This window comes from Triticum urartu, chromosome 3A (assembly GCF_056163025.1).
Source record: "Triticum urartu cultivar PI428250 chromosome 3A, HENAU_Tu73, whole genome shotgun sequence".
Taxonomy (NCBI): Eukaryota; Viridiplantae; Streptophyta; class Magnoliopsida; order Poales; family Poaceae; genus Triticum; species Triticum urartu.
In genome coordinates, this window is record NC_141875.1 from 613970077 (window position 1) to 614042165 (window position 72089).

A 72089-nucleotide genomic window follows, 5' to 3' on the forward strand; every position below is an offset into this window, starting at 1 on the left:
AATATCTAGGTATGATCATGTATATAGGCATCACGTCCGAGATAAGTAGACCGACTCCTGCCTGCATCTACTACTATTACTCCACTCATCGACCGCTATCCAGCATGCATCTAGAGTATTAAGTTAAAAACAGAGTAACGCCTTAAGCAAGATGACATGATGTAGAGGGATAGACTCATGCAATATGAAGAAAACCCCATCTTGTTATCCTTGATGGCAACAATACAACATGTGCCTTGCTGCCCTTACTGTCACCGGGAAAGGACACCGCAAGATTGAACCCAAAGCTAGGCACTTCTCCCATTGCAAGAAAGATCAATCTAGTAGCCAAACCAAACTGATAATTCGAAGAGACTTGCAAAGATAACCAATCATACATAAAAGAATTCAGAGAAGATTCAAATATTATTCATAGATAGACTTAATCATAAACCCACAATTCATCGATCTCAACAAACACACTACAAAAATAAGATTACATCGAATAGATCTCCAGAAGAGAGGGGGAGAACATTGTATTGAGATCCAAAAAGAGAAAAGAAGCCATCTAGCTAATAACTATGGACCCGTAGGTCTGAGCTAAACTACTCACACTTCATCGGAGGGGCTATGGTGTTGATGAAGAAGCCCTCCGTGATTGATGCCCCCTCCGGCGGAGCTCCGGAACAGGCCCTAAGATGGGATCTCGTGGTTACTGGAAGTTACGACAGTGGAATTATGGTTTTGGCTTTGTATCTGATCGTTTGGGGGTACGTGGATATGTATAGGAGGAAGAAGTACGTCGGTGGAGCAACAGGGGGCCCACGAGGGTGGAGGGCGCGCCTGGGGGTAGGCGCCCCCTACCTTGTGGCCTCCTGTTACGTGTCTTGACTTAGAGTCCAAGTCTCCTGAGTTGTATTCGATGAGAAAATTACATTCCCGAAGGTTTCATTCCGTATGGATTCCATTTGATATTCCTTTTCTTCGAAACCCTAAAACAGGCAAAATACAGGAATTCTGGGCTGGGCCTCCGGTTAATAGGTTAGTCCCAAAAATAATATAAAAGTGGATAAGAAAGCCCAATAATGTCCAAAACAGTAGATAATATAACATGGAGCAATCAAAAATTATAGATACATTGGAGACATATCAAGCACCCCAAGCTTAATTCCAGCTCGTCCTCGAGTAGGTAAATGATAAAAACATACTTTTTGATGCGGAGTGCTACTTGGCATAATTTTAATGTAATTCTTCTTAATTGTGGTATGAATATTCAGATCCGAAAGATTCAAGACAAAAGTTCATATTGACATAAAAATAACAATACTTCAAGCATACTAACTAAGCAATTATGTCTTTTCAAAATAACATGGCTAAAGAAAGTTATCCCTACAAAGTCATACAGTCTGGCTATGCTCCATCTTCACCCTAAAAAATATTTAAGTCATGCACAACCCCGATGACAAGCCAAGCAATTGTTTCATACTTTCGACATTCTCAAAACTTTTTCAATCTTCACGCAATACATGAGCGTGAGCCATGGATATAGCACTATAGGTGGAATAGAGTGGTGGTTGTGGAGAAGACAAAAAGCGAGAAGATAGTCTCACATCAACTAGGCGTATCAACGGGCTATGGATATTCCCATCAATAGATATCAATGTGAGTGAGTAGGGATTTCCATGCAACGGATGCACTAGAGCTATAAGTATATGAAAGCTCAAAAAGAAACTAAGTGGGTGTGCATCCAACATGCTTGCTCATGAAGACCTAGTGCAATTTGAGGAAGCCCATCATTGGAATATACAAGCTAAGTTCTATAATGAAAAATTCCCACTAGTGTATGAAAGTGATAACATGAGAGACTCTCTACTATGAAGATCATGGTGCTACTTTGAAGCACAAGTGTGGTAAAAGGATAGTAGCATTGTCCCTTCTCTCTTTTTCTCTCATTTTTTTCTTTTTTTTATTTGGGCCTTTTCTCTTATTTTTTTATGGCTCATTTTCTTTCTCTTTTTTTATTTTTCGTCCGGAGTCTCATCCCGACTTGTGGGGAATCGTAGTCTCCATCATCCTTTCCTCACTGGGACAATGCTCTAATAATGATGATCATCACACTTTTATTTTTCTTACAACTCAACAATTACAACTCGATACTTAGAACAAAATATGACTCTATGTGAATGCCTCTAGGGGTGTACCGGGATATGCAATGATGCATGAGTGACATGTATGAAAGAATTATGAACGGTGGCTTTGCCACAAATACGATGTCAACTACACGATCGTGCTACGCAATATGACAATGATGGAGTGTGCCATAATAAACGGAATGGTGGAAAGTTGCATGGCAATATATCTCGGAATGGCTATGGAAATGCCATAATAGGTAGGTATGGTGGCTGTTTTGAGGAAGGTATATGGTGGGTGTATGATACCGGCGAAAGGTGCGCGGTATTAGGTAGGCTAGCAAAGGTGGAAGGGTGAGAGTGCGTATAATCCATGGACTCAACATTAGTCATAAAGAACTCATATACTTATTGAAAAAATCTACAAGTTATCAAAGCAAAGTATTACGCGCATGCTCCTAGGGGGATAGATTGGTAGGAAAATACCATCTATCGTCCCCGACCGCCACTCATAAGGAAGACAATCAATAAATAAATCATGCTTCGACTTCATCACATAACGGTTCACCATACGTGCATGCTACGGGAATCACAAGCTTCAACACAAGTATTTCTCAAATTCACAACTACTCAACTAGCATGACTTTAATACCACCATCTTCATATCTCAAAACAATTATCAAGTATCAAACTTATCATAGTATTCAACACACTCATAAGAGAGTTTTATTATTAATCTTGCATACCAAGCATATTAGGATTTTAAGCAAATTACCATGCTATTAAGACTCTCAAAATAATCTAAGTGAAGCATGAGAGGTCAATAGTTTCTATAAACACTACTAGGAAAATGCTTACCAGTAGCGCTGGTTTTTGAGCTACCAGTAGCGCGGGCACCAGTGCTACTGCTAGGGTGCTACAGCTATTATTTAGCAGTAGCGCGTTTCTAAACAAGCGTTGTAGCTAAAATACTTAGTAGTAGCGCCTCTTTCTCTACCAACGCTACTACTATGATCACATAGTAGTAGCGCCCTATTTTCTCCCCGCGCTACAACTAGGTAAATAGAAATAAAAAATAAAAAAAGAGTCAGAGGTAATATTAATTTAAATCAAGACAGGTCCAGTGCAAATAAACTAAGTTCACAGAACCATCTCACAAGCATTAACGACAAATACCACATTTAATATAACCACACAATCTCACAAACTCATATATAGTAGTCAACAATGCATGGATAGATCATAGTTGATAAGTCTACTAGGTAGTCATACTAGCAAATATATGGTTCAGCATCCACACGCATGCATGGATAGATCTCACAAGCATATGTAGTTCTAGATGATATCGATGACGACCATCATCCTCAAGCCTAGGCGGTGGGTGTTCCTGATAGTAATTAGGATTGCTTTTCCAACATGAAGATTCTTGCCGACGAGGAAGCTCTTCCACCCAACCGAGCTGAAGTGTGTGCGACCGTTCGTGTCCACGCCGTACGCACAAGTGGTGATGGAGCCCCTCGTGGTAAGGCGTATTCCAGCAGAGCCTTCTTCATCAGGCTTGATACCAAAACTCTCAGATAGGCTCTTTGGCAATTTCTGAATAAGAAAAACATATCAATTAATAAGTAGCCTCACACATTCTACACTATCAAAAGACAGTACTACATTTCTACACTAAGTATAACAATAAAGCATATATATCATTGGATTCACTAAGCATATATATCATTGGATTCTACACTAAGTATAACAATAAAGCATATATATCATTGGATTCACTAAGCATATAAGATTCACTAAGCATATATATCATCGGATTCACTAAGCATATAGATCATCGGATTTACTGAGTATATAAGATTCACTAAGCATATATATCATCGGACTCTACACTAAGTATAACAATAAAGCATATCAACAAATTACTACAGTAAATGCAACATACCATGATATGCCGATCAACCATGGTACTTGTCAGGCGGGTCACGAATGGCACCCCGACAAAGTCAGCACGTGGCGGAATGATGTCCCATTGGTTGCACACGTCCTCCTCGCTCAACTTCATTCTTTGAGCTATGATGGCATCACCGAGTGGCTCTTCATCATCCTCATCATCCTCATAATCTTCTGCTTTGTTGACATAAATCACGGCCAGCTTGGGTCTTTCAGCTCTGAAGGAGAAGCTGATCAACTCACCACCGGTGATACGCATGTGGTCGATGAAACGGACCCATCCATCTCCTCCCACCCGCATCATCTTTCGTCCTTTCTCAATCTCCATAGTGTAGGGGCACCCAGGAGCCTCAAAGGTCACAGAGTGTCCAGTCAGATTGTTGAATTCTGACCTCACATTGCATGGGATGATCTGTGTACAAAAAGAAAAATGATATATACACGATGCATTAATGCCAATAACACTAAAAAAAATAGTAGTTACTAGTTTCATATAATTTATTACCGCCGCATGAAGAAAACTAGACTCGAAGTAGATGCCAAATAGCGTGCCAGTTGCAAGGCTGCTGGCGCACCTTGACTTGCACCGCCGACATGGTGGTGGTGGTGGTAGCGCCATTTCCCTAAAGCAATATGATTAAAGTATTAACGATCAAAAAAGTAAACATAAAGTTTTCATTGCTAGAGTTCACATGGCAAGCAAAATAACAACTAAAAAGTAAACATAAAGTTCAGTCCAGGGGAACACTTTATCTATTCCCACATCCAAAAGTTGAACCAGCTTAGAATCTTCCAGAACACAATAAGTAAACATCCATTCCACCTTTGGCATCAGATGCACAATAATTAAAACTATAAAAGGCAAACACCCCCCTTTTCGATCAGATACAACTCTCTATCTATCTGTCTTTTATTTTTCTGAAATTTACCAAAAATGGGCTCACTAACAGCATCATAAGAACTTAGCAATTTGAGCATCACCACATACAGATACTCTCTTCAACCTGAAAGAGAGTATCGAATCAAGCATTGATTTTTCCATGAAACCACATAACAGTGGGGGCTTCTTGGACATATCTTTATGTGCATCAACAAACAAGCTAGTGGCATTAGCCAAGAATTGAAACCCTCAACCGTTGCTGTCATATCAGAGCTAAAAAAATGCTCACGATTCTACGGTCGAGCACTATGGTTGTTCCAGCGAAGGAATGACAAGTAGTTACAAGTACTACATCAATGATCCTAAATGTCGGAAACAATAGTCACGACATGGACGCCCCCTCTCTGAACCCTAGAACACTAGGCACCGCTGCCGCCACCACTCCTCTAGGGGCAACAGCCAAGAATTGAAACCCAAGTTTCAATTATATGTGCTAAAAGCCTCTACTTCTCTAGCTACTTCTCTCTACTCTCTATTAAGTTTCGGTGAGCAACAAAAAGCCTCTAATTCTCTCACCTAACCCCTCTCTCTACTCTCTCCCCAATCACGCGAGGAGCATGTAGCATCGAAGCGTGGAGCCACCGTGCAATCCCTAAATCCAAAAACATGGCGAGCCATCGCGGGAAATCGACTGGGGCCTAGCTAGTGTGGCACGCGCAGGGAGGAGGAGATCGAGGGGGACTTACGGGGCTAGAGCGTCGGAGTAGGCGAGAGGCGACCGCACGTGGTGGCGGTGCACGACACCGTCGACGGGGGTGAGGCGGCCGGGGACGAACCCTAACCGCGGCGGCGTCGTCGGGCGGAGGGGATCGATTGTGAGGGGGCGCTCGGGCCGATTTTCTTTTGCTCTAGTAGTAGCGCTGTTTAGAGGCTGGCGCTACTGCTAAGCCCACCAGCTGTAGCGCCCGTTCTAAACAAAGGCTATAGCTAAGTGGGCTACTATTTTTGCCCTGTGGCCCATCTAACAGTAGCGCGGCCCAAGCAAACAAACGCTGCTGTTATATATTAGTAGTAGCGTGTTTCCTGCCCAGCGCTACTACTAAATACTAGTAGCGTAGGGTCATAAACATGTGCTACTAGTTAACTTCTATCTATAAGCATTTTCCTAGTAGTGAAAACAAATCCACCACCGTGCTCTAAAAGATATAATCAAAGTACTAGAGCAAAATTATATAACTCAAAAGATATAAGCGAAGCACATAGAGTATTCTAAAAAATTCCAAATCATGTATGGCTCTCTCAAAAGGTGTGTACAGAAAGGATGATTGTGGTAAACTAACAACCAAAGACTCAATTCAAACAAGATGCTCCAAGCAAAACACATATCATGTGGTAAATAAAAATATAGCTCCATGTAAAGTTACCGATAGAAGTAGACGAAAGAGGGGATGCCTTCCGGGGCATCCCCAAGCTTTGGCTTTTAGGTGTCCTTGGATTATCTTGGGGGTGCCATGGGCATCCCCAAGCTTAGGCTCTTGCCACTCCTTATTCCATAATCCATCAAATCTTTACCCAAAACTTGAAAACTTCACAACACAAAACTTAAAGTAGAAAATCTCGTGAGCTCCGTTAGCGAAAGAAAACAAAAGACCACTTCAAGGTACTGTAATGAACTCATTCTTTATTTATATGGGTGTTATAACTACTGTATTACGACTTCTCTATGGTTCATAAACTATTTTACTAGCCATAGATTCATCAAAATAAGCAAACAACACACGAAAAACAGAATCTGTCAAAAACAGAACAGTCTGTAGTAATCTGTAGCTAGCGCAAGATCTGGAACCCCCAAAATTCTAAAATAAATTGCTGGACGTGAGGACTTTATCTATTAATCATCTTCAAAAATAATTAACTAAATATCACTTTCCAAATAAAAATGACAGCATTTCTCGTGAGCGCTAAAGTTTCTGTTTTTTACAGAAAGTTCAACAAGACTTTCCCCTAGTCTTCCCAACGGTTCTACTTGGCACAAACACTAATTAAACACAAAAAAACACAACCAACACAGAGGCTATATAATTTATTTATTACTAAACAGGAGCAAAAAGCAAGGAATAAAAATAAAATTGGGTTGCCTCCCAACAAGCGCTATCATTTAACGCCCCTAGCTAGGCATAACAAGCAAGAATAGATCTAGGTATTGCCATCTTTGGTAGGCAATCCATAAGTGTCTCTCATAATAGATTCATAAGGTAGTTTAATTTTCTTTCTAGAAAAGTGTTCCATGCCTTTCCTTAATGGAAATTGGAATCTAATATTTCCTTCCTTCATATCAATAATTGCACCAATCGTTCTAAGGAAAGGTCTACCAAGAATAATAGGACATGAAGGATTGCAATCTATGTCAAGAATAATAAAATCTACGGGCACATAATTCCTATTTGCAACAATAAGAACATCATTAATTCTTCCCATAGGTTTCTTAATAGTGGAATCCGCAAGGTGCAAGTTTAGAGAGCAATCATCAAAATCGCGGAAACCTAACAAATCACACAAAGTCTTTGGAATCATGGAAACACTAGCACCCAAATCACATAAAGCATAGAATTCATGATATTTAATTTTAATTTTAATAGTTGGTTCACACTCATCATAAAGTTTTCTAGGGATAGAAACTTCCAATTCAAGTTTTCTTCATAAGATTGCATCAAGGCATCAACGATATGTTTAGTAAACGCTTTATTTTGACTATAAGCATGAGGAGAATTTAGCACGGATTGCAACAAGGAAATACAATCAATCAAAGAGCAATTTTCAAAGTTAAATTCCTTGAAATCCATAATAGTGGGTTTAGCAACATCTAGGGTTTTAATTTCTTCAATCCCACTTTTATCAAATTTAGCATGAAGATCAAAATATTCAGAATTCGTGGAACGCCTTCTAGGTAAAGGTGGATCATATTCAGTCCCATCATTATCAAGATTCATATTGAAAAACAAAGATTTAATAGGGTACACATCAATAACTTTTAGATCTTCATCATTATTTTCATAGGAACTAGAAGAACACACTTTTATAAAGGGATCTTTCTTAGCACGCATCCTAGCGGTTCTTTCTTTGCACTCATCAATGGAAATTCTCATGGCTTTGAGAGACTCATTGATATCATGCTTAGGTGGAATAGATCTAAGTTTCAAAGAATCAACATCAAGAGCAATTCTATCAACGTTCCTAGCCAAATCATCAATCTTAAGCAATTTTTCTTCAATCATAGCATTAAAATTCTTTTGCAAAGTAATAAATTCTTTAATATTAGAATCAAAATCAGAGGGCATCTTATTATAATTTCTATAAGAATTGTTGTAGGAATTACCGTAATTATTAGAGGCATTACTAGGATAAGGCCTAGGATTGAAATTTCCTCTGTACGCGTTGTTACCAAAATTGTTCCTACCAACAAAATTCACATCCATAGATTCATTATTATTCTCAATCAAAGTAGACAAGGGCATATCATTAGGATCAGAAGAAACACTCTTATTAGCAAATAGTTTCATAAGTTCATCCATCTTTCCACTCAAAACATTAATTTCTTCGATCGCATGCACCTTTTTATTAGTAGACCTTTCAGTATGCCATTGAGAGTAATTAACCATAATATTATCTAGGAGTTTAGTAGCTTCTCCTAAAGTGATTTCCATAAAAGTGCCTCCCGCGGCCGAATCTAAAAGATTTCTAGAAGCAAAATTCAATCTGGCATAAATTTTTTTGTATAATCATCCATAAATTTAAACCATGAGTATGGCATATGCGTATCATTAATTTCATTCCCTCCCAAGCTTCTGCAACATGTTCATGATCAAGTTGCTTAAAATTCATAATATCGTTTCTAAGAGAGATGATCTTAGCAGGAGGAAAATACTTAGATATAAAAGCATCTTTGCACTTGTTCCATGAATCAATACTATTTTTAGGCAAAGACGAAAACCAAGCTTTAGCACGATCTCTAATCGAAAAAGGAAATAGCTTCAATTTAACAATATCGTTATCCACATCTTTCTTCTTTTGCATGTCACACAAATCAATGAAGCTATTTAGATGGGTAGCGGCATCTTCACTAGGAAGGCCGGAGAACGGATCTTTCATAACAAGATTCAGCAAAGCAGCATTAATTTCACAAGATTCAGCATCGGTAAGAGGAGCAATCGGAGTGCTAATAAAATCATTGTTGTTGGTATTGGTGAAGTCACACAATTTAGTATTATCTTGAGCCATCGTGACAAGCAAGCAAACTAACACACAAGCAAACAAAAAGCAAGCGGACAAAAAGAGGCAAATAGAGAAAGAGAGGGAGGATAGAGAGAGAGGGCAAATAAAACGGCAAGGGTGAAGCAGGGGAGAGGAAAATGAGAGGCAAATAGCAAATAATGTAATGCGGGAGATAAGGGTGTGTGATGGGTACTTGGTATGTTGACTTTTGCATAGACCTCCTCGGCAACGGCGCCAGAAATCCTTCGTGCTACCTCTTTTAGCACTGTGTTGGTTTTCCCCGAAGAGGAAGGGATGATGCAGCAAAGTAGCATAAGTATTTCCCTCAGTTTTTGAGAATCAAGGTATCAATCCAAAAGGATGCTACGCGCGAGTCCCTCGCACCTGCACAAAACAAATAAATCCTCGCAACCAACGCAAATAGGGGTTGTCAATCCCTATAGGGCCACTTACGAGAGTGAGATCTGATAGATATGATAAAGATAATATTATTGGTATTTTTATGATAAAGATGCAAAGTAAAATAAAGGCAAAGTAAATAACTAAGTAGTAGGAGATTGATATGATAAAGATAGACCCGGGGGCCATAGGTTTCACTAATGGCTTCTCTCGAGAGCGTAAGTATTCTACGCTGGGTGAACAAATTACTGTTGAGCAAATGACAGAATTGAGCATAGTTATGAGAATATCTAGGTATGATCATGTATATAGGCATCACGTCCGAGACATGTAGACCGAGTCCTGCCTGCATCGACTACTATTACTCCACTCATCGACCGCTATCCAGCATGCATCTAGAGTATTAAGTTAAAAACAGAGTAACGCCTTAAGCAAGATGACATGAGGTAGAGCGGTAGACTCATGCAATATGAAGAAAATGCCATCTTGTTATCCTCGATGGCAACAATACAATATGTGCCTTGCTTCCCTTACTGTCACCGGGAAAGGACACCGCAAGATTGAAGCCAAAGCTAAGCACTTCTCCCATTGCAAGAAAGATCAATCTAGTAGGCCAAACCAAACTGATAATTCGAAGAGACTTGCAAAGATAACGAATCATACATAAAAGAATTCAGAGAAGATTCAAATATTATTCATAGATAGACTTGATCATAAACCCACAATTCATCGATCTCAACAAACACACCGCAAAAAGAAGATTACATCGAATAGATCTCCACAAGAGAGGGGGAGAATATTGTATTGAGATCCAAAAAGAGAGAATAAGCCATCTAGCTACTAACTATGGACCCGTAGTTCTAAGGTAAACTACTCACACTTCATCGCAGGGGCTATGGTGTTGATGAAGAAGCCCTCCGTGATCGATGCCCCCTCCGGCGAAGCTCCGGAACAGGCCCCAAGATGGGATCTCGTGGATACAGAAAGTTGCGACGGTGGAATTAGGGTTTTGGCGCCGTATCTGATCGTTTGGGGGTACGTGGACGTATATAGGAGGAAGAAGTACATCGGTGGAGCAACAGGGGGCCCACGAGGGTGGAGGGCGCGCCTAGGGGGGGGGTAGGCGCGCCCCCTACCTCGTCGCCTCCTGTTATGTGTCTTGACGTAGGGTCCAAGTCTCCTGAGTTGTATTCGATGAGAAAATCACGTTCCCGAAGGTTTCATTCTGTTTGTACTCCGTTTGATATTCCTTTTCTGCGAAACGCTAAAAGAGGAAAAAACAGCAATTCTGGGCTGGACCTTTGGTTAATAGGTTAGTCCCAAAAATAATATAAAAGTGGATAATAAAGCCCAATAATGTCCAAAACAGTAGATAATACAGCATGGAGCAATCAAAAATTATAGATACGTTGGAGACGTATCAGAGGCCTCAAGACCAGGACCTTCAAGAAGAAGCTCGAGGTGTGCAGCAGGGGCTGGCACGATGAGCTCCAGTCTATGTTGTGGTCCATCCGCACCACCGCCACGAAGCCGGCCGGCGAGACCCCATTCTTCCTTGTCAACGGAGCCGAAGTGGTCCTCCCTCACGAGGTCAAGCATCGCTCCGCACGGGTCCTCGCGTTTGATGAAACGCAGCAGGACGCCACGCGGGGGATGGACCTCGTACTAGGGGAGGAATGACGCCGTGAAGCTGCACTTAGGGCAGCAAGGTACCAGCAGGCGCTGCGGCGGTACCACTGCCGCAACATCCGCTCTAGGACACTTGAGGTAGGCGACCTTGTCCTAAGGCGGGTCCTCTCCAGGGAGGGGTTGCACAAGCTCTCACCCATGTGGGAGGGCCCATTCAGGGTCGTCCATATCTCCAGGCCTGGCGCCGCGCGCCTGGAGACGCAGGACGGGGTGCCCGTCCAGAACGCCTGGAACATCCAGCACCTCCGGAAGTTCTACCCATGAAGCAAGGCTCCGTGCCTGTGAAGCAAGGCCCGGTGCCTGTGAAGAAAGGCCTAGTGCCTGTGAAGAAGGCCCGGTGCCTGTGAAGAAAGGCCCAGTGCCTGTGAATAAGGCCCGGTGCATGTGAAGAAAGGCCCAGTGCTTGTGAAGAATCGCTGCCCGTGACACTCTCACATAATAATGAGTGGGGCTGTACATGCCCTGGAGCCTCCGGAGAGTCGCCCTCGGGCCTCGGGGGCTCCCTCCCACGCATAGTGGCAGCACTTAGCTCCGCGCTGGTGAGAAGATGTCGAAGACTAGACTAGGTGCCGGACGCGGCTTTTCATTTGCTTTCCGTAGTTGGCTCGCCTTCTCTTAATCGGAGTTTGCTTCTAGTGACCCTTGCTAATTTGGTTTCGTTGCCCTTTTGCCGCCTTTTCTGAATCTAGTTCACTTGTTCTCTCTCTCTCTCTCTTGCATACCTCGCGAAGGGGCTAGGACGGTGCCTTCGTGAGGGTTTCTTCTGCCTTCGGTCTGCCTTCTCGCGAGGTACCCTTGTTTGAGCCCGCCACCGGCACATCTCTCCTAATCCGTGCCCCTCGGGTACCGCGATATGAAGCGCTGGGTCAAGGCTTGGGTGAATGATAAGTCTCCTAGTGAGCTTCCTGACAAGTTTTTTGCAGTTCCTAAGCAACCATTAAGCCAGGACGGGCACGAGGAGACAAGTGCCTCGTGAAGAAGAGGCTGCCCTAAACGCGCCAAGCTAAGATATCTCTGCCTGAAATAACGACACAACATAGAAATAACAAGCATAGCATAATGACTGAGGAATCATAGTTCGATACACGCCCCTCCGGGCCCATACTGGTTTCATTTTGATGCAAGAAAGAAAAGAGGAACAAAACAAAAGCGGCGTTGCAAAGAACCACGGGGGCAGGCCTCCAGCCACGTCCCGAGCTCAGCCGGACCCCTCCTCGCTGTCGGAGTAATGGGCCACGGGTAGGCTAACCCAGGCCCAGAACCTTTCAAGACATCGGGGCAGGCTGCGCCCCTCGAGACCCCAGGACGAAGAGCCGCCTTCTGAGAGTCGGCGGCGAGGCGGCCGACTGCCCACTCGCGGCCGAGTCCCAGGGACGACTTTAGGATGAGCCGACTCATGAATGGCGACTTCCAGAGAAGCCGGCCATGTGGAGTCGGCCCGCGACGCCAATAACGCCCATGACCTCATAATGAGGGATGGGACGGGGAGTGGCCACATAAGGTCCACTCCCACCCTTCTCCAAGGCCAGGCGTGGCCACAGTACGCCGTACTCGCGGAGATCTCCGCCCGGCACAACACTGTTGCCATGCCGGCCCTGACGTTATCCCCAGTGGGCGGAGTCCTCTGCCCACGACGGCCTGCCGGTATGGCCCAGGGATGATGGGTACCACCAGTCGACGGGCGAACGGAAGACGGCGAGAGCGCCACCAGTCGGCCCAGTTGGGAATCAGCCCCCAGGAGTCGGCCGGCCCCTCCCACGGGCCCCACGCGCCATTAACCAGAAACGACAGGGAGTGGCAACAGTGATCGCCCGCCAGACGCCGGAGCTGTTGCCACGGCCCCATGACCGAGCTCGCGTCATTAGAAGCATGGCCATAGTAATCCGCCGCCGGCAAGACCCGCCCGCAGCGGACGCAGCCTGTCGGCTCCATACCAAGCCAGTCGGTGGCGCCCGCTAGTCGGCGGGCCCCAGGAGTCGGCGAATAAGACGACGACCAGAGAGACTGACGGCTGGGCCCACATCCAGCCAGATTACCATTGTACCCCTGGGGGGTAGGCCTATATAAACCCCCCTGGGCACCCATGCAAAGGGTTGGAATCCATTAGCACTAGACCAAATCATAGAGGAAGGAGAGAGCTAGCCAAGCCTTCTCCTACCTCCAGGAAACAGCTCAAGGAGCATCCGTGCACACACTTTTGCCATAGTAATCATGCGGAGACCCCGCAGAGCAGCAGTAGGGGTGTTATCTCCACAGAGAGCTCCGAAGCTGGGTAAGATTCGCCGGCGTGCATGCCTTCGCCTTATCCTGTTTCCAGGCACCGGCTACGTTCTACTCGCCCCCACCATGATAAGCCATCCTTTGGCATATGTCGCACCCAACCCCCGACATTTTGCGCCCACCGTGGGGACTGGTGCACCGTCGTCCGGAGACCTGCTCTGGACGGGAAACCTTTTCCTCCCTGGCGAGCGCAGCCAGCCCGGCACGCCAGACGGAGTTTGCGCCGACGCGCTACACGGCGCTGAGATCGCCTGCGCAGCCAGCTGCCTCGCCGATCGTGTCGGCGAGGTTCGCCTCTCCGACGAGCCTGCATCCGACGCAGGAACGGGCGGCCCCAAGAGCCTCCTCACGGGCCTCCTTGACCAAGTCCACGTCGCCGGTGAGCCTGCCGTGGACTTGGCGTCTGTAGGCTCCACCGACCCGATGCTGGTCGACTCCCACACTGCGTCGCTCGACGCATTCCCCACCAATGTGGTGGTCTATCATGAGCCGCTCCCTCGCGCGGAGAGCGACGGAAGCACTGTCACAGAGGTGCTCGTCATCGGTCATGACGAGCCTCCCGGCGGAGGAGCGCATGACCCACTTGGCGCGGCATTGCAAGACCTGACCGCACCCATTCCGGAAGACGCTGACGCAAGGACGCTGGAGGCGCGCCGCCTCCAGCTCATCGAAGGCGTGAAGATGCTGGCTAGCATGAGACGCTTGTTAGAAGCCTACCAGCGTGAGATGGATCGCGCTGTGGGTGGCTCGCCAGCCCCAGCTAGGCCCAGCCGCTTAGGCACGGTCCAGCAGCGCGGCGTGGCCATCGCCAACCTATTCGGGGAAAATCGCCCTATATACGCCATGCTTGCGGAGAACATTCGAGCCGCCCAGGCAGCGGCGGCTGAGCTGGACAACTTCGAGGGCGAAGAGCGCTGCCTGATGATGGAGCGAGTCCAGCGGCTCCTCGACGCGGCTGCCGCGCAGAACGAGGCCGGCTGCCCCACAGAGGCGCCGCAGCGACAAAACGACGACCCACCTCCACGCCGAGACCAAGGCGCGACGTCTCGGACGCTGACTGGCGGCGCCCGAGGAAGGAAAGACAAGGATCCGGCTGTCAGCCGTAGTTGGACTCGCATTACCATAGAGCGCGACCAAGACGGTCGCCCAAGAGCAGTGGAATGACGGGACGACTGTCCGCCTCCTCCTCGCAAGGAAAGGCGAGTCTCCCCGCCGCCTGTGGACCATCCGACTCTCGGCGACCGCCTTGGCCGCCGAGAGGGAGTCGGAGAAAACAACGCCCGCCACCGGATCGACCGACTTCACCGATCCCTGGCGCTGGAAGAAGAAGACGAGTTAGGTCCGCGTTGTTTCGGGCCCCGCATTCGAGACGAGCCCTTTCCCAAAGGGTTCACGCTCCCAAGAGACACGCCCAAGTACACCATCTCTGTGAAGCCGGAGGACTGGCTGGTTGACTACTCCATGGCCGTCACCATAGTGAACGGCAACAAGCGCGTTGCCGTAAAATACGTTCCGCTCATGCTCCAAGGCACGTCCCGGACCTAGCTGAACAACTTGAAGCCCCGCAGCATCAACAGCTGGGTCGACTTCACCGATGCATTCGTCCGCAACTTCACAAGCACGTACAAGCGTCCTCCCAAACCTCATCAGCTTTCATTGTGCATGCAAGGCCCCAATGAGTCGACTCGCGACTACCTTACACGTTGGGCCAAGCTCCGGAACTCTTATGAGGGCGTGCACGTGGTGTAGGCTATCGAGTACTTCACCGCCGGGTGCAGAGAAGGCACCCTCCTCAAGCACAAGCTCCTCTGCGACGAGCCAGAAACCCTCGATGAGCTGCTGATCATAGCAGACAAGTATGCCACGGCCGACTCCTCCATGAAGGCGGAGATTCAAGTTAGTGCGACTGGCAAAGTGGCCCCTCAGGCTCCTAGAACTCCAGCCGGAGATGCCAGTTGGCGACAGCAGCCAAGCGACCACAAGCGCAAGGCCCCGCAGCCGGCTTCCAGCAGCCGGCAGGTGGCGACAGTCGAAGACCAGCAGCCGGATGGGCAGCCTCCACTCAAGCGACAGAAAGGCGGCAAGCCCAACTGGTTGCCGGCTTTCTCATACGAGCAGACTCTGGATGGTCCTTGCAAGTTCCACAGCGGCGTGAAGCCGTCAAATCACACCACCCGGAAGTGCCACTGGCTCACCAGGATCGCCAAAGGAGACGGCCTCCTGCCTCCCCGCCTGTTGGGCAGCCGCCTCCGCCTCCGCCCCAGCAGCCAGCTGTCAGGCCAGTCGGCGTAGTACAAGACGAGTACCCCAAAGAGCACGGAGCCTACGTGGTATTTACCAGCATGGCTGATGATCGACGCAGCAGGCGGCTGCAGCAGCAAGAGGTGAACGAGTAGCATCCGAGACACCATAATTCATGCACTGGTCCAAGAAGCCTATCAGCTTGAGCAGAGCTGATCACCCAGAGGTGATGCCGAGTCCGGGCTCTTATGCCTTGGTCTTGGATGCCACCTTTGCCATGGATAGACGAGCTGCTCGTTTCTCGCGAGTTCTGATAGACGGGGGCAGCAGCATCAACATCCTGTACAAGGACACCATGGAGAAGTTGGGAATCAAGCAAAGACAGCTTCAGAACAGCCGGACTGTGTTCCACGGCATTGTTCCTGGCCTTTCCTGCTCACCAATCGACAAGATCCTGATTGACGTCCTCTTTGGAGACAAAGATCACTTCCGCCGAGAGTCTGTTTGGTTTGAGGTGGTGGATCTCGAGAGCCCATACCATGCATTACTTGGCCGACCCGCCCTGGTCAAGTTCATGGCGGTCCCCCACTACGCCTACCTCAAGATGAAAATGCCTAGTTCCAAGGGGATTCTGACCGTAGCCGGCGACTACTGAAAGTCGTCTGCTTGTGCGGATGAAAGTAGTCGGTTGGCCGAGTCCCTGGTGATCGCGGCCGAGAAGCGGCTCCTTGACCGAGTTGTGGCAATGGCCGGCAAGCGGCCAGAGATGCCGCCTAACCCCAAGGAGTCGGAGGCTGAGGGTTCGTTCAAGCCAGCCAAAGAGACGAAGAAGATACCCTTGGACCCGGAGCACCCAGAGAGGTACGCTGTCATAGGCGCAAACCTCGACAGCAAATAGGAAGGCGAGCTCGTCGATTTCCTCCATGAGAATCGGGACATCTTCGCATGGTCCCCCAAAGACATGCCAGGTGTACCGACGGAATTCGCTGAGCACAAGTTACATGTCCGATCTGATGCAAAGCCAGTCAGGCAGCCCTTGCACCGCCTATCAGAAGAAAAGAGAAGAGTTGTCGGAGAAGAGATAGCCCGACTCGTAGCCGCCGGCTTCGTTATGGAAGTATTCTTTCCAGAGTGGCTAGTGAACCTGGTCCTGGTACTGAAGAAGAACAAGCAGTGGCGAATGTGTATTGACTACACAAGCCTCAACAAGGCTTGCCCCAAGGACCCGTTTGCTTTGGCGAGAATTGATCAGGTGATAGACTCCACAGCCGGATACGAGCTGTTGAGCTTCTTAGATGCATATTCAGGATATCACCAGATCAAGCTGAACCCAGCTGACAGACTGAAGACCACCTTCATCACACCATTTGGAGCCTTCTGCTACCTAACCATGATGTTTGGCTTGAGGAATGCCGGCGCCACCTTTCAGCATTGCATGGAGAAATGCCTCCTCAAGCAACTCGGTAGAAACGCCCACGTTTACGTGGACGATGTGGTGGTGAAGACGGAGAAGCATGGAACACTGCTGGAAGACCTCAAGGAGATCTTTGAGAACCTGCGGCGATTCCAGATCAAGCTCGACCCCGAGAAGTGCGTCTTCGGAGTACCAGCCGGCCAACTCCTTGGCTTCCTGGTCTCTGAACGCGGCATAGAGTGCAACCCTGTAAAGATCAAGGCCATTGAGAGGATGGAGGTACCCAGCTGACTGCTGGAGGTGCAAAAATTCACTGGCTGCTTGGCGTCCATCAGCCGATTCATCAGTCGGCTGGGCGAGAAAGCTCTCCCCTTATACCAACTCATGAAGAAGACCACTTTTTTTGAGTGGAACCACAAGGCGGACGAAGCTTTTCTCCAATTGAAGAAGATGTTGACTACTCCACCCGTTCTGGTGGCTCCGACTCCTAAGGAGCCAATGCTCCTATACATCGCCGCCACTAGTCGGGTAGTCAGCACAGTCATTGTAGTGGAACGCAAGGAGGAAGGCAAGGCACTACCTGTCCAGAGACCGGTATATTACCTGAGCGAAGTGCTGTCGACCTCCAAGCAGAACTACCCCCACTACCAGAAGATGTGCTATGGCGTGCACTTTGCTGCCAAGAAATTGAAGCCTTACTTTCAAGATCATCCAATCACTATGGTCTGCACGGCCCCACTTGCCGACATCATCAGAAGCCGAGATGCTTCTGGCCGAGTGGCCAAATGGGCCATAGAGTTGGCTCCCTACACCATCTACTACCAGCCCCGCACCGCCATCAAGTCACAAGCACTGGCCGACTTCCTCGTCGACTTGGGCCGAGACCCAGTACCTACCACCAGCACCCGACTCCACCCATTGGTAGATGCATTTCGACGGCTCCAAGATGTGCACCGGCTTGGGAGCCGGCGTTGTCCTCCCTTCTCCTAAGGGCGACAAGCTCAAATACGCACTGCAAATCCACTTTGCCGCCTCCAACAATGTCGCCGAATACGAGGCGCTCATTCACGGGCTCCGGCTCGCCAAAGAACTTGGTATTCGCCGGATCCTGTGTTATGGCGACTCCGACTTAGTGGTCCAGCAGTCGTCTAGCGACTGGGACGCCAAAGATGCAAACATGGCGAGTTACCGTTTCCTCGTGCAGGAACTCAGTGGATATTTCGAGGGGTGTGAGTTCCTCCATGTGCCAAGAAACGACAACGACCAAGCAGATACCCTGGAACGAATCGGCTCCACCCGCCAAGCAATACCATCCGGCGTCGCCCTTCAACGCCTCCTCAAGCCGTCTGTCAAGCCTTCACCAGAATCAGACTCCATCTTTGTGCCGGCTCCTCCCGAAGAAGTCGGATCCGACTCCAAAGCTCCGGCAGACGGTACGAGAATTTTGGCAGATGGCTCCAAAGCCGCCACAGTCGAAGCCGACCCAGGGACTGCAGAACCCGGCCCGGGGACTATGGCGGCCAGCCCGAAGACTCTAGAATTCGGCCCGAGGGCTGCACTAGTCGGCCTGGGGAATTCATTAATCTAGCAAGCGGTTGCTGACTCCAGCCCACCGCCTCCCAGCCCAGCCGCCGTCGTCCAAGTCGCAGTTCTGGCAGTCGAAGAAATAGCAGCACCCTCATGGGCCCAGCCCATCCTCAAATTCCTGGTGAGCAAAGAGCTGTCGACTGATGAGACCTTAGCTCGGCAAGTACAACGCCGAGCGGCAGCCTACAGCATAGTCAACAAAGAACTGGTCAGGCGCAACATCACTGGTGTCTACCAGCGCTACGTAGAGCCAGAGCAAGGCCAGGAAATTCTCAAAGACATCCATCAAGGCGAGTGCGGCCACCATGCGGCTTCAAGAGCACTCATCGCCAAAGCTTTCCGACACGGTTTCTTCTGGCCAACGGCCTTAGAAGAGGCCAAGGAATTGGTCCAAAAATGCAAAGGGTGCCAGAAGTTCCGCTCCAAGCTGCATCAGCCGACTTTTGCACTCAAGACCATCCCCATTACCTGGCCCTTCGTAGTTTGGGGCCTAGACATGGTGGGACCATTCAAGACGGCACGAGGTGGCCTAACTCACTTACTTGTCGCGTTGGACAAGTTCACCAAGTGGATAGAAGCGAAGCCAATCAAGAAGCTGAATGGTCTGACTGCCGTGACTTTCATCTCCGACATCACAATTCGGTACGGCGTACCACACAGCATCATCACCGACAACGGCACGAATTTTTCGCCTTGGCCCGTTTCTGCGCGACACAGGGCATCCGACTGGACCTAGCATCCGTCGCCCACCCACAGTCAACCGGCCAGGTGGAGCGAGCAAACGGCCTCATCCTGTCCGGCATCAAGCCCCGACTGGTCGAGCCTCTGCAGCGCTCGGCTGGCCGCTGGCTCGATGAGTTGCCAGCCATCCTATGGAGTCTGCGCATGACTCCAAACAAGTCAACTGGCTTCACACCTTTCTTCCTCGTCTACGGTGTTGAAGCCGTCATGCCAACAGACATAGAGTTCGACTCCCCGCGAGTCACCATGTACACCGAGGAAGAAGCAGAAGAAGCATGTCAAGACGGCGTCGATCTGCTGGAAGAGGGCCGGTTGTTGGCACTCAACCGGTCCAGTATCTACCAGCAGAGCCTGCGCAGATACTACAACAGGATGGTCAGGCCGATATCTTTCCAAGAGGGCGACCTTGTGCTGCGACTGATCCAGCGACCAGCCGCCCAGCACAACTTGTCGGCGCCTTGGGAAGGCCCCTTCATCATCAGCAAAGTGCTGGGCAACGACTCCTACTACCTGATCGACACTTAGAAGCCACGAGCACACAAGAGGGACGACTCCGGCAAAGAGACAGAGCGGCCATGGAATGCAAACCTCCTCCAAAATTTTTACAGTTAAACGCAGTATGTACCATGCTACCTTTTGTATTAAAAGTACAAAGACTTCAGGCCCCCCCCGAGAAGAGCTCGGGGACTGCCCTCTTTTATCTATATGATAAGGATTATGCCTATGAGTATGTTACTTTTAGTCATGCCCAGGGACTTGCCGCCTTGCGCTATGAAATGCTTCCTGCAGCCGGACAAGTAGTGTGTGGTGCCTAAGCCGTCTCCTGTCAGAAGCCGCAGCTCGCAGAGCGACTGTCTGGTAGGCAGGAGTAAGGAAGAATGGGCGTCCACATGAAAAATGGCTAAGGACTGAAAGCATAAACATAGCTTAAAGCCGGCTTCCAGCCTTTTTTCGCAAACCGACTCTTGAGCAGTCGGCTTGCCGCCTTCTATCCGACTTGCTAAAACAACTCTAAAAACGGCTAAGTACTTGCCTTCCCAAAGTGACCAAGAATTTGATCCAGCAGCAGTCCATAGAGCGGCTGTCCGACTGACAAAGACGGTAACTGAGGGAAGGCGGCAAAGGAAAAATCCAAAGAATCAATGAGCAAGAAAAGATAGAAGTCGGATGAATATTTACATAGCAAAGGCCCTTGGCCGAATCTTCGAGCAGAATTTCAAAATACACCCCGCGGGTGGAATTGTGCGAATGAATGAGTTCTTCAAAGACTATTAAAGCAGATAAAACAAAGATAAGGTGGCAGCCTAGGAGGCAGCAGACGGGTTTGGAGGATCGGAGGTGATGGCGGTGTCGGATGTTGGGGCGGCCGGCTGGGCGGTCTCGGCTTGATCACCTCCGGCGGCAGTCAGCTCGGGCGGGCACGGCTCGTTGCTGGAGGCGCGGTCAAGCTGAGGCTGGCCGTCCGCTCCGTCTTCCGGTGCCTCCGTCTCGCTTCCATCCTCCGCCTCGTCTTCCTCCTCGACACTGGAGCCGATCACCTCCGCCGAGTCCTCGCCGTAGTTTGGGTTCATCCCAAACCAATCCAGCGGTACCTCCCCGCCGTCTTCAGCCCGCTCGGGGACAAAGATGTTGGTATCAATATACTCGGCAATCGCTGCCGCGCGCTTGACAAGGATGTCTTCCGCGGCTGCCAGCTCCGGCTGGGCCTCTGACCGGAGTGTGGCCAACCGGTCTAGGTCCAGCCCCGGATACCACGCCTTGACAAATTCCAAGGCTCGGTGCGCTCCAGCTCGGGCCGAGGAACCCTTCCAGGCCTCAAGATGGCCAGCCGCAACCTCCAGCCAGTCGGCAGTCTGAATGGGGGTGCGCGGAGCCAGCACGTCTGGCCACAGGGCGGCGATCGCTTGGGCGCCAACACGTTGGAGCCGGCGCGTCATCCGGTGGGCCAGCCGCAAATGAGCCCCAATGCTCAGAATATGCTCGTAAAGGGTCCAGGGGGCGTCGGCGGCGATCTCCGCGCCATCTGCCCTCCGCTCCTCGCGGTCAGCCTTGATAGCTTGAATGGCGGCCTGCGAGTAGCCGGGGAAGAAGTCTGCCAAGATGGAAGGAATGAAGAACAAGTCAAAAAACCAGGAGTCGGCTCGACCTATAGTCAGCGGCTCGAAGAAGAAATGCAAAGAAGCTCACCATCGACGAGGTCCTCGATCTCGTGGAAGCCGGAGGCCAGCATTTCCTTCTTTTCAGTCCAGGAGGAGCGCTCGCTTGCGAACTCGGCCAGGAGGGCGGCCTCCTCCTCTTCCGCCTCCTTCTGCGTCTCCTTAAGCAGCTCCTTCTGCTCTGCCAATTGTGCGGCCAGCAGATCGTGCTCTGCGGCGAGCTTGCTGCACTCCTCCCCCTTGGCGCGCAATGCGGTGTTGGCTTTGCTGAGCTGCTATTGAAGAGTGGTGTTGGCCTCTGAAGAGAAAGAAGAAGGAAGGCATTAAGTCATCAAGAAAGAAGGTCGCCGGGGAGATCCGGCCCGACTGCTCCGCAGTCGGCCCGAATCTCGGGGACTACAGCCCGCGGGTGCGCCAGCGTGCCCCCGCAAAGAAGAAAAAGGACTCACTCCGGCTCTCCGACAATTCGGCGACCCGCTTGCCCAGCTCTTCAATATTGCGGTTGAAGGCGGTGACACAGAGGTTGTGATAGTCCTGTGACAAGTATTTCAGACAAAAGTCAGTACCTGGAACTCGCCAATTGGAGTTCCGGGCCGCCTGCTCAGCAGCCGGCCTGAAACTCGGGGACTACACCCAGTGGGTGCGCTGACACGCCCCCACAGAGAGGAACAAGGAAACAAAGACAAAGGAGAAAGCATACCCGGATGGCTGCCCGCGACGCCAGGTACGCCTTGGTGTAGTTTTGGATAGCGTCGCCCTCAGCTCGCAGCTTTGTCTGGACATCCAGAAGTGCCTGGTTCAGCGGACCCGTGCCGCCTCCTCGCACCCACCCAATGGGCACGGCGCTCGTCGCTTCGGCGTCTGGGATCATCGAGCTGGCGGTGCCGGTCTCCATGGGGCGTGGTGCTGAAGTCGCCTTCTCAAGACTGCGGCGCATTGGCGAGCCGACCTGAAGGAGTAGCTTCGCCACGGCCTCGTCTTCAGTCGGCGGCAAGGGCGGGTCCACCGGCTGCTTGCCTTGCGCGCTCCTAGACGGCGGCGGGGGAGGCGGTGGCGGCATGACCGCGTCCGGCATGGAGGCGTCACCGCTGCCCGTCTCCATGATTGAGAACTCGCCGCCGGCTTCCCCTGACTGCCCTGTGAACTCCGAGGGCGGCGGTGCAGAGTTCAAAAGGGTGATGAACACCGGCGATCGCCGGTGCGCGACCTCCTTAGCCTGCCGCCTTGCCACGACGGCGGCCTCGGCCTCCTCCAACTTTTTCAGGGTGGAGGTCTCCGCCTTATCGGCCTCCGCTTTCTCCAGGCGGGCGGCCTCTTCCTCCCCGCGCTTCTCCTGCGCATTCCGGTCCGTCGCCTCCCGGAGGTCGGCGGCGGGGTCAATCCGCCGAGTGGAGACTGAAGTCCCCGCCGACCCCATAACGAAGGCGGCGGCAACCCTCTCAAGAGTGAGGGGAGCCCTGAAGTGAGGGAAGCATATGAAAGACTCAGACAAGATCAACAAAGAGAAAATAAAGACGAGGGACAGAGGCGCTTACGTTGAGACCAGCGGCGGCTTCTTCACTTCCTTGCGGAAGTGGTTGGCCTTCGCGACCGCCTCTTCCCGCTTGGTCGCGGCGGCCGCTCCCTTAAATTTCTTCGACCGGCCACCCAGTGTACTCAGCCCGGCCCGACGCTTCTTCGCGCCGCCTTGAGCGTCCATGGCGGCGGAGGAACTCACGCTTGGCTGGCCAAACTTTGGCTGATGACGCGGGGCGACTTCTCCCTCGGCATCGTCGTTAGGCCAGTCGGCGAAACTGGTCGTAGGCCTGGAGCCGCCTGCTTCTCCTCCTCCTCCCTTGGCGTCGGCCTCCATGGCCGCCGCCCCCAAGTCAGGATCGTCGACGTCGCTCTCCGCCCAATCGGGGACAAACTGACGAGCCGGCCTCGTGGTGCCGGCCGAAGGAGGGACAAGAGGGTTCTGATTCAAAACAAAAATGGTCAGACTGGACAAGTCGGACTCGGCAACAAAAGAAACAGAAGAAGAAGGAAGACGACTTACAATAGGTGGGGTGTTGGCGCGTGAGTACGGCTCCTTGCCGAACCGCCAATCCACTGAGAGACCGCAGTTCGCGATGTAGTTCACCGTGTCTGCCACCTCCGCGTGCAGCATGGCCTTGGAGCACATCCGACTTGGGTCCCGATGACCGCTCATCTGGCAGATCAGGTGAGGTCGGCCTTGGAGTGGGAGGACTTGGCGCGCCACGATGGCGGCCAACAAGTCGGCCCCGGTCAAGCCCTCCGATTGCGTCAGCACTCGGAGTCGCGCGACGGCGGCGGCACCAGCAGGAGACAACGTCCTGGCTCGGTGTGACCAGCTGGGGAGCCTTCCAGCCGGCACGCCGGCTTCATAAGCCGGCAGGTTGACCGAGTCGCCTTCTGGGGCGACGTTCTTCACATAAAAATAGGACCGCTGCCACAACTTCACCGACATAATTAGTGTGATGGTGGGAAACAGATTGTCGGCCACTAATCTCCGCATCGCGATAAACGCACCGCACTAGGTCGGCACGCCGGCGACGTGTGTGCCGCGCTTGGACTGGAAGAACTCACCCCAGAGCTCGATGGTGGGGAGAACGCCGAGGAAACCTTCGCACAAGGTGGCAAAGGCAGCCAGCAGTACCACCGTGTTCAGAGTAAGGTGGTGCGGCTGGAGCCCGTGGAACTCCAAGAAGGAGCGGAAGAAGCCGCTCGCCGGCAGCCCCAAGCCGCGCATAAGGTGCGAGTGGAATATGACCTGCTCGCCCTCCTCCGGCACCGGCGATATTTCCCCCTCCGGCGCGAGGCAGACCCGCACTAAGCCCCTGCCGGGCAGCCGCCGTGTCTTGCGGACGATCTCGACGTTGTCGTCATCGACCTCGGAGCCGTCCCACACTCCGGAGCGCATAGCACAAAGCGCGGCGGCGGAGGAAGAGCTCATCGCTGCGGGTGCGGCGTGGTTCAGAGCAGCAGCGGCGAGAGGAAGAAGAAGCAAGAAGGAGCGAAAGGGAGTAGGGAAGATGGGCGCGCGTGCGTTGCTGCCCCCCTCCCCCCGCCTACTTATAGGCTCGTAGGCTGAGAAGCCGATGGGGCAGTCGTGGGATTAACTGTGACTAGGAACCAACGACCCCCACGATTTACCACGTGAAGTTACTGCGTGCAGTAACTGCGCGGGAATCCCAACCGTCCGCACGGCCACAACGGATCCATTCACACGCCGAGGCGCGGTAGTGGCGGGCCCCACCTATAGGCCTGTCCCGTCGCGCGCGTGGGTGGGCAGACTGGCTCAGCCACCTGGCACCTCGCGACGGGTCCACAATGGGTGGCAACCTGGAGGCTTATCAGGCACGCCGCCTGGACTCCGCCGCGACGTTCAAACTTTTTTAGGGGCAAGTCGGCCTTAAGCAGGTCCGGCTCCAACTAGTCGGCTTGACAGAAGACGGCTAGCGAGGCCCAGATCCAACCGCCGGGAAGAAGAAACTGTTGAGGCTCCTCGACATATCACCCTCAGTGCCTCACCAGCTTCGGGGACTACTGTCGGAGTAATGGGCAATGGGTAGGCTAACCCAGGTCCAGAACCTTTCAAGACATCGGGGCAGGCTGCGCCCCTCGAGACCCCAGGACGAAGAGCCACCTTCTAAGAGTCGGCGGCGAGGCGGCCAACTGCCCACCCGTGGCCGAGTCCGAGGGACGACTTCAGGATGAGCCGACTCCTGACTGGCGACTTCCAGAGAAGCCGGTCATGGGGAGTCGGCCCGCGATGCCAATAACCCCCATGCCCTCATAAAGAGGGACGGGACGGGGAGTGGCCATAGTAAGGTCCACTCCCACCCTTTTCCAAGGGCAGGCGTGGCCACAGTACGCCGTACCGGCGGAGATCTCCGCCCGACGTAACACTGTTGCCATGCCGGCCCTGACGTCAGCCCCAGTGGGCGGAGTTCTGTGCCCATGACGGCCTGCCGGTACGGCCCAGGGACGACGGGTCCCACCAGTCGACGGGCGTACAGAAGACGGCGAGAGCACCACCAGTCGGCCCAGTTGGGAGTCGGCCCCCACGAGTCGGCCGGCCCCTCCCACGGGCCCCACACGCCATTAACGAGACATGACGGGGAGTGGCAACAGTGATCGCCCGCCAGACGCCGGAGCTGTTGCCACGGCCCCATGACCGAGCTCGTGTCATTAGAAGCACAGCCACAGTAATCCGCCGTCGGCAAGACCCGCCCGTGGCAGACGCGGCCTGTCGGCTCCATACCAAGCCAATCGGCGGGGCCCGCCAGTCGGCGGGCCCCAGGAGTCGTCGGATAAGACGGCGGCCAGAGAGACTGACGGCTGAGCCCGCGTCCAGCCGGATTACCATTGTACCCCTGGGGGGTAGGCCTATATAAACCCCCCTGGGCACCCATGCAAAGGTTTGGAATCCATTAGCACTAGACCAAATCATAGAGGAAGGAGAGAGCTAGTGAAGCCTTCTCCTACCTCCAGGAAACAGCTCAAGGAGCATCCGTGTACACACTTTTGCCATAGTAATCATGAGGAGACCCCACAGAGCAGTAGTAGGGGTGCTATCTCCACGGAGAGCTCCGGAGCTGGGTAAGATTCGCCGACGTGCATGCCTTCACCTTATCCCGTTTCTAGGCACCGGCGACGTTCTACTCGCCCCCACCATGATAAGCCATCCTTTGGCATATGTCGCACCCAACCCCTGACACTCGCGCTTCATGAAAGCACGGCGACGAGACGACCCGCTACCACCTTCGAAGTGGGCGCGGCGGTGGGGCGGCTGGTCGTAGCCACCAATGCCGGAGCTTTCGCCAAGAGAAGAGCCACTGTAGCTAGACGAGGTGCGGCCGGTGGGCTCAGCCTCGTCGCGGCCATCGCCGAGACCGAGCACCTCCTCGTCGTCATGCGTCTTGGGGCAGCACCCGGTGCGGCGACCATCTTCCCCAAACGCCCTCATGTAGAGGGTCGCATCACCGTCATACTTGAAGTGGAGGGTGCACTGCTTGCCCAGGCCGCGCGCGCAGGCGAACGTCCGCCAACCGCGAGCCAGAGCTATGTTGCCCGTGGCAGAGACTTCAACCATGACCTAGGAGGCCCTGCTGCAGCAACCGTCCGCCTGCAGCCAGAGCCCGCCTGGACCAGGGGCCGACAGCTCGTTGGTGAAGTAGCACGGAAGCTAGAGCCAGTTGCCGGCCGGATCCACCGACCAGACAACGAACTCCGGCAGCACCTCTGCCGAGTGGAAGCCTGGCCAGGGAGGCCGTGCAACCACGATACGTCTCCCCTCATCGACGGGGCTACCATGACTGGATCGACCCCCGCCGCGCGCAGCGGCGCCACCCCGGGAGCAGGGGGCCACGGCGAGAGTCGTGGAGTCCTTGCGGGCGCGGCCACGTCCCCGTTTAGGCGCCGGGGAGCCGGGCCCTTCGTGAGGGGCCTTTCCTTTCTCCGCGACAGAGAACCTCTTCGACGGCGCCATTTGAGTCGGTGGTGTACCAGAGGAAGAAGAAGCGAGCGGAATGGGAAGAGATGGGCGACGGGGGCTCTGCCTCCCTCCCCATTTATAGCAGGAGAAGGCCAACCAGCACCCCCACGATCACAGGTAATGATGGCTTTCCTTGCATGTCGCAGGGACTTGTCAAGTCAGGCATTTGCCGAGGCGGTGTGGGGAAGCGGAGGCGCCCACGTCCAATCAACCGCCACATGTCAACTGAGGCCGTAGGATTTGGGGGCCCACGACGCTCCGTGCTTGACCCTTTGGTTCGCCTCGAAGCCAAGCACGTGCGCGCCTTGGTCCCGGGCTACTGTCAGCGTCCTAGGAACTGGGGTCCCCAGACTTTCCTGCCTGCGACCCATGGCGTGGCTTGGCTGGCATGTCTGTACGACCCATCTTCATCGACAAGGCATTCAAGACCCTCGCGAGGGGCTAAGCCTCGCGAGGCGAATGCCGGAAGACCTCCTCAGGAGCGGCCTCGCCTGGTAGGCTCACGAGGGGCGGAGGGATCAAGGCAAGGCAAACCTCGTGAGGTCCTCGTGATGTGATCCATGACGATCGAGACCAGGCGGGGGCCAGGCGGGCGGCAAGCGGGCACGAGCGTGCAGTGTCCTTGTTTCCCCTTTCGTGCCAACGGGGCAAGCGCAGGTGCGGAGTACCGAGGCATCAAGCAAAGGTTTTCGTATTGGTGCAACGAGACCAAGACCAGAAGGACGGCAGGATGGAGGTCACCATGGAGCCCAAGACGGCGTCATCACCACAGCCTTTGGCAGGCGAAGATCACCTTTTGTCAGGATAACTTATACTGGCTGTCCCCTTTCGAATTGGCCGTTGTTGGCTCCGTTCCTGCTCGATATTTGGGGATAGGACCAGGGCCTATATAAGTAGAAATAGCCACCACGGTGAGGTGAGAGGAGAGAGGACCGACCTCATCACAAGTCGAAAGCAGATCCAAGATCATCTCACCCACACAAGTTCACCAAGCACAAGAACACCTCAACCTCAGGAGGCTATTCTTCCCCTTGTAACTGTTCTTCATCAGCCCAAGAGGCAATCCACCACCACACTAGAGTAGGGTACTACACCACAACAGTGGCCCGAACCAGTATAAATCTTGTGTCTTTCTATAGTGTGAGTTCGTTGAGTTCATCTGCGAGATCTTAGAGAGCTAGGGCGTGGATCGATAGGGAGAAAACCTTCACGCGCACCCCAGTGTTCGAACCTCAAGGGTTTGTCGGAACCCGTGATCCGACACATCTGATCACAGATCATACAACCTAGATGCTCGTATCACCGTATCGGCTAATTAAGCTACGGGGAGCACCTAATATGAGCAACGGGTAACCGTTGGATCCAAGATGCAGCAGCACACACGAGGCCTAAATGTTTTATTTGCAAAAAACCCTTGGAGAGTTTGGAAATTGCGCATAATTACAAAGACTACTCCCAAGCCATTGAATCTCAGTTCCAATGAACAAAAACTCGTATCACCATAGCATCTGAGCTGCGGGGTGGATGTGATATTCTATGCCGCTATCATTTTTGTTCATAAACTTGCAAAATACATGTAACTCGTGCCATTACTTGTCTAACCGCGGAAAATGTTTGTTCAAAAAAACCATCCTACACTGAAATATCAGAACAACACACGGGGGTCCCACTTGTCATTGACCAAATTTGGACCTAAAACTAACGAATCTGAAAGATGAGATTCGAACTGGCAACCTGGACTACAAAGAGTAAGTCGATAGCCTGAAACAACAACGGTTGTTGGCTTTGTCTCATAACTTGATTTTATATAGTATTACGTTGAGTAGAGTAGAGGGAGTGCCTCAGCAACACGTGCATCACCGTTGACTCACTTACTGGTGGGTCCCAGGTCTGCGATCTCTCTCTCCTCTCCATCGTCTAACCTTTAGACGCACGGGCACACACGAAGAGCAGTGCTAGCTTGCCGTGGTGTTATTATAACTAAAAAAGCTTGAAAAATATAAGAATCACCTAGAACAAGAGACGTTGTGGCTGGTCGAGACGGAGCTAACCACACTTATTCTCCGTGCCACGTTAGCATGATGAAGCTGTATGGCTAGTGTGGTGTTTTTGACCGACTAGCTGGGTCCCGAGGTCGAACCATATGTACTTCTACGTCTGATACAATATATTTTTACACACACATTTTTCCTCCATGCGGAGATGTGGCACACCCTACCGCGTGGTTTCGGGGTCCTCCCGGGTGGTGCACGCATATATTCTTCCTTGCCAAGACGTGGGACGCCCTACCGTGCATTTTCTGGGTCCTCCTCGGTCATAGCGCCGAAGCAAGTAAATGAGTCGTCAAATCACGAAAGACCACCTTTCCCGCTGAGTACATCAGTGAAGCACGGTGGCTAGCTAGTTGGGCTAGTGCGACCGATTAGCTAGGCCGTCGCCACATTTGTTTTTCACCTTTTTTATCTCCTTGCTGGCAGGTAAATTGAAATGTCCACCGCAGCGTTGCTCTAGTCTTTGGGTGCGGCAGGCGCGGCAGGATTTTTAATTTTTTGATTGACAGGAGCAGGCGCAGCAGGATTTTTAATTTTTTGCTTCCTCTCCCCATTGCTTCTACCTGGTGCCATGGTGGCGCAGCAGATCATGGAGTCTGAGGTGAGGCGCCTAACATAGGAGCTCGAGGCCAAGGATGCAGAGCTCATGGCCAAGGACGTGGAGCTCCGTGAGCTCAAGGAGGAGAGGAGTGCCGTGCTCCTCTGTTATGTGTGGGAGTTCACGGAGCTTCAAAAGCGGCAGGCGTCCACCACAAAGATGCTCGAGGCATCGGCAGCGTTGCTGCAGAAAGCGGGAGATATGGTAGGCTGCTAGGGGAGCCGGCTGGAGCACGAGCGGGCCGATCGTGACGAGGTCCAGGATTGCCTCAACCACTTGGTGGATCAAGTTGCCACACACGTGTTGCGACTGCACGATGCCTACCGTCGTGCCAGCGCGACCATACTGGCCGTCGGGCTAAACCCGTTCGACCACCCCGTCGACTTCAATGAGCTGCAACTTCCTGAGCTGGTCTCCTTCTTCACCTATATCTCCGAGGAGTTGAGTCGTCTCCGCGTGATGGTGGGGGCGGTGCTGGACAAGGAGGGGTTGCGGGCTGCCATCGCCATTGCCGGGCGAATCCTCTGAGGGCTCCGTCATCGGAATCCGTTCATGCCATTGGACACCATCTTTGACGAGCTGGCTCTCATCGAACGGGAGCGGGCTCTGCGGGCCGTTGCACCCTACATCACCAATGTCGTGCGCCTCGAGAAGAAGAGGGACTTCGGTGGTGTTTAGGCATCCTCTGCATGGGCATGTCCACGTCTTGGCGCAACATGACCATTGGATCAAACTCAGACAGTGCAGATCAGTCACTGTAGCACAAAGCGTGTGGGTTTGTTTGGTTGCATTCTCAACTCAATATAGTTGTTCCCTCTTTGTGTATTTGTGTTAACCTACTAGTGTGGACTCATGCAGCCTTCATGGACTCTACCAAACACCCAAAAGTGGGTCGAGAAGGGGACTTTTTCTCCCATCCCGTTCACCCTTCATACACCCTGCCTAACACTGAGTCGTCGTGCTTCATATGGTTCATGTTTCATGGAGTACTGTAGCACCGTACTCTCCATGCGTTGTAGACCTAGTTCTGTTGACATTGGTCTCACCATTCATTCTCGGCCGGACAGTCGAAAATGCGGTACTATGTTACATTACTCTTCATATAGTTGACATGCGCACAACATCATTTGTTATCGTCATATCTTACTACACTAGCAACAAGATTATGTAGTACTGACGTATGAACCACTGCACATGCCTAGTAGTAGGAGCACTGTGTATGTTCAGTGGCTACCGTGTTTCACACTCCTCCTTCGTAAGAGTGGAAACGCTTACTGTAATCATTTTTTTCTTCAGAAAAAACAGTGGACTCGCTCTACCGTGCGGATCCTCCTCGACGGTCGTCGGGAACTTTGCTACTCACTTTCACCGACGTGTGGGACAGCCATCATCAAGGTCCACCAGCCATGCACTAAATTACTTCGTAGTAGAGTGCCCAACTGCATGGTAGACTACCCCGATTGTCATGGTTTTGTCACGGCAGATGTCCTAGAGAAAGGACTTAGTCATGGAGCCATCGTGACGGGTTAGCTTGAAGGGGTTAAAGCGGAAACAGGGACGCAAGAGAGTTTATACTAGTTCAGCCCCTTCGATGAAGGTAAAAGCCTACGTCTAGTTGTGATGGAATTGATGGGGTTTCGATGACTAGGGAGCAAACAAGCTTCGCCTAAGTCTCGAGTTGTTGTCTGTTGTCCTTGAACCGGCGCCGGGTCATCCCCTTATATACACGGGTGACGCCCGTCGGTTCACAGAGTCCCAATATCGGCTCATAGATGTGTCCGGTTTGGTCTCTACTTATTCCTAACTGACAATACAAGTTAAATACCACCGCCGGTTTACGGCTATAGGACTTGAACCGACTATGGGCCTTGAGCCCTCATCTGCCTTCTTGGGCTTTAACATACTTAACTACTGACGAAGTTAACCCGGCCCAGATAGGCCGGTTTACGCCCAGTAGTGATATCCCCAACATTAGGCCCCAGATTGATTTGAACAGGCTCATGTCAATCCTTAGCAAAAATCTTCATCTTCAACATCTTCTTGTAGTTTGTTGAACCGCCGTGATGTCATCTTCTCTGGTCGTTGTAAACCGGCGTGACGTCACCTGTTATAAAGAACCTTAACCACGATACCCCCTTTTTTGTTTAATAGGTCTGCGACAATTAAGGCGACAACTTCGTTTCGAAACCCACGGTCCCTTGATTTTCGCGCCTGACACCTGTCCCTTGCCTTATAAATAGGACTGAAGGGTCATTCCTTTTTCCCCTTCGTGCCCTTCTGCTTCGTCTTCCCCGCGTCGTCCAGCTTCAGAGCTCCGCCGCCGTCAACGACCTCTGCTCCAACCTTGGCCACTGCATCACCCTGATTGTACCAGAGCATCGCGGCGACCTTCTGTTTCTTCCTCGGCTCCGGTGAGTTCTTCACCTTTTCCCCCTTAGATCCGTTCTAGGGTTTCCAAGTTCTTCAGTGTTCATCGTCTGCTTCGTACTCATATGATAGATCTTAGATGAACCTATGAACCTTTGCTCTGTGTAGCGGTAGTACTTAGCATCCGCCTTTACTTAGATGCCTCAAGACCATAGATCTACCTGTATCTCTGCCCATTGATTCGGTACTGTTCTTTTTTGAACCTTGAATATTTTCCTTGTTTTCTGAACTTGCTTCAGATCCGTCGCTGTAGAGAAATCTTGTGAAATCTGTTTCTATACACTTATCCATCCGCAATCTCAACTGTTTCAATGCTTAGATCCGGCGGTTTAACTTTGTAGAAAAATTGCCAAACCGGAATATACCATTAGTCCCCTTGTTGACCGCCGGATGCTGTTGCTTCATAAAACTCCGGTTTAGATAGAACTGTCTCCGGTTTAACATTGTACATACCAGTGCACTTTAATCAATTCATTCTTGAACCGGAATCACCTATCTTGTAGATTTCATCATGGCCAAGCAAGTATATGAGTGCAACTGGGTTCCTTCTCGCGTCACAGAGACTCAACTGAACAATTTAGTCCTAATCGGTGCTTTAGGCAGCAAAAACACCATCCGTTGGAGAGCCCCTGGCAAAGAATGTCCTCCCACAGCTTAAGAAGGAGAGGTCGTCGTTTTCGTAGATCACTTAGCCCGGGGCTTTAAGCCGCCCGGTTCTAAATTTTACCGGGACGTTTTAGCCGATTTTCAACTCCATCCACAAGACACTGGCCCCAACTCTGTTACAAACATGTGTCACTTCCAAGTGCTCTGTGAGGTGTTCTTTAAAGAGGAGCCCACAATGGAATTGTTGAGAGACTGTTTCCATCTAAACCACCGTACTGAGTTTTCTGACAGTTCCAATACGGAATTGGGCGGTGTGGCGATTCAGAATAGGAAAGAGGTCACATACCCTCACGCCAAACTGCACAGCCACCCCAAAGAGTGGAATCAAACATGGTTTTATTGCAAAGACACCTCCCCTGCTGGTGAAAATCCTTTGCCTGGCTTTCGTCCGGAGCGGCTTAGCAATACAAACCCCTTTCCGCAAAGGTTGACTGCCAAGGAGAGAAGCAAATACGCTCCTCAACTGTCCAAGCTCAGAGCCTTCATGGCCAATGGTTTAACAGGAGTTGATCTTGCTCGCTGTTGGATATCGTGGAGCATACTGCCCCTTAGTCAGCGCTCCGGTTTAATGTGCGAGTATACTGGCAGTGTTGACGACCCACTGCGACATGCTAACATCCAGCTCACCGACGAAGAAGTCACAGAGGCTGTGAATAAAATGTTGAATGAACCGGAACACGTCTGTGCTCGAACCAGCCTGCTTCCCTTCTGTGCCATCAACAAACTGCCAGCTGTAAGAATTTGATTTTTTTTCTTTTTACCGAACCTGTTATTGATATATATGGTCATTGTTTAATATCAATGTCTGTTTAAACAGGGTAATGATCCATTTTGGAGCAAGAAACTTCCACAGGAGAAGCCAGAAAAACCAGACAAACCGGAACGACCAACCCGGCCAAAGACTAAACTCGTGAAACAGCCTGCTCACAAGAAGAAAACCACTGCATCTTCTGATCCGGCCCCTGATGATGATGTGGATAATCCGGACCTTGAGGTAGAGCTTGACTCAGTTGGCTTATTTTTCATGCGTCTTATTGATGATGATATTTGTGAGGATGATGCCGAAGCCAGCCATGCTGATGCTGCAGAGGTATTTATTCTCTCTTCCGATTTAGACCCTTTGCCTTCACTAAAAATCCGTCGGGCAAACCGGAAGGTTAAATTTTCTCATCCTCTTGCTTACTTGGATCCCAAATTTCTTATGAAGACCCAACAGCACGAAGCTCGCCGCACAACCCGGCACAGCGGCCAGGTAGTTACCTCCGCCGGTTTACCGAACAGTCCGGTTCAGAAACACCGTTCAGAGGTCTCTAATTTGCTTGTCAGTGCTTGTCCTAAAGCGGGCTGTTTTCGTCAACCTCTTAATCCATCTGACTCCAATTATCAGGTTACTTCCCACTCATCCTTTGGCGAGTCACCGGCTACTCAGCTGCCACCGCTCAAAACGGTGCTTGGGTAAGCTATACTTATCATAATATTTCCGGTACATCACCTTGGAACATATGCTGTATTTGAGTTTGTTATTCCTTTCAGGGCCAAGCGTAGGCCATGCAAGAAGGCTCGCCTGGATAAAGCGGCCGAGGAGGATGCCGTCCCTGAACCGGGCAAAACACCAGATCTTGAAGCGGCTATTCCTGAAGATATACCCAATGATCCACCGCAGCGAGATGACGATCTTATTGCTGAAGAGAGGCCTATTGATACCTCAAGTCCTGTCAACCAGCCCACAAGCCCCATCCGGATTGAGAAATCCACCAATCCAACAAAGCCTACTAATAAGCCAATAGCCCCAGTGCAAACCGGCGATGCGAAGGATGATGAGGTTGTCATTACTGGGATTGGTCACACAGAGCCAGGCAATCCCGTTGCTTTATCCAGACACACTGGCAAGGAAGAATTTGCTGCCATTGGCAAGGGAAAATGGAATGCCGATCAGACAACTTATGCCACTTTGAACGCCCAAGATCTACATTCTGGCTATCTGAACCGGCTATACACCAGCCGTGACTATGAAGCTGGTCTGGTTAATATGATGAAAGAGAAATTTGAGGTAACTTCCATGTACTTTTTCCTGTTTGGATATTTTCAATCTTGTTAACTCTCCTAGCCCCCAAGGGCCGGTTTAGAATCTGCATCCAAACCGGGACTCGCTAATATAAATCCCAATGCTTCGGAACTCGCTGATGTAGCCCCCAAGGGCCGGTTCAACTTAGTGTAGTTAAACCGGGACTTTAAGTAATTGAGATCGCCGCATCAGAATATATTCGAGCAAATAGCCATTAGCCCCCAAGTGCCAAGTTGAATACTTGTATTGATCTTGGGACTTTATAATCAACTGAAATATGAATATCAAATAGGCATTAGCCCCCAAGCGCCAAGTGCATAACTTGTTATGTGGTTGGTGCTTCAATTCTTGCACTGCTTGCTAAATCATATAACTGTCTGTATGCAGGCTGAGCTGAAGACAAAAGAGACCCAAATCGCCGATCTCCAAGAAAATCTGAAGTCCCAATAGACTGAAACCTCAAAAGCAAAAGAGGAGTTGACCAGTGCCTTAAGCGTCATGGAACAGCTTAAGAAGGATTTCAAGGAGCGGGCGGATAGGGCTACTGAAAAATCCGCTTTAACCAAACGAGCAGAAGACGCCGAGGCTGCACTAAAACCGGTGGTGGACGAACTGACCAGCATAAAGCGGCACGTGCATGCCATGACCGCTGCTATCTTTGGTAAGCCGGTTTGATTTTTGAATTGATTCTGCCGTCTTACAGAGCTGCCGGTTTGTTAACCCTTTGTGATATTTCAGGGACACGCATTGGTCACTTGGGGTCAGATGTGCAGAAGAAATTGAAAGCCCCCTACACGTTGATCGAACAACTGTACACTGGTGCACAACGGATCATCTGTACTGCATCCCACAACAATCCGGTGCCCACTTTGATTCAGGACACTCTGAAGAAACTGTCGGTGCTTCCTGCCCGGGTTGAAGAGCTGAAGAAATCTGCAGCTCGAACCGGTGCGATCAATGCCTTAATCCGGGCAAAAGCTTGGGTGCCGGATTTTGATCCTATTGAAGCAGCTGAAGGCTATCCCAGCTTGAAGGAAGGCGGGTCAGAGTTTAGTGAAGCGGATCTGCGAGCAATAAACCGGGAGGTGCGTCCGCTAGCTTCTCAATTGGTTGAAGAAGCAGACTTGTCTCATTATCAAGCCAAATATGACAATCAAAACAAGCGAGTAGCTGCACCAATTCATGAAGCGGAAAATCTTATCCCTCCAATCCGTAAGCATACTTACGCTCCCGATATTGAACCTTCGTTGCTGATCCATGATGAAGCTGTCTTTCGAGCATTAATGGGAATCGACTGGACAACTGTTGATTTCCAGCCGTTGGGTAGAGAAACAGAAGTTGAAGTGGCGCGGGATGACCCACAACCATCAGGCCAGGCTGGTGACCAAGCTTGAACCGGAAGCCAGTTTAAACTGCTTCTCCTTTGAAAAAAAACAATGATCTTGTTTTGGGCACCGTGTTGCCTTGTAATAGGCTAGCTGATACTCTTGATCTTAATATGCCTTCGTGCATAACCACAGCAACTTGTGCTTCCTTTGGGTGATGAACTTTCCAAAGTATTTTCTGCAACATAAAAAATCTTAAAGTGCCACCGCGGTTGTACCGTCAGGCGGAGTATGATGTCTGCATATAAAATCAAAATATCTGAAATTTAAGCATATGATCAAATGTTTGAGATACATAATACCTGCCATCGTTGGGCATGAAGTTGGCTTAGCCAATCTTGAAGCGGAGGTTTCATAAACCCACACTGTTGGAGGAGATAGGAGCTCCTGTATATATATAATGCCGGTTTACCATGTAAACCATGCCGGGTTATAATAAAACACCGTGTTACTCCGTAATAGGATGTTAACAAAAAAAAACCGAGCAAATAGTCTCTGGATTAAAAATGGACCGTGTTCCGTCAATTGACAGTGTGAGCCGGTTTAAAATTTTATCGGTTTAAAAAACACAACAAAAAGAAAGAAAAATCTATCAAAGAAAATTGTGAAGCAAAGGCAATGATAAAACCGTTTGCAAAAAGAGGCTTATTTGAGCCGATCAGATGGCGTTACCATGGTCGGACACGACCAAGCTCCCGATAGGTGTAGCTATGGTTCAAGTCAGCCAGGTCCCCAAATGAAACCGTGGCATTTATGCCGATCAAGAGGCATGGCAATGGTTCGGGTTCGACCAAGCCCCCAAGTGATACTGTGGCCTTAGGCCGATCAAGAGGCGTGACTGGTTCAGACGTGACCAAGTCCCCAAGTGATCTGGTGGCTCTCGCCTATCAAGAGGTGTTGCATTGGTTCGGACACGACCAAGCCCCCAAGTGATATAACATGATGCTTTTGAAAAGCTAACTCAAGGGGTAAACCGGAGGCCGCTTTAGAACAACTTCGTGTAACCACACATGATGTAAAAGAACAGATACCCCGCTTTAGTTGAGGTTCCGGTTTATTATATTTAATCATAATATATACATCGTCGTAATATGTACATAAGTAGAGCCAATGGCTCAGGTATAGTAAGGCCGAAGATGAGCTATGTTCCACGGCCTGTTGGTCTCTTCCTCTGATGTACGTGAGTCTTTATGCTCTCGAATATCGATCAGATAGTATGACCCGTTGTGCAGATTCTTGCTGACCCCGAAAGGTCCCTCCCAAGGTTGGGATAGCTTATGCATATCAGTCTGGTCTTGGATGAGCCGAAGCACCAAATATCCTTCCTGAAAGGCTCTGGTTCTGACTCGGCGACTGTGATAACGACGAAGATCCTGTTGGTAAATCACCGAGCGGGCGGCTGCTATGTCACGTTCTTCATCCAACAGGTCCAAAGCGTCTTGCCAAGCTGTCTCGTTGTCTGCTTCAACATAAGCTGCCACACGAGGTGAGTCATGATGGATATTACTTGGGAGAACTGCCTCCGCTCCGTAGACCATGAAGAACGGCGTGTATCCTGTTGATCTGTTGGGTGTAGTATTGATGCTCCATAACACAGATGGTAACTCTTCTACCCAACAACCCGGCGTTCTCTGCAAAGGAACCATAAGCTGGGGCTTGATGCCTCTCAAGATCTCTTGATTAGCCCTTTCTGCTTGACCATTGGACTGTGGGTGTGCCACTGATGAAACGTCAAGCCGGATGTGCTCCCGTTCGCAGAACTCCTTCATGGCACCCTTGGACAAATTTGTACCATTATCTGTGATGATACTGTGTGGAAAGCCAAACCGGAAAATCACTTTTTTGATGAACTGAACCGCCATGGCCGCATCACACTTGCTAACAGGTTCTGCTTCCACCCACTATGTAAACTTGTCAACCGCCACCAGGAGGTGGGTCTTCTTATCTTTGGACCTTTTGAAAGGCCCAACCATATCCAGCCCCCAAGTCGCAAACGGCCAAGTAATTGGAATCATTCTCAATTCTTGAGCCGGCACATGAGCACGTCTTGAAAACTTTTGGCAACCGTCACATCATCTGACCAGATCCTCCACATCAGCATGATCAGTTAACCAATAAAAGCCATGGCGAAACGCTTTAGCTACCAAAGATTTTGAACCGGCATGGTGACCACAATCTCCTTCGTGGATCTCACGCAAAATTTCATAGCCTTCTTCAGGAGACACACAGCGTTGAAACGCCCCTGATACACTGCAATGATGCAACTCGCCATTGACAATAGTCATGGACTTGGACCGCCGGATTATCTGTCGGGCCAGAGTCTCATCCTCTGGTAACTCGCCCCTATTCATGTACGCCAGGTAAGGAAGCGTCCAATCCGGAATGACATGAAGAGCTGCCACCAATTGAGCCTCCAGATCAGGAATAGCCAAATCCGCTTCACCAGGGAGCTTGACCGACGGGTTGTGCAGCACATCCAGAAAAACATTGGGCGGGACCGGTTTGCGCTGAGAGCCCAGCCGGCTTAAAGCGTCCGCCGCTTCATTCTTTCGTCGGTCCACGTGGTCCACCTGATAGCCTTTAAAGTGACCTGCAACAATATCCACCTCACGACGATATGCTGCCATGAGTGGGTCCTTGGAATCCCAAGTGCTAGATACTTGTTGAGCCACGAGGTCCGAGTCATTGAAGCACTTAACTCGATTTAGATTCATCTCCTTAGCCATCCGGAGACCATGGAGCAAGGCTTCATACTCAGCTGCATTGTTAGTACAAGGGAACATTAAGCGGAGAACGTAACAAAACTTATCACCTCGTGGGGAAGTTAATACGACTCCAGCCCCCGAGCCTTCCAATTGCCTGGATCCGTCAAAATGGATGGTCCAATATGTGTGATCCGGCTTTTCTTCAGGTGCTTGCAGTTCCGTCCAATCATTGATGAAATCAACAAGTGCTTGAGACTTAACCGCCGTCCGAGGCACATACTTCAATCCATGCGGCCCAAGCTCTATAGCCCACTTGGCAATCCGGCCAGTCGCTTCCCGGATCTGGATGATATCCCCCAAAGGAGCAGAACTGACCACCGTAATTGGGTGCCCTTGGAAGTATTGCTTAAGCTTCCGGCTTGCCATAAAAACTCCGTACACCAGCTTCTGCCAATGCGGATACCTTTGCTTGGACTCAATGAGTACCTCACGGATATAATAGACCGGACGTTGAACCGGATGCTCCTTACCTGCCTCCTTTCGCTCCACCACAATAGCCACGCTGACCGCACGAGAATTAGCAGCAACATATAGCAGTAACGGCTCCTTGTCAACGGGAGCGGCGAGCACAGGCGGATTGACCAATTGTCGCTTTAAGTCCTCAAATGCTTCATCAGCAGCGGAACTCCAAATGAATTGATCTGTCTTCTTCAACATCTGATACAAAGGGATTGCCTTCTCACCAAGGCGGCTGATAAACCGGCTTACCGCGGCAATTCGGCCTGCCAGGCGTTGAACATCATTAATACACTTCGGTTTAGCCAGGGAGGTGATGGCTGTGATCTTCTCCGGATTAGCCTCAATTCCCCTGTTGGACACCAGAAAACCCAATAACTTGCCTGCCGGTACACCAAAGACACACTTGGCCGGATTAAGCATCATCTTGTACGTCCTCAGGTTATCAAAGGTTTCATTCAAGTCATCAACCAAAGTCTCCTTCTCCCTGGACTTAACCACAATATCATCCACGTAACCATGTACATTACGGCCAATTTGCTTGTGAAGACAATTTTGTACACATCGTTGATAAGTTGCCTGGGCACTCTTGAGCCCAAAGGGCATAGACACATAGCAGAAGGCTCCAAAGGGAGTTATGAATGTCGTCTTCTCCTCGTCCTTAACTGCCTATTTGATCTGATGATAGCCAGAATATGCATCCAAAAAACTTAAATGCTCGCAACCCGCCGTAGCATCAATAATTTGATCAATACGGGGGACGGCAAAATGATCTGCTGGACAAGCCTTATTAAGATCTGTATATTCCACACACATGCGCCAGGTGCTGTTTTTCTTAAGGACCAGCACCGGATTGGCAAGCCACTCAGGGTGAAAAACTTCAACAATAAAGCCAGATGCTAAGAGCCTGGCTACCTCTTCTCCAATCGCCTTGCGTCTTTCTTTGTTAAACCGGCGGAGGAATTGTTTCACCGGTTTGTATTTAGGATCCACATTAAGGGTGTGCTCAGCGAGTTGCCTCGGTACACCTGGCATGTCAGAGGGCTTCCATGCAAAAATGTCCCGATTCTCACGGATGAACTCGATGAGCACGCTTTCCTATTTTGGATCCAAGTTGGCACTGATGCTGAACTGCTTGGACGAATCGCCAGGTACGAAGTCAACAAGCTTAGTTTCTGCTGCCGATTTGAACTTCAGGGCCGGATCATGCTCCGTAGTTGGCTTCTTTAATGGAGTCATGTCCGCCGGATCAACATTGTCCTTATAATACTTCAGCTCCTCGGTGGCACAAACCGACTCTGCATAGGCCGCATCTCCTTCCTCGCATTCCAAAGCGATTTTACGGCTTCCGTGAACCGTTATTGTCCCCTTGTGACCCGGCATCTTGAGCTGCAAATACACATAACAGGGACGTGCCATAAACTTGGCGTAGGCCGGTCGCCCAAACAGGGCATGATATGGACTTTGGATTTGCACTACTTCAAACGTCAGTGTTTCCGACCTGGAATCATGATCATCTCCAAAGGCCACTTCCAGAGCTATCTTACCAACAGGATATGCTGACTTGCCAGGTACCACACCGTGGAACACCGTATTAGACGCATTGAGATTTTTATCTGTTAGTCCCATACGACGGAAGGTCTCATAGTACAAGATATTAATGCTGCTCCCTCCATCCATGAGCACTTTGGTGAACTTGTAACCTCCCACCTAAGGCGCCACCACCAGAGCCAACTGACCCGGATTATCAACCTGGGGGGGCGATCCTCTCTGCTCCATATGATTGGTTGTTCAGACCAGCGTAGATAACGAGGCACGGCCGGTTCAACAGAGTTGACTGCCCGCCTCTGAACCTTCCGGTCTCGCTTGTCCAAGCTAGTGGTTAAGACATGCTACTGCCCACTATTCAACTGCTTTGGGTTGCTCTGGTAAGCTGATTGTTGCTGCTGCTGGTTGTAACCACCCTGGTTGTTCTGATTATTTTGATTGTTATGTTCGCCCGGATTACCATTAAATCCTGAACCGGAATTTCCTCCACCGTAACCCCGCCCGGATCCTGAGCCACCGCCGGAGCCGTGATCATACCGGAAAGCATTAGAATTCTTGAACTCCTGCATAATGAAGCAATCCTTCCAAAGGTGGTTTGCCGGCACCTCCTTCGTCCCATGTCTTGGACAGGGCTGGCTCAGTAGATAATTTAGGCGGTCCGGGTTAGGGTTGGGTGGCCCACTGCGCTTTGGCAGTTTACCCTTGCGTCGCTGGCCCTTGTCCTGCGTGTTGGTATTAGCCACAAAGTCCATGTTACCATCCGCTTTACGCTTGCCTCCACCACCATTGCCTGCCAAGTGATGCTGCTGACCTTTGGAGTTGCTGTTCCTCTTTCCCTTCCCTGCCTTGTCATCATCAGATTCGGGATCCTTGGTACTATCAGAATCAGCATACTTTACCAAAGCAGCCATGAGGGTCCCCATGTCAGTGCAATGGCGCTTCATCCGTCCCAACTTCAGCTATAGGGGCCCAAACCGGCAGTTGCCTTCTAGGCTTAAGACCGTGGTGTCAGCGTTGATGCGGTGTGATGAATGCAACACTTGTGAGACCCGGCGCACCCAATGAGTCATCGATTCTCCTTCCTCCTGGACACAGGCAGCTAAGTCTACTATCGACATGGGCTGCTTACATGTATCCTTGAAATTACTGATAAACCGGGCTCATAATTGGGCCCATGAACTGATAGAATTGGCCAGTAAGCTTTTTAACCAAGTGCGGGCCGTTCCTTCAAGCATCATAGTGAAGTACTTCGCACATGCCGCATCATCCACATCAAGCATCTCCATGGCCATCTCATAGCTCTCCACCCATGTCTCTGGGGGTTGATCCGCCGTGTAATTTGGTACCTTGCGCGGGCCCTTGAAATCCTTGGGCAGGCGCACATTGCGTAAAGCGGGGACAAGGCAAGGCACCCCCAAAGAGCTAGAAGTAACACCGGGCTCAACCGAAATAGTTGGACGAACCGGCGTAAGTTGCTGAGCCTGATACTGTGTGGCTAACTCGGCCTCCCTGCGCGCTCGGGCCCGGTCCACCACTTCCTGAGCGTTATTAGCACCACCCGCCGGGTTGTTGCCGCGGGGTGCTCCACGTCGTTCATTACTTGACACTGCTGGTTCATCCATACGCCTGCTATAGCTCCGGCTTGGACGAGGGGTCGAGTGGATCCGGTCGCAGCTGTACGATACGCTTCCTGTTGGACCAAAGCTGTCCTAAGAAGCTCCTTGATCCGTCGTGTCTCTACCGCCTGCGGCGAGTCACCTTCAATTGGAATGGCCTCCAGCCGTGCAGCAGTGGCAACGAGATTGTCCATTGGGTTGGAGTAGTGACCCGGTGGTGTTGAAACAGCCTGATGTATGACAGTGTTTTGACGAGGCGGATTCATCAGACGGGGCTGAACCGGCGCACCGGTCCCCGGAGCTTCCGGCTGGTTTCCCTCCAGCGGATTACTGGTTCCTGCTCCTGGGGTGTTGAAAAGGTCTCTGGCCTCGAAAACCGAAGGCAAACGGGATCGGTACTTCCTCTTCATGACTTCATTCGACGCGTTCTGGTCCAACATGTGCCTATAGGCTTGTGCGTCTAAAGCGGCCCGCTCTGTGGTCATCCTGGCATTCTCAGCTGCCAGGTCCGCCTTGGCCTGGGTGATATGTTCCTTCACCTTTGCAATCTCCGCGTTGTGTACTTCCTGATCCGCCGGATTAGCTTCTGCCATAAGCGCAGCCAATGCATCAAATAGATCTGATGGAACTTGAGCTGGCGGGTGTGCAGAGCTTCCTGCCCCAGCAGCTGTCGCTGCTACTGAACCGGAGGTTATTGGCTCAGTGGTCGAAGAATGAAGCGCTGCTTGTGTGCCAGCCATGAATATTCCAACTCGGTTGGGTTGATCAGAGGGGTCCGGAATACTGTCACCATCGGAACAGCCCCCAATCCGGCCATCTTGTAGCTGATACAGAGATTCGGTTTCTCCAGTTGATCACTTGTCACCGGAATAAACAACGGTCTCGCCGCGAGATTCCGATCCATCCTCATAACTTCCTCCATGGATGACTCCCACGAAGGCACGCTTCACGGCCGGTTTAACTCGAGCAGATCGTGCACGCTGAGCCATTTCGACGAGGTCGGTGCAGATGTCTGGCTCAGGGCCCGGTTCACCGATCCTGCCGATGAAAACGTGTATGCCACCAAAGGGGACCCGGTACCCGTACTCAACTGAGCCCGCCTCGGGGCCCCAGCCTGCATCATCGATGTAGAGCTTGCCGCGACGACTCTTAGTCATCCGGCCCACAACATAGCCCTCGAGTCCTTCAAAGCGGCCCTCCAAGAACTTGAAACCATCGTGCGATAGCCCCACAGTGGGCGCCAACTATCGTGGTTTTGTCACGGCAGATGTCCTAGAGAAAGGACATAGTCGTGGAGCCATCGCGACGGGTTAGCTTGAAGGGGTTAAAGCGGACACAGGGACGCAAGAGAGTTTATACTAGTTCGGCCCCTTCGATGAAAGTAAAAGCCTACGTCTAGTTGTGATGGAATTGATGGGGTTTCGATGACTAGGGAGCAAACAAGCTTCGCCTAAGTCTCGAGTTGTTGTCTGTTGTCCTTGAACCGCCGCCGGGTCATCCCCTTATATACATGGGTGACGCCCGTCGGTTCACAGAGTCCCAATACCGGCTCATAGATGTGTCCGGTTTGGTCTGTACTTATTCCTAACTTACAATACAAGTTAAATACCAACGCTGGTTTATGGCTACAGGCCTTGAACCGACTATGGGCCTTGAGCGCTCATCTGCCTTCTTGGGCTTTAACATACTTAACTACTGACGAAGTTAACCCGGCCCAGATAGGCCGGTTTACGCCCAGTAGTGATATCCCCAACACCGATCGAAGCGCCATAGTAATGCCCAATGAGCCGTCAAATCACAAAACCCCCTCCTTTCCAGCAGTAAGTTGGACGGGCAAAGCAACCATCATTTCACTCTTCTCTCTCAGCTTCCTCTCTACCCAACCCTCGCTTCTCCCTCATCTTTTTCCTCATTTCTTCAAGAAAACCCCGACCTACTTCTGCCATTGTTCTTCTCTCCCAAAGAAGGAAAAGGTGAGCGAATCAATGGTGTTGATTCTGGCCAAGGCCCGGTCTTGCAACGCCGAGACTGATCCTATAACTCGCTCCCTGTTCTTCTTCTGGGTTTGTGATTATGGTTTCTTTTCTTTTATTTCTATTTGACAGTTTCTTGATGGATGCTGCAGCACCAGCCAAAGTGATGTCTATGGCTCTGGCAAAAACCATTGAGGCTCATGGTACGAAGAAGCGCAAGCACCCGCCGAGACTACTGCAGAAAAGCTCAAAGCCATTGCCTTGTCCAAGCCCCCCTGAGGGAGTCCTAGATTAGGGGGTCTCCGGATAGCCGGACTATCTCCATTGGCCGGACTGTTAGACTATGATGATACAAGATTGAAAACTTCGTGTCATGTCCGGATGGGACTCTACTTGGCGTGGAAGGCAAGCTAGGCAATACGGATATGGATATCTCCTCCTTTGTAACCGACCTTGTGTAACCCTGACACTCTCCAGTGTCTATATAAACCGGAGGATTTTAGTCCGTAGTTCAAGAACCATAACATACAATCATACCATAGGCTAGCTTCTAGGGTTTAGCCTCTCTGATCTTGTGGTAGATCTACTCTTGTACTACCCATATCAGCAATATTAATCAAGCAGGATGTAGGGTTTTACCTCCATCAAGAGGGCCCGAACCTGGGTAAAACATCGTGTCCCCTGCCTCCTGTTATCATCCGGCCTAGACGCACAGTTCGGGACCCCCTACCCAAGATCTGCCGGTTTTGACACCGATATTGGTGCTTTCATTGAGAGTTCCTCTGTGTCGTCGCCATTAGGATTGATGGCTCCATCTATCATCGATAGTGATGCGGTCCAGGGTGAGACTTTTCTCCCCGGACAGATCTTCGTATTCGGCGGCTTTGCACTGCGGGCTAATTCGCTTGGCCATCTGGAGCAGATTGAAAGCTACGCCCCTGGCCATCAGGTCAGATTTGGAAGTTTGAACTACACGGCCGACATCTGCGGAGATTTGATCTTCGATGGATTCGAGCCACAGCCGGGCGCGCCGCACTGTCGCGATGGGTATGACCTAGCTCTGCCGCCGAACAGTACCCCAGAGGCCGCGCCCGCATCAGCCCCGACCCTTAGCTCGGAGCTAACTGCGCCAATCGAGGACGGGTTGCTAGACACCACCTCAGGGGCTGTAGTCTCGACGGCGATCGAGCCAAACACCAGCATAATCCTCTGCGCAGCCCATGACTCCAAGGTACCGGACTCGTTTTCTGACTCCGAACCGCCCGCGCCCCTGCCAATCGAATCCGATTGGGCGCCGATCATGGAATTCACCGCCGCGGATATCTTTCAGCACTCGCCCTTCGGCGACATTCTGAATTCACTAAGGTCTCTCTCTTTGTCAGGAGAGCCCTGGCCGGATTATGGCCAATAGGATTGGGATGCGGACGACGAAGAAATTGGACGCCCACCCACCACCCACTTAATAGCCACTGTCGATGACTCAACCGACATGCTCGACTTCGACTCGGAAGACATCGACGGTATGGACGATGATGCGGGAGGCGAATTGGAACCACCGCCCATAGGGCGCTAGACGTCCACTTCATCATATGACATATACATGGTGGACACACCAAAAGAAGACGACAACGAGGAACGGAAGGACGCACCAAAGGCTTGTTCCCTCAAGAAGCAGTCAAAGCGGCGGCGCAAGCGCCGCCCCAAATCCCGCCTCGGCAGAAATAACGATCATACAGACCCAACTTTGGAGCAGGGCGAACCACTGCCGGACCACGGCAATACGGAGAGTCAAACCGAACAAACCAATTTTGTCAAAGATAATAGTCCGGCCGACATAACGCCGGATAGGCACCCGGAGCAGCAGAATGCCCGTCAAAGGCTTGTTACCACCGCGAGGAGTCTGAAAAAGCAGAAGCAAAGGCTCAAGGCTGCGCAGGACACACTCCAAATCAGATGGAGTAAAGTACTCAACACAGCAACGAAGTACGGCGACAATCGCCCCACCAAGAGCTACCCAAAGCGGAAGTTGCTACCTGAATTCAATGAGGAGGACTCAGACCCCCCACAACCAAAAATCAAAACAGCCACCTGGCCGGATAAATGACCTCACAGCCAACATAGAGCGGCAAACAATGCCACTCACAAGACAATACGTGATCCACGCGAGGGCTCGCACCAAAAGGACGGCGCAACCAGATCCATCTATGGACCACGCAAGCGCGCCCCAGCATACAATGTAACACAACAAACATATGAACAACGCGATACACCCAGATATTGGGGTGCCGCACACCCCCCATGTTTCACCGATGAGGTGCTGGACCATGAATTTCCAGAGGGATTCAAACCCGTAAACATAGAGGCATACGACGGAACAACATACCCTGGGGTCTGGATTGAGGACTATATCATCCATATCCATATGGCTCGAGGATATGATCTCCATGCCATCAAGTACTTACCCCTCAAGCTCAAAGGGCCAGCTCGTCACTGGCTTAAAAGCCTCCCCGAAAACTCCATTGGAAGCTGGGAAGAGCTCGAAGATGCTTTTTGGGCAAATTTTCAAGGGACTTATGTCCTACCTCCGAACGCGGACGATTTGAGTCATATAACTCAACAGCCCGGAGAGTCAGCCCGAAAACTTTGGGACAGGTTTCTTACTAAAAAGAACCAAATTGTCGACTGTCTGGACGCCGAAGCCTTGGCAGCTTTTAAGCATAGCATCCGTGACGAATGGCTTGCCAGACACCTCGGCCAAGAAAAGCCGAGAACAATGGTAGCATTAACAAGCTTCATGACCCGCTTTTGCGCGGGTGAGGATAGCTGGCTAGCCAGATGCAGCACCAGTGACCCCAGTACATCTGAAGTTAGAGGTGGAAACGGGAAATCACGGCGCAACAGCATTAACAAACGCCGGAATAAAGAAGACAGCACGAAGAGCACGACAGTAAACGCCGGACTCAAAAGCTCTCGACCAGGTCAGCAAAAGCCGCCCTCTAAAGGCGCCAGAGCCGAACTGTCCAGCCTAAACAAAATTCTGGACCAAATATGTCAGATCCATAGGACCCCTGGTAAACCCACTAATCATACCCACAGAGAATGTTGGGTCTTCAAGCAGTCCGGCAAGCTCAACGTCGTACACAAGGGGGAGGATACACCAAGCGAAGACGAGGATGAGCCTCTCAAGCAAGACACTGGGGAACAAAAGAAATTTCCACCAGAAGTCAAAACAGTAAACGTGTTACACGTGATCAAAGGAAGAAACAAAACGGCACTCCAGAAAAATATGCCCAAGGGCCTATCATCGCGGAGTCCTGCCACTGGTCGTCCCAACCAATCACTTTTGACCATCGTGATTACTCAGCAAGTATCTGGCGTGCAGGATGGGCTGCCCTGGTATTAGACCCAATAATTGACGGATACCACTTCACACGAGTCCTGATGGACGGTGGCAGCAGTCTAAACCTGATATACCAGGATACAATCCGCGAAATGGGGATAGACCCAACAAAAATTTGCCATAGCAATAATACCTTTAAAGGACTAACGCCAGGCCCAGGGGCTCATTGCACGGGCTACCTGCTACTAAAGGTTATATTCGGCTTCCCTGATAACTTCCGTAGCGAACATTTAACCTTCAACATCGCTCCGTTCCAAAGTGGCTATCAAGCACTACTCGGACGTGAAGCTTTTGCTCGCTTTAATGCAATACCGCACTACGCTTCCCTCACACTCAAGATGCTCAACCCACGTGGCATCATTACAGTAAATGGAAGTATTAAGCGATCTTTGCATGTCGAAGAGAGTGCGGCTGCCTTGGCAGCCGCACACTAAGAACGGCCTCACCAACTAAAGCATTTAACAGGTCGTCAAGACCTCGGACATGGTTAGACGAGTCCGGCGAAGCTATATGTAATTCATACCGGATCAATGGTCACACCCCTATTACAAATACAAGGGGCTCAACGCGCGCAGACAAGTGGCAATTTTTACTCATCTTGAATTATACATGGTTTCTTTAAAAACTATCCTTTTTGCACGACAACTTTTTCACCTAAGTTCCTCTCTTTTACAGATGATCATTGTGCTACACCCGTCCAGGATACGGCACAATGGAGACACAGGCGCAGACGTGCAACGGGGACCCGCTCCAAGGATTCTTTTTAGATTAAGACCCTGTGTAAACCTTTTTAATGTCTCTTGTTGATACACATCCACTGAATTCTCAGCACAGTTGAGAAGAATGCTGACGTCTTGGCATGTGGCCACGTCAAAATAATGCACGTACCTGGACACAAGGGGCTTCTTACAAAGGGCACTATTTAGGCCCGCTTTATACCATAAAGACCGAATACCTTAGGGAGTGTTCGGTGTCGCGAGTTTGGCCTTATATGCATCAGCTCCGAATCATTGTCTTTGGTCAAATGTTGGGTTTGCCCGGCTCCTGTATTTTGGTGCCTTACGTTCCGCTTTATCGGCTAAGGTAGCACCAGGAGAACTACTGCGATTGTGCCCTGGTTCATCCGGACGAGCACCTCAGTAGAGAAAACCGAAAACTGACTGTCATGATATAGCGTGAGACTGGTCGACCACTCGATGACCTATCGGAATGTTAGAATTCCTCCGCCTTAACGAAGGGTCGTTTTCCAGCCAGGCATGTACGCACCCCGCGATCGGGAGAGTGCGGAGCCACCATGGGCTATCTAGTAGCCCCACTGTCAAACTCCTATGGCTAAGTGAAAGTGTTAAAGCATTATAGTCCGGTTGTCTTGCTCGCTACGCTATCACCTCCTTAATAGGACCAAGGCGTTGGGTTAAGTGTGAACACACATTTTTTGCGAGCACCTCCACATTATATGCGCGTGGGTTGAAGCCGACGGCTGCAATCTTTTAGGTTATACACATGTATACATAAACGGCCGCACAAGAGGCATCATACTACTTTCAGGCAAAAGTATAAATATAGCCTTATAAAAACTTCATAAAAACATTGTGTTTACAATGAGAATACATATCACTCAAACATAATATTCTTTGAGCACTGGGCCTCTATCAAATGAGCACCCTCGAGAACCTCCTCGAAATAATGCTCGGCAGCCACTCGGCCTATGGCCGAACCCTGCGCCGCAACAGTGGTAGCGTCCATCTCCGCCCAGTATGCTTTAACACGGGCAAGGGCCATCCGCGAGCCTTCTATGCACGCCGACCTCTTCATCGCATTAATGCGCGGCACCGCACCAAGGAACTGCTACAGTAAGCTGAAATAGCTGTTCGGCTTTGGCTTTTCCGGCCATAGCTGATCCACAACAGACCCCATGGCGAGTCTGGACAACCTATTCAGTTCGGACCATTCGGCTAGCTGGTCAGTCAATGAAAGCGGAAGCTCTGGAACATGGATTGCGACCAGAACAGCTTGTCCACTTCACGATATGTCTGACCTTGGAAGTACTTGGCCGCATCGACAGCGCTCGCTGACAAATCCATATACGCATCTGCCGAACTCCACAGCCGATCCAGAGGGGCATACCGTGGATCTCCGAACTTCCTCCGTAACATGAAGGGCTTCCCAGCCGCAATATCCCCGGCTTCCCGCAGCTCCTCCTTCTTCGCTCTCATAGCGGAACGGGTGTCTTTGTCCGCCGCCGTGGCCTTCTCAAGGTCCGTTGCCTTCGCTCAGTTTTCTTTTTCAAGGACCCGACAACGGTCGGCAGTGTCTTTTAATTCTACGGCCATCTTGGCCATCTTCTCTTGGCTCTCGCAATGTGCGGCCTTCTCGGCTTTCAACTCTTCGGCCGCCTTCAAAGCAGCCGCATTACTAATCCTCGCTTGTTCCTTAGCTCAGGCAAGTTCTGCCCGCAAGGTTTCCACGGTGGCAGCTCCATCTACAGTCACAACATATTAAAGATACCGGCATCATGCTGCTCTTACTATGTGGCATTCACCAGATAATAACACTTACCCTGTGCCTCGTCAAGCCTCTTGTTAACAAGCTCGATGTCGGCGTCTGCCACATCCAGTTGTCATTTTAATTGGGCAAACTCACTAGTCCGGCTAGCCACCGGAGCTTCCACCACCTGCACATAGGGGCAGTCTGGTTATTGCCTGGGAATGTGATCCTCTATTCACCGCCGTTCTTGATGACAACCAGAGTCTCAGGGGCTACTATCTACACAGGGCACACCTAACATGTGCAGTACTATCACATATTATCTCATGTACCTCAAAGCCTGTCTGTAGACTCATAAAGGCTTCATGTAATCCGCTTTCGGCGAACAAAATTCTCTCCATCACCATACCCATCAGCGTACGGTGTTCTTCTGAGATGGCCGCTCGCCCCACCAACTCCCTCAAAACGTCCAACCGCACACCAGACGGTGCCGGACTCTTTTGTGTGCTCTCTTCGGGAGCCGGACGCTGGGGACTTCGGGGGTCTACGGGATTATCTTCTGGCCTCACCGGATCCGGAGAGGCCCTCCGTGATGACACTTCGGGGTCGACCGCTTCTTGAGAGGAGGAGTCCGGCGGAGGCGTTTCGCTCTCCATCATCTCTGGAAGAAGATCCCCCGAAGACGAGCTCAGCTGAGAGGGGCTAAGGCCCGAACTGCAAGATATATGTGGTGGTTATTTTCTTAGAAAAAGATAGCATACCTTTATTATTAAAGTATTTTGGATCACTTACGACTCGTTGGAGGGTTGATCCCCCCGCGAACTTTCTGCGGCAAAAGCACCCCCCGAGGCAGGACCCTCTATGGGAGACTTCTTCTCCCGCTTGGAGGCTTCGGCTTCCGGATCCTCGAAAGCAGTCCTTTACCTCCCCTGGTTATCCTCCTTCATGGAGACGCTCATTCCCTCGGTTGGAACAGGCAGCGATGGGGGTCCGCGTCCGCCCGTATTATCCCCCCCCCCCCCCCCGCATCTTCCTTTGAGGGCTCCGGGCAAGGTGCGACCTCGAGCATCTTTTCCAATATCGGATTTTCCAAACCCTCAGGGAGGGGGGCCAAACACCGAATCATCTTCGCCTTTGTTAGCCAGTCCTGGTCAAAAAGCGAACTCTCAGAAATAACTTCGTGACGAATAAAAGACAGTGTGTTCAGCCAGAGGATTCCTTACTTGTTCGGCGGCGCGGTTACTGCTCAGGCCCAAGTCCTCGGTAATATCCGGACACTCTACTTGAGGTCCGAAGAATGACTTGTGCATCTCCTCGTGCGTCAGGCCAAGGAAACTTTGAATGGCACGCGGTGCCTCTGGGTTGAACTCCCATAAGCGAAGGGGCCGGCGTTTGCAAGGCTGGACTTGACGAACCAGCATAACTTGTATTACCACAGCCAAATTAAAATCTCACTCGAAGAGATGTCGGATGCGGCTTTGCAGTATAGGCACGTCCTTGGCTGGACCCCAGCTCAGACCTCTGCTAATCCATGACATCAGTTGTGGTGGGGGCCTGAGCGGAAAGCGGGGGCAGCCGCCCACTTGGCACTTCTGGGAGCCGTGACGTAAAACCACTCCCGTTGCCATAATTCGGACACCTCTGGAAAGGAACCTTTCGGCCATGGAGCTCCTGCCATCTTGCCTATTGATGCACCTCCGCACGCTGCATGTTCCCCCTCGATCATCTTCGGCTTTACTTCAAAGGTCTTGAGCCACGGGCCGAAGTGAGGGGTAACGCGGGGGAAGGCCTCACACACGACAATGAATGTCGAGATGTGGAGAAAGGAGTCCGGAGCTAGATCGTGGAAATCTAGCCCGTAATAGAACATCAAACCCCTGACGAAGGGATCCAGAGTGAGGCCTAGACCTCGGAGGAAGTGGGAGACGAACACGATGTTCTCGTTGGGTTCGGGAGTAGGGACGATCTGCCCTCGAGCAGGCAGTCGATGTGAAACCTCGGCGGTCAGGTATCTGGCCTCCCTCAACTTCTTAATGTCCTCTTCCGTAACGGAGGAGGGCATCCATCGGCCTTGAAGGCTGGATCCGGACATGATTGAAGATCCGGAGCACCTAACCTGGGCTTTGGGTGTTAGAACTCGAGGCAGGGGAAGGGTTCGATTGAGCATGAGAGGGAAAAAGCGAAAACCTTGTCCCTTTATAAAGAGGGTGAATATCAAGCGTCCTCTCCGTAGCCGTTAAGGACTTGCCTATAATCTAGGAGTCCTAGACACGGTTGGGTTACCCACGACCGCATTAATGAGAATCCCGTAATTGGGGGAACACGATCTCCGCTTTGACAAGACGTGTCAAGAAACTGCCTCGTGTTATGTGTGGAGCTGGTTAAAAGAAACGGTTCGAATAATCACCGGGCCATGACATAACATCGTGCTGCCAAAACAAGCCAGCAAATCAAATCTGCAAAAATATTATTCTCTTTGTGGTGGAATGTGGAACTTATTTTGCAGGGTTGGACACTATCCTCGTATTCAAATTCGTCTGTGATGTATTCGGAGAAGGAACCCGCCTTGCAATGCCGAAGACAATACTGCGCGCCGGACTCATCGTCATTGAAGCCAGGTTCAGGGGCTACTGAGGGAGTCCTGGATTAGGGGGTCTCCAGACAGCCGGACTATCTCCATTGGCCGGACTGCTAGACTATGAAGATACAAGATTGAAGACTTCGTCTCGTGTCCGGATGGGACTCTACTTGGCATGGAAGGCAAGCTACGCAATACGGATATGGATATCTCCTCCTTTGTAACCGACCTTGTGTAACCCTAACCCTCTCTGGTGTCTATATAAACCGGAGGGTTTTAGTCCGTAGGACAACAACCATAACATACAATCATACCATAGGCTAGCTTCTAGGGTTTAGCCTCTCTGATCTCGTGGTAGATCTACTCTTGTACTACCCATATCATCAATATTAATCAAGCAGGACGTAGGGTTTTACCTCCACCAAGAGGGCCCGAACCTGGGTAAAACATCGTGTCCCCTGCCTCCTGTTATCATCCGGCCTAGACGCACAGTTCAGGACCCCATACCCGAGATCCGCCGGTTTTGACACCGACACCCCCTCTCCGGGATCCCTCATTAAGCAAGTTTAGGTAATATCTCTTCTTGACGATCTTTTTCTCGATCTTGATCGTGTTTTTTCATCTAACACGGAGTACTAGTACTAGTAGTACAACTTTCTGGGTGATCTTGCATGTGATTTTTGTGTGCCAAATGGTGGTTCTAACTTCTAAATTCCTCTTTGACCAAAACATGCGAGAGGTTGACACTGATTTCTTATAGATTACTTTCAACTACTTTATGAACATCAATGCTACCTTTCAAGATGGTATATTTGCATCAGGAACTTGTGTTATGGATATTGCAAGTAATCCCTCCGCTCTCATGCCTTTGAAGACATGTTCTAGTGTCTTTGTTCACTCCTTTCTGTGCGTATATGTAGTCATATATGGAGTAATATATCGAAAATCATTTTATATTTCTGAACGGAGGTAGTAATAAATATTTGGTTTCTGTTTGAATTAGAACTAGGTCCACGGTGGAGATGAAGTTCTCAAAGTCATGCCGTGTGAACTGGAAGACCAGAGGATGAGTTCTACTGCTAAACTATCCAATTGTTGTGTCCTGGTCGCGACGTGTCCTGAACTAGTGTTTTCCTGTAGCATTGTTGTCAAGCGTGTTTGATATGTCTCTATCGTATCTACTTTTACAAACACTTTTGCCCTTGGTTTGGACTCTAACTTGCATGATTTTAATGGAACTAACCCGGACTGACGCTGTTTTTCAGCAGAATTACCATGGTGTTATTTATGTGCAGAAACAAACATTCTCGAAATGATCTGAAAATTCATGGAGCAACTTTTTGGAAAATATAAAAAATACCTGCAAAAGATGAAGGCCAGGGGGCCCACCACCTGTCCACGAGGGTGGGGGCGCGCCTGCCCCCCTAGGGCGTGCCCCCTACCTCGAGGACCCCCTGGAGCTCCTCCGACTCCAACTCCAACTCTATATATTGTGTTTCGGGGAGAAAAAAACCAGAGAGAAGAATTCATCGCATTTTACAATACAGAGCCGCCGCCAAGCCCTAAAACCTCTCGGGAGGGCTGATCTGGAGTCCGTTCGGGGCTCCGGAGAGGGGAATCTGTCGCCATCGTCATCATCAACCATCCTCCATCACCAATTTCATGATGCTTACCGCCGTGCATGAGTAATTCCTGTCGGCGTTCTGGGAACGGGGGTCCCCAGACTTGCCTGCCTGCGGCCTGCGGCGTGGCTCAAAGGGGGGCCCAGCACGGCCCATCTTCATCAACACAGACCCAAGACCCTCGCGAGGGGCCAAGCCTCGCGGGGCGGACGACACGGAACTTCCTCAGGCACGGCCTCATCAGGCTGGCTCGTGAGGAGGCGGAGAGATCTAGGCAGGGTACCTCGCGAGGTGCCCGTGACGCAAGCCATGACGACCAAAGGCGCCAGGCGGGTGCCAGCCGCGCATTGTCCTCCTTTCCTCTTTGGTGCAAAGGGAGCAAGCGCAGGCGGGAGCATCAAGCAAAGGCACCCGTTTCGGTGCAACGAGACCAAGACCAGTCCAACAGCAGGGAGGAAGTCATTGTGGAGCCCAAGCCAGCGTCACCACCAGAGCCTTTGGCAGGCGAGGACCAACTTTAGTCAGGATAAGTGTACCAGATGTTCCCCTTCAAAATGGCCAATTGTTGGCGCCCTTCCCTCTCAATATTTGGGAAGAGGCCCAGGGCCTTTGCCTATAAATAGGACTAGCCACCCCCAGGGTAGGGGGCCAATGAAGAAGGGAGAATCTAGAAGCCAAGAGAGAAACTAGCTAGGATCGGATCGAGTAGCATCACACGGAGAGAGAGAGAAGGGCGACTGAACTCCTCCTAGCAGTTCATCCCCCCCAGCCAAGAACAGACCCTCGCGAGGCTGTTCTTCCTTGTATTGCTCATCATCATCAGCCCAAGAGGCAATCCACCACACCACACACTTGAGTAGGGTATTACACCACAACGGTGGCCCGAACCAGTATAAACCCTGTGTCTCTTGTGCTGTTCTTTCCATAGCTTAGATCTTAGCAAGGCGGAGGGGTGCAGGTAGGTAGAAGGCGAAATCTCCGCGCGCACCCCAGTGTTCGAACCTCAAGGGTCTGCCGAAACCCGAAATCCGACATTTGGCGCGCCAGGTAGGGGTGCGCCGGAATCCACCTTCTACCGCTTCGCGTCCCATCGCGTCGTCATCACCATGTCCGGCGACCAGGCGGGCAACCCAGATCCATGGGCGGCGTGGCCCGCCCGCGCAGACCCGCTTGCCTCGGGCGACCCCGTGCCCCAGGCAGCTCGCGGTCCGCAGGGCGCTGCGGGCCGCGGGCGACGCGGACAGGCTTCGACAGCTCTCACACCACGGCAGGCACGGTCGGCAGCAAGGGCCTCCAATCACGCCGCGACCACGACACCATACACCTGCCGGGAGCAGGCAAACTCGAGGGCCACGCTCACGGTGGCCCGAGAGCTGCTGCAGTGCAGGCTGCTGGAGGGCGGCCGCGACGTGCTGCTGGAGCGGGTGGCAGAGCTCCTGGGCTTCACCGCCTCGGGGGCTCACCCCTTCTGCACCCAACTCCCATCTCAAGCCCAGGGCGGCCCGCGCAGGGGCTCCGCGCGCGCCCGCGGGCTCCAAGGCTACCCCAACGCCGGCGAAGCTGTTGGCACCGGACCGGCGGCGGCGCTGCCCCCGCTCCCGGTCTGCGAAGAAGAAGGACTCGATGCGACCCACGGCCCCAGTGGACAGCCGCACTACCACCCCACGGTGGGCGTGTCAAGCAGGACTGCGTGGCACGCGGAGCACTATGGCATGGCCTCCGGGATGACGGCGCCAGAAGAATACGTGCCCCTCATGATGGACCAAGGACACCCTCACGAGGGCGAACAAGGCTCGCTCCTCAGCCCAAGATGGGGGGACGAGGCGCCAGAAGTTGAGCCCTTCCAGGAGCCCCGGGACGGTCCCACTGGCCACGCTGGAGGCAATGATTATCGGGTACCGCTAATTCCTCAGGAGTAGGCATATGCTAATCATGGATCGCAGGAGGTGCAGGTCGCCACAGCGAGCAGCTGCCCCACTCCCACAGTCTCCTACCCCTCGGGAGGAGCGTGCAGGGGGCTGCAGGAGAGGGGCCGAGATCCGACATCACCACCGCGGCATTCGGAGCAAGGTGTTCTCAGGAGTTAGGCCCTCTGCTAGGGAGGTGCGTTAGGGCCTGCCCCTGGCGGAGGACCTGCGGTCGTCAGGGGAACCGCTGGCGACCGCTCTACCCCATCGGCGGCGTCCTGGTTTCCGGTCGTCGTTGATGGCACTAGAGTGTGGCGCAAGGCAGGGCCCTCGTCTGGCGATATGAAGCAAGGCCGGTACCTGTGAAGAAGGCCCAGTGCCTGTGAAGCTCGCCGCCCCGTGACACTCTCACGTAATAATGAGTGGGGCTGTACACGCCCCGGAGTCTCAGGGGTGCCGGCCTCAGGCCCTGGGGCTCCCTCCCACGCCCAGTGGCAGCACTTAGCTCCGCGCTGGTGAGAAGACGTCCAAGACTAGATTAGGTGCCGGACGCGGCCTTTTGTCTGCTTTCGTCGCTTTTCCCTTTGGTTGTCACTTTCCCCCGCTGGATTCAAGTTGGATTCGAATTTGAGATTTGCGTGTGTTCGGGGAAGGGGTGCTTAGTCTCGTTCGAGCAATTTCTCGCGTTTTGATTACCACTTCGCCTCAGCTGCCTCCCCTCATGAGCCCCTCGCGAGCCAGGTCAGGCCTAGCTTGCGTGCAGCCCAGACTGCCGCCGCCGCGTCCTCTCAGGAGGGTTTTTTACTGCAGATCCTACGGATTCGATCAGGGAACACTCGGGACACCACAGCCTCCCACAGGCTGCCTCAGGGCCCGCACGAGACGAAGGTAAACTAGCCAACCAGCGCGTCGCTTAGCCAACAACTTGGCGCGGGCGCATGTGCAATGTAACATCTACTAATATGATGAACACAAGTTTTACATAAGGGGCTCCCCCTCCCAAAATGCTCTCACAGCCATCAGGCCAAAACCTGAGTTCTATTCATGCAGGGTAAGGAAACAGGAACGATGCATGATCAGTCGGATAAATCCCCCAATGTGTCCTCAGGAGCACCATCCGAACCGTTGCTGGCGTCGCTGGACTCGCCATCGCTGTCTGCGTCACCGCCAGCGGCGTCAGGGCCGTTCACCACACCGCCCTCGTCGGCAGGCACGATCACGCCGTCGTCGTCTGAAGCGAAGGCCCTGACAAGAGCATCCACATTGTCTTCCACCCAGTGCGCCAGGTCGTCTCGGACGGCCTGGGGGACTGGGGCGATGGCGGCGTCGAAATCGAAGTGGGGATCCATGTTCCAGAGATGGCTGAAGACGCGAGAAAAGGCATGCCCGAGCAGGGCGCGGCTCCTCTCCTCCACCAACCTGTCGGCCCTGACCGACCGCACCTCCAGCTGCGTCACCACGTCGGTGAAGAACTGAAGGTTGCCGGCGTAGTTGACTGCATGCGGCTCGCCAACAGCCACCTCGCAGATGTTGCCCAATGCTGTGTTGGCTCTCTCCCGGAGCGTGGTGAGCATGGGGCCGTGCTTATGCTCCAGGACCCGCCGCTGACGTATCTCGTCCGCATACTGGCGCGCGACGGCTTCAGCCTCCTCCACCCGATGGCGAAGAAGGAGCACCTCGGCCTGGGAGGTGGTTGACTCCCCTTGCGCTACTTCAAGGGCGTCTCGAAGAGCATCAGCCCGCCGCGTCGCTTCCTCCAGCTTGGCCCTCAAGGCAGCAGTCCTACCTTCAGCCTCAGCCCGGATCAACCCCAGCCTCTCCTCGGACTCGCGCTCGAGGTCCAAGCGCGCCATCGCCACCCGACGTCCGACCTCCTCCAGGACACGGGCTTCCCATGCAGTGACATCATCCTCCGCCTGCGTCACCAAGCGCTCCCTCATCTCCAGACGCTCGTACTCACGGGCACGTTCGGCGGCTTCCAGCGTCAGCGCCTCCTCATGCTTCTGGAGCTCTGCTGGGTCGCCAGAGGCCACCTTCATCGACGCGAGGGCTGCCTCGCGCAGCTCCAGTTGCTCCTCCAGTGAGTGGCACCAGGCCAAGAGCTCCCAAGCCCGCTCCTCCGCCGCAGGTCAGCTTCCCGGACCTCCTCAGCGGCCCAAGATCGGGCATCCCGAGAGGCCACCAGCGACGCCTTGGCCTCTTCGTCGTCAAGATCGTGCTGATGGGGCGCAAGGGCGATGGCGCCCTCCAGCTCGCGCCTCTCTGCAGCCAGGCACAGGCCCCCGGCCTCAAGGCATGCGTCTTCATCAGCAAGCTCCTCACCAAGCAGGCTCACCGCGTCATCCGCCCTTCGAAGGAATCCTTGGTGAAGAGCGCGATGCTCCCGGGCGCACTCGAGCACCTCTTCCACGCCATCATCTGCCCTAAGCAAGCGTCGGGGGCCACGGATCAGCACTCCCCCTCTGGGCAGGGGGTTGGGGGCTGGCACCCTCGCGACGACCGGGTACGCCACGCCAGAAGCCCGGCCTGGAGCCAGCCCGTCCCCAGATGAAGAGCGCAGGGAGCGCCTCAGCCAGTCGCAGTCCACAACCAGGCAGAAGCCCATGGCAGGCTGGATATGCCACGAGAAGGCCCGCGAAGGAGGATCGCGAGGTGCGCAGGGCCTCGATGCGCCTCGGGACGGTTCGCCTCTCCGATCGCCCTCACCACAAGAGCTCTGTTGCTCGGAGCGCTTGAGAACGGTAGAGGGGGCGAAGCCAAGGGGGACGGCACCTCAACCATCTCCGCGAGCAAGGCTGGAAGGGGCCTGCAGAGCAAGGATCAGTAAAAGCAACAGAAGGATCGGGAGCTGGAAAAGGAGAAGGCTTACTCATCAGTGGCGAAGTACTTCCTACGCTTCAGCAGGCGACAAGGGTAATCGTCGCCCAGGGCCTCCCTACTCTTCCGGAGGGCCTCAAAGTCCATGCGGAAGCGGCCCAAGAGTTGAGTGCAGGGATCAACCTGCGACGAGGACGAAGCGTCAAGGCGATCCGCGTTAGGGGCGCCTGCCTGATGCGCACTGCCAGTCGCCTCGCCAAGAGAAGTCGATGGAGCCTCAGGGGCCTCAGCCACAGGCGCTGAGGGCAGCTGCTTGCCGCCCTCAGCCTCGGCGGCACGGGCCCCAAGAGCTACTCCCTCATGAGCATCGCCCCGCGTTGTCACCCCGCCGGGAGCCTCCTCGGCCTCTGGCGCCTCACGCCTGCCTGCTCCGCCACCCGAGGAAGAGTCACCTTGGCCTACTGGAAGGGCAGTCACCATCACTGGGTTCTCGTGAGGCCCCCGGAGGCCGGCGGGGCGCGGCCCCCACTCATCAAACATAGGCATCTGATTCACAAAATCGCCCCTGTTCTGGCAGAGGTACAGCAAGGTGTAGGATCGAAAGTATGTCTAGAGGGGGGTGATTAGACTACTTGACAAAATAAAAACTTAACCTTTTCCCAATTTTAGTTCTTGGCAGATTTTAGCTAATTTAGGACAAGTCAAGCAATCATCACATAATTCAAGAAAGCATGCAAAGAGTATATAGGCAGCGGAAAGTAAAGCATGCAACTTGCAAGAATGTAAAGGGAAGGGTTTGGAGAATTAAAACGCAATTGGAGACACGGATGTTTTTCCCGTGGTTCGGATAGGTGGTGCTATCCTACATCCACGTTGATGGAGACTTCAACCCACGAAGGGTAACGGTTGCGCGAGTCCACACAGGGCTCCACCCAAGGGTAACGGTTGCGCGAGTCCACACAGGGCTCCACCCACGAAGGCTCCACGAAGAAGCAACCACCCACAAAGGGTCCACGAAGAAGCAACCTTGTCTATCCCACCATGGCCATCGCCCACACAGGACTTGCCTCACTAGCGGTAGATCTTCATGAAGTAGGCGATCTCCTTGCCCTTACAAACTCCTTGGTTCAACTCCACAATCTTGTCGGAGGCTCCCAAGTGACACCTAGCCAATCTAGGAGACACCACTCTCCAAGAAGTAACAAATGGTGTGTAGGTAATGAACTCCTTGCTCTTGTGCTTCAAATGATAGTCTCCCCAACACTCAACTCTCTCTCATAGGATTTGGATTTGGTGGAAACAAGATTTGAGTGGAAAGCAACTTGGGAAGGCTAGAGATCAAGATTCATATGGTAGGAATGGAATGTCTTGGTCTCAACACATGAGTAGGTGGTTCTCTCTCAGAACATATGAGTTGGAATGGTGTATGTGTTCTGATGGCTCTCTCCATGAATGAAGAGGAGGTGGAGGGGTATATATAGCCTCCACACAAAATCCAACCGTTACACACAGTTTTCCAATCTCGGTGGGACCGAATCAACAAACTCGGTCGGACCGAAAATGTAAACCTAGTGACCGTTAGAGATTTTCGGTGGGATTGACATGCAACTCGGTAGGACCAATATGGTTAGGGTTTGGGCATAACGTAATCTCGGTGAGACCGATTACACAATCTCGGTGAGACCGATTACACAAACTCGGTGAGACCGAATTTTGTAATTAGCTAACCAGAGAGTTGGTTAGGCAAACTCGGTGGGACCGATTTGCTCTTTCGGTGAGACCGAAAAGTTACAAAGGGGAAACACTGAATTTACATTGCAATCTCGGTGGGACCGATTCGCTCTTTCGGTGAGACCGAAAAGTTACGAAAGGGAAACAGAGAGTTTGCAACCCCATCTCGGTGAGACCGAGATCCCTATCGGTAGGACTGAATTGCTAGGGTTTGGCAGTGGCTTATGACAAATGAAAACTCGGTGGCGCCGGATAGGAAGAATCGGTAGGACCGAGTTTGGCTTAGGGTTTAGGTCATATGTGGATATGGGAAAGTAGTTGAGGGTTTTGGAGCATATCACTAAGCACATGAAGCAAGAGGCTCATTAAGCAAGAGGCCCTCCTTGATAGTATTGGCTTTTCCTAAAGACTCAATGTGATCTTGGATCACTAAAATATAAAATGAAGAGTCTTGAGCTTTTGAGCTTGAGCCAATCCTTTGTCCTTAGCATTTTGAGGGTTCCACTTTCACATCCATGCCATGCCAATCATTGAGCTTTCCTGAAATAATTATCTTGGAATAGCATTAGCTCAATGAGCTATATGTTGTTATGAATTACCAAAACCACCTAGGGATAGTTGCACTTTCAATCTCCCCCTTTTTGGTAATTGATGACAACATATAGATCAAAGCTTCGACAAATGATAATAAGCATGAAATATATCGTTGCTTTGAGAAGTATGTGATAAGTAAGAGCTCCCCCTAAATTTGTGCATATTTAAAATTTGCTTTGGACTGCAAATGCACAAGGAGTTAGAGTCATGGGTTACTCTTCCATGTCACACACATCTTGGTGGAGCGCTTAAAATGATAAGAATGAAATACATGCACTCATCACCAAGAATAGTGAATGATCACATAAGATAGATAAGATAATAGCATTAAGCAAACATTAAGTGTAGCTTATGATCAAACACATGATCATCAATGTCTCACAAATAATGATGTAGTATCTCAAGCACTCAAAAGCAAACAAGTTCGAAAAACCACCAAATAAAGCAAGAGAGAAAAGCAACACTCTCTCTCTCGAAGCCTATGATCTATACATCTTCTCCCCCTTTGGCAACAAGTTACCAAAAAGTTCCTAGAAAATGCATAGTGCTAGATCGACGCTCAGGCTTGATCTTCTGGTGGTGGTGGAGTCCGGATCACTCCAAGGACGAAGGCTTCGGTAGATGCTGAAGTAGACGCTGGAGTTGGAGCTGAAGTAGATGCTGGAGCTGGTGGAACTGAGGCTGTAGCTGGTGCTGAAGTGGTGGCTCTGGTGTCAGCAACTGGCACGGCAGATGACCTCGGGCCTCGTGGCACTCTGGCAAAGGCATGAGTGGTAGTCCTGCCTCTCCTCTCCTGCATGTCCTCCTGGAGCTGCTCCACTACAGACTGAACTTCCGTTACTTTGACATCCAAGTCATAGAACTTCTGTTCCATGATTCTCTCTAGGCTCTGCTGATTCTGAGTGAGGGTGGCCAGACTTTGCTCAATCCTCAGCGTGGATGCAATCAAGTAACCAAGCTGCTCTTGTTTAGTCTTCAAGAAATACTCAGATGCCTCCTCTTGAGTTGGCATCTTGGCAGCTTTCTCCTTTCTTGCCTTCTCCTTCTTTGCTTGTGCTTGAACTGATGATGGCTCATTCTCAGTCATGACCACTTGGTTATCCTCAAAATCTGGACGGATGGGCAGGTGTTCCTTGTCCAATAAGTATATGCCTGTGCCCATCTTAGAGTTGATGAGCTCCTGGATCTGAGGGGCATATCCGCAACTCCTCTTCTGATCTGTTGCAGTCCTTTTGATAGTTTCCACTATGAGGCTCATCACCTTGAACTTCTGAGGCACATCAAATACATGTAGCAAGTTGATCGCATGGCCTCTGATCATCTTGTGATCACCTGACTTGGGCAACAAGGTGTGCCTCAAGATCCAATTGATGGTTGGCAGTCCTGACAGAAGATAGTGCACTGAGCCAAATTTGAAAGTGTCAAGTGCCTTATTTGGAATTTCCTTATACATATTGGACATGGAATTGTGGTCCATTTTCTTCTTGGCATATATGTCCAAGTCATCATCATGCTCCTCTGGGGCATTAATGAGTTGTGCCCACTCAGCCACTGTAGATTGGTACCTTGTACCTTCAGACATCCATGTGATCTTTCCATATGGGTAAAAGTGTGCCGTGGAGTACAATTGCATGATCAGTTCCTCGTTCCACTTTGTGAGCTTCTGCCCAACAAAGTCAGCAACTCCACAAGCACTAAAGCTGTCATATACTCCTGGTAGTGTTCCTCCTTCTCCCTCATGTAGGTCCAGTCGACCCATCTCATGTCACAGACAATGGGCTTCTTATCTAGCAGCACTGTCTCATAGATGTCCTGCTGTTCCTTGGTGTGAAATCTGTAATCCACGGCAGTCCTTCTCCTTGAAGCATACGGATCTGCTTCTCTCCACTTCCTCAGCCCTGAATCTCTCCTGAGCTTCATGTCCTCAGCCACAGGATGAGCATCGTTGTGGTCTGGGATCTTGGGCTTGAGCTTTCTCAGAACATTCTCTTCCTCTTCTTCAGCAACAGTCTCAGGCACTGGGGCCTTGTTCTTCTCAGCTGCAGGAATGCTCCTTGTATTCCTCTTGGGTGCAAACTTGGGCTTGGAGGCAGCTTTGGGCTTAGATGCAGTAGCCCCTGATCTTATGGCATCACCCATCAGCTTGGGTGCCTTGGGTGCTGGTGCAGCTACCTCTTCCTCCTCTTCCTCTTCCATGATGGAAGCCTTTCCTAGCACTCTGGCTACGGTCTTCTTGACCCTTTCCTTCCTCTTCTTGCCTTCTGCAGCAACTGGCTCTTGGGGAGTGGGCTTCTCAGTTGAGGCTCTTGCCTTTGACATGGGCTGCCTGCCTGCTAGCCTTTTGATCTTTAGGCCTGGCTTTGTGCCTTGAGCTGGCTCAACTCTCTTGGAAGTGGCCTCTTCCTCTGCCACATAGTCTTCATCTTCGGAGTCTGAAGTTCTCTTCTTCCTCTGTCTCGTGGCAGCCTTTGGCAAGTTGCTAGGGGTGCTCCTGCTGCCCTCATCTGAAGAACTTGAGGGACTAGTGCCCTCACTCATGTGCACCTGCTGCTCTGACATGTTCTGGCTATCACTTTGATCAAACATGCTGCAAACTCTGACTGCTGACCCTGTGAATAGGTTATGGATGAGATAGAGAGGATGAGCATCACAAAATGCAGAGATTTTTTGCAAAAGAATGATCCAAAAAACTTAGTTTTAGTTCCCCACTGAAATCATCTCGGATCTACCGATTTTTAAACTCGGTGATACCGAAGCAGTTTTGGCACCTGAACTGGTGAACTCGGTTGGACCGAGTCATAGTTCGGTGGCACCGAGACTGCTAGGGTTTCACAGAGTTCCAAAATCGGTCACACCGATAAGTAATTCTCGGTCAGACCGAGTCTCACTTGTGCAATGACATAAGCCAAATCGGTGGGACCGAGTTTTTCAACTCGGTGGGTCCGAGATGGTTTCGGCGGAAACCTAAACCTAGAATTTTCGAATCAAACCTAATCTATGAGTTCATTGACTGGATAGAAGTTTATCAAACGTGGCTAGAACCAATATGATCACAATGTGCTAGGAATCAGATTGGGGAATAGCACAAAGATCGAGTCCATACCCTAGTTCGGCGGAGACTCACTACGGCGGCAACGGCGGGGCAATTCCCGTTGACGGCGACGGAGATCAGCGACTGGAGGCGGCTGGCGGCGAGAAGACGATCCGGAGACCACGAGGGCAGAGCAGGCTATCGCGCGGGCGAAGGGGTTCGGAGAAATTTCCAAAATTTTGCCCGTGAATATATATAGCCCGACCCTGTCGGTGTGACCGAGTGGAACAACTCGGTGGCACCGAGATTCATAACTGCAGGCAGTTACTGAAACTCGGTGTGACCGAAAGGTTCAAATCGGTTGCACCGAGATCGAAAACCTAGATCAACTTAATGATCTCGGTAGGACCGAAGTGGGGTATCGGTCAGACCGAGAATCATAAAGAGGTTTTGGAAGTTTAAGTCTATGACGAATCGGGGACTCCGAGCGCTCCTCACACAGAGTGGTTCGAATCTGACTTGATCAAATTTTGTGATGCAGCGTGAATAGAGTTTGAGACAAAAAAAGCATAGATATCTAGAGGAGGTTCTTAGGCATTCTTGTCCATCCACTTGGCAGAAGAAGATAAAACCAAACAATCAAAAAAACAAGTGGATGTCCTCGAATGAGTAAAAGATGCAACCAGCATGCTCACACAATAAGATGGCAAATGAAATATGTGACAAGGCATGCACAACCAATTCTAGCATCTATCAAGCAATTTGCGATGACTAGGTCATCTATATATGAGTATATTGACTTAGGAGTCAAGTGAGAACACTTGATCATAGGTCATACTCATTGTTTAAGCTCAAGTGGGGTTACCACTTTTACATAAAGCATTGTTGTGTTCACATCTTTAGAGTTGCTTTAGCTCAAGTCTTAGAGTAAAGCTCCCCCTAGATGTGATATCCCCCCTAAGAGGGATGAACTAACCTTGGGTTTTGTCGATGATGACTTCATGTAGATGTTGAAGATGTGGATGCTCAATGTTGATGTAGATCACTTAGATCTATCCATTTGAGTGAATTGCACTTTCAATACATACATGGGTTAGTCCCACAAGGGACAAACAAGGATATCCATAGACATAGAGTGATGCACACACAAGATGATGTCCATGAAAACTTTTAGGTTACCTTGTCCCTTGTCTTACCAACAAGTGGGTTTGTGACTCCTTGAACTAGTGCAAGATGTGGAAGTTGATTGCACTTGTTCTTGCCAAAATGATAAGAGTGAAGTATGTTGGCGGAGTCACCCTCAAGAACTCTCTAGTTCTTCTTCTTTTGGATCCACATCATCTTGATGGGAATCCTTGGAGTTGTACTCGTACTCGATGAAGTGGAACTTTAAGTAGTCTTGGGAATCCACTTGACTAAGGTCTTTGGAGCTTCTTCAAATGCGTCAATTTCCTCTTGAAGCTTGTCCTTGCCTTTTTGCTTGTAGTCTTGTGGTGGAAGATCATCTTGAGCTTGTGTCCCCTTGAAAGAAGTATCATACTTCTCTTGTTGAGGAATAAACTTTGTCTTGGGGTATTGATCTTCTTCCCACTCAACTCCATTGGCATTAAACTTTCGTTCAAAACCAACACCTTGATTCTTCCGGTGCATTCCTTGCTTGCGCACAATTTCCTCGAATTGCTTACTCCCGGCAAGGCTTTTGTACACTCCTTTCTCTATAATTCCCTTCAATAAGCTATTTTCTTGCTCAAGTGTAACTTGGCTAAGAGAATCATTAGTAGAATCAAGAGAACTACTAGAAGCAACAATATTGGATTTAACATGATCATTGTTACTGCTAGAGGAAGAATCTTTCTTCTTCTTGTTACTAGACTTGACTTGAGGCATGTAAGTGGATAAGAGTAAATGCTTGGCAATGTAAGAAGAAATTTTCTTGCGGAGATCATCATTGATTGCTTTTAATAACTCATGCTCTTGCTCAAGATTGAGCTTTTCAAAGCGTAATTTCTCATGAGCTCTTAAAAGTTCTTGATGATCTTCGAAGATAGTTTCATGAGCTAACTTAAGAGTGTTTAGTTCTTTAGTTAGAGCCTCAATCTTCTCCTTATCATTGTCATTCGTTTTATCTTGATTAGCATGATTAATTGACGTTTCATCGTAGTATTCATCACTAGAGTTGTCAACAAGCAAATCATCACCTAACAAGTCATCTTCATCACTATTGAAATCAACATACTCGGGGTGTGTTACCTTAGGACCTTTGGCCATGAAGCATCTTCCAATTCCTTCATTTGGTGAGTCAAATATGTCGTAGGAGTTGGTTGACACAAGTGCTAGACCGGCAACACCTTCATCTTGAGTATCTTCGGAGTCAGAGTGATAACTTCTCTCGGAGTGGCTGTCGGAGTCGGAGCCGGATACCCATTCACCAACATGAGCTTGATGTCTTCGTCTTGTGTAGCTCCTTGATGATTTTTCCTTCCTTTCCGAATCCTTGCTTCTCCGTGAGTATCTTCGTTCATAACGATCATCTCTACTCCTTCTCTCTCTTGGTGGTGATTCTTTGCTTCTTCTTCTTGGAGAATCTTCTCTTCTCTTGTAGTGTCTGGGTCTTCCACAATTGTAATAGTGTCTGGGCCGTACACTCATTGGAATAGTGTCTGGGTCTTCCACAATTGTAGCAGTTTCGCTCTCGACTAGAAGATCTTTTGTCATTGTAGGACCTTGACTTGAAGCTTCTATCTTTGCTTCTACTCTTGTAGAACTTGTTGAAGTTCTTCACCATTAAGCTCAATTCTTCATTGAAGTCTTGTTTCTCACTTGATGATGTAGGGGCTTCACATGAGGCTTTATAGGCACCACTTGATTTGTTGTGAAGTTCCTCTTTATCCTTAAGTGACATCTCATGAGCAACAATTCTTCCAATCACCTCCGTTGGCTTGAGGTCTTTGTAATTTGGCATCATTTGGATCAATGTGCACACGGTATCATATTTTCCATCCAAGGCTCTTAGAATCTTCTTGATGATGAATCTATCGGTCATCTCTTCACTTCCTAAGCCGGCAATCTCATTTGTGATGAGAGCAAGCCTAGAGTACATTTCAGCGACACCTTCACCATCCTTCATCTTGAACTTGTCAAGTTGCCTTTGAAGAATATCCAACTTGGATTCCTTGACGGAGTCGGTACCTTCGTGCATATCAATCAAAGTGTCCGAAATTTCCTTTGCATTCTCAAGACGGCTGATTTTGTTGAATTCTTCGGGGCACAATCCGTTGAAGAGAATATCACAAGCTTGAGCATTATATTGCAACATCTTCAACTCATCCGCGGTAGCTTCACGGTTTGGTTCTCTCCCATCAAAGAAGTCACCTTGCAAGCCAACACACACAATAGCCCAAACGGCGGGGTTATGTCCAAGAATATGCATTTTCATTTTATGCTTCCAACTAGCAAAATTAGTACCATCAAAGTAAGGACCTCTACGGTGATAATTTCCCTCGCTAGACGCCATACTCTCCTAGGTTGTGAAACCAAGGCTATAACCACCAAAGCTATGGAGATCAAAGCAAATGGAGACCAAAGCTCTGATACCACTTGTAGGATCGAAAGTATGTCTAGAGGGGGGTGATTAGACTACTTGACCAAATAAAAACTTAACCTTTTCCCAATTTTAGTTCTTGGCAGATTTTAGCTAATTTAGGACAAGTCAAGCAATCATCACATAATTCAAGCAAGCATGCAAAGAGTATATAGGCAGCGGAAAGTAAAGCATGCAACTTGCAAGAATGTAAAGGGAAGGGTTTGGAGAATTCAAACGCAATTGGAGACATGGATGTTTTTCCCGTGGTTCGGATAGGTGGTGCTATCCTACATCCACGTTGATGGAGACTTCAACCCACGAAGGGTAACGGTTGCGCGAGTCCACACAGGGCTCCACCCAAGGGTAATGGTTGCGCGAGTCCACACAGGGCTCCACTCACGAAGGGTCCACGAAGAAGCAACCACCCACAAAGGGTCCACGAAGAAGCAACCTTGTCTATCCCACCATGGCCATCGCCCACACAGGACTTGCCTCACTAACGGTAGATCTTCACGAAGTAGGCGATCTCCTTGCCCTTACAAACTCCTTGGTTCAACTCCACAATCTTGTCGGAGGCTCCCAAGTGACACCTAGCCAATCTAGGAGACACCAGTCTCCAAGAAGTAACAAATGGTGTGTAGGTAATGAACTCCTTGCTCTTGTGCTTCAAATGATAGTCTCCCCAACACTCAACTCTCTATCATAGGATTTGGATTTGGTGGAAACAACATTTGAGTGGAAAGCAACTTGGGAAGGCTAGAGATCGAGATTCATATGGTAGGAATGGAATGTCTTGGTCTCAACACATGAGTAGGTGGTTCTCTCTCAAAACATATGAGTTGGAATGGTGTATGTGTTCTGATGGCTCTCTCCATGAATGAAGAGGAGGTGGAGGGGTATATATAGCCTCCACACAAAATCCAACCGTTACACACAGTTTTCCAATCTCGGTGGGACCGAATCAACAAACTCGGTCGGACCGAAAATGTAAACCTAGTGACCGTTAGAGATTTTCGGTGGGACTGACATGCAACTCGGTAGGACCGATATGGTTAGGGTTTGGGCATAACGTAATATTGGTGAGACCGATTACACAAACTCGGTGAGACCGAATTTTGTAATTAGCTAACCAGAGAGTTGGTTAGGCAAACTCGGTGGGACCGATTTGCTCTTTCGGTGAGACCGAAAAGTTACAAAGGGGAAACACTGAATTTACATTGCAATCTCGGTGGGACCGATTCGCTCTTTCGGTGAGACCGAAAAGTTACGAAAGGGAAACAGAGAGTTTGCAACCCCATCTCGGTGAGACCGAGATCCCTATCAGTAGGACTGAATTGCTAGGTTTTGGCAGTGGCTTATGACAAATGAAAACTCGGTGGCGCCGGATAGGAAGAATCGGTAGGACCGAGTTTGGCTTAGGGTTTAGGTCATATGTGGATATGGGAAAGTAGTTGAGGGTTTTGGAGCATATCACTAAGCACATGAAGCAAGAGGCTCATTAAGCAACACCTCATCCCTCCTTGATAGTATTGGCTTTTCCTAAAGACTCAATGTGATCTTGGATCACTAAAATATAAAATGAAGAGTCTTGAGCTTTTGAGCTTGAGCCAATCCTTTGTCCTTAGCATTTTGAGGGTTCCACTTTCACATCCATGCCATGCCAATCATTGAGCTTTCCTGAAATAATTATCTTGGAATAGCATTAGCTCAATGAGCTATATGTTGTTATGAATTACCAAAACCACCTAGGGATAGTTGCACTTTCACAAGGCCCCTCCCTGTTGGATGCTGCCAGGGTTGGGGTCCCCAGTCAGGATCAAGAGCACTGTCCTCAGCACTTCAGGGATCAGGTCCTCTTCCTGGAGCCTCATACGATCATCACGCCCGCTGAAGGCCCACATCCGGCGGGAGTGGCGTTGGAGAGGAGCAATGCGGCGAAGCAGGAACTCCTTCACCACCTTGGGCGCTGTTACGCCAAGCGACCTCAAGAACGCGAAGCGGTGCCAGACGAAGACGAGCCGGGGGATCTCAAACGTCTCCTGGCCCCAGCCCGAATTGGGGACATCAGGCGAAGTTGGCGCCGATAGCAGGGGGCTGGGCACCCCTGCATCCACATATAGCCACCGCTCGCGGAACCCAGCCGTGGGCAGAGGGAGCCTGAAGTCAATCCCTGAGGCCGCTGTATCAGACGCGGCAACGAAGCTCACGCATGCCCAGCATTGGGTAGGGTCGACAAGGCGCAGAGAGAAGAAGTGGCGCAGCAAGGCAACTGAAGGAAGGATGCCCATCATTGCCTCGCAAACAAAGGCGAAGACCGAAAGGAGGGTGATGGATTCAGGACCCAGATGCATCATGTGGATCTGATAGTGGGAAAGGACGCAATTGAAGAAATCAGAAAAGGGGGGAACCAGACCCGCCCACAGGGCGTCGGCAAAATACTGGACCTCGGTGACTATCCTGTCGATGGAGAAGTGAGACGCGGGCCAGGACGTCGTCCTCCCGCATTCGTTGAAGATAGTGGCCAGAGCCGAGCTGACCTTGCCCAAGCCCTCGGTGGGGGCCGCCAATGGCGGCGAGCAAGGCGGAGGCATGGGTTTCTTCCCTCTTCCCTTCTTCGTCGGAGCCATGGCGATGGGAAGGAGGGGAAGGTTCGAGATTGGGTTGAAAACAAAAGCTGGAGTTCGAGAGGAGGAAGGACAGAGGGCGCTTGAGCAACAGAAAGGGGAGCGACTGTGTACGACTACGAGTCCGCCTAGCATGGCGCAAAATAAGGGGGCATGGGGGAACAGTGCCGCCCGCGTCCAATCAACCGCCACGCGGCGCCCAAGGCCGCAGGCTGTTAGGGCCCGCGGCGCTTCGCTCTTGCCCTTTCGCCTCCCTGCACGGCCAAGTCTGGGCGCGCCTTGGGCCCGGGGGATACTGTCGGCGTTCTGGGAATGGGGGTCCCCAGACTTGCCTGTCTGCGGCCTGCGGCGTGGCTCAAAGGGGGGCCCAGCATGGCCCATCTTCATCAACACAAACCCAAGACCCTCGCGAGGGGCCAAGCCTCGCGGGGCGGACGACACGGAAATTCCTCAGGCACGGCCTCATCAGGCTGGCTCGCGAGGAGGCGGAGAGATCAAGGCGGGGTACCTCGCGAGGTGCCCGTGACGCAAGCCATGAAGACCAAAGGCGCCAGGTGGGCGCCAGCCGCACAGTGTCCTCCTTTCCTCTTTGGTGCAAAGGGAGCAAGCGCAGGCGAGAGCATCAAGCAAAGGCACCCGTTTCGGTGCAACGAGACCAAGACCAGTCCAATGGCAGGGAGGAAGTCATTGTGGAGCCCAAGCCAGCGTCACCACTAGAGCCTTTGGCAGGCGAGGACAAACTTTAGTCAGGATAAGTGTACCAGATGTTCCCCTTCAAAATAGCCAATTGTTGGCGTCCTTCCCGCTCAATATTTGGGAAGAGGCCCAGGGCCTTTGCCTATAAATAGGACTAGCCACCCCCAGGGTAGGGGGGCAATGAAGAAGGGAGAATCTAGAAGCCAAGAGAGAAACTAGCTAGGATCGGATCGAGTAGCATCACACGGA